This window comes from Cupressus sempervirens, chromosome 3 (assembly GCF_028749045.1).
Source record: "Cupressus sempervirens isolate cs-2001-9-10 chromosome 3, ASM2874904v1, whole genome shotgun sequence".
Taxonomy (NCBI): Eukaryota; Viridiplantae; Streptophyta; class Pinopsida; order Cupressales; family Cupressaceae; genus Cupressus; species Cupressus sempervirens.
Window position 1 is genome coordinate 972,693,918 of NC_143120.1, and position 72,089 is coordinate 972,766,006.

The 72,089-nt window shown below is 35.0% G+C and overlaps 1 protein-coding gene across 1 annotated transcript; it reads right to left on the reverse strand.

The window, feature by feature from the left end:
- Positions 1-287: 287 nt before the first annotated feature.
- LOC149569993 (cucumisin-like) lies at positions 288-34,135 on the reverse strand. Its single transcript, XM_089817064.1, has 14 exons — positions 34,067-34,135; positions 33,566-33,675; positions 33,371-33,468; positions 33,088-33,234; positions 32,889-32,994; positions 32,151-32,679; positions 31,752-31,855; positions 31,420-31,650; positions 31,221-31,332; positions 30,923-31,136; positions 30,317-30,840; positions 11,724-11,786; positions 11,579-11,630; positions 288-520 (listed from the first exon to the last, which is right to left on the reverse strand). Exons 1-14 carry the CDS (start codon positions 34,133-34,135, stop codon positions 288-290), a joined length of 2,592 nt encoding a protein of 863 aa, XP_089673190.1.
- Positions 34,136-72,089: the final 37,954 nt, after the last annotated feature.

Sequence of the window (72,089 nt, forward strand, 5' to 3'; positions counted from 1 at the left end):
GTCCACTGATGGCAAACTGTTGCATCTTCTGCTCTAGAGGATCTGTATAACTATTTCTTTGGAGGGACTCATGTTAGCCTTACCTCTAAGGGGATGTATTTTGGTCACTTACCTCAAATTATAAAGCTTGTGAATGAGATCTTTCCAGAAATAGTTATGGTCACTGTCAATTGTAACAAAACAAACTGGATCGGCTATGTCATTTACACAGTCGTGGCCAATGATTATTTTGTGGATCTTTGCAATAGATATCTTGCAACTAAGAGGTATCTCAAGAACAAGTTTGATTATGTAATGAGCCCTATTCCTGCATCAGGCCTGCAAGGAGTGTAGAAGAGTACGAAGTAGAAGCCTGAGAGAAGTCTTATATTGGCTCCCTTAGTGACATAATACTGAAGATGCAGAGTCTGTGGATTGGATGCAAATGTTTTACGAATACATGAATCGTTACCTTTCCTAGAGCTACTAATTACATTAACTACGTGGACCCTGATTTGGGTCGTGCAGATGATAATGAAATCTTAAGCATCGAATAGCAAAGTCATGGGGTGAAAACTACTTCGGTGGGAATTTCTTGAGGCTGGTGCATGTAAAGACTAAATTCGATTCAAACAATATTTTCAAGAAACAATTGTGGAGGATTTAAATCAAACAATATGCAATCAACTTTGTAATGAAACATATTTTTCATATATCACGCAAAACAAATTGGGAGCACAAGGATATTAATAGAGGCCTAAAACCAGAAATGGCCAAGTGGGAAAATCTTCTAATAGTACGTATAATTCACATAGCTGAATATAGTGTAACCAAAATTCATTTTGGCTTAGTTAACATAAGGATGGACACTAAGTTTCCCTTGTCAAAATTAACTGTGCAACATGGACTGTCCACTTATATAAAGATTGCAAGCACTACATGTTCAATTCGATAATCTTGTTACAAGTCCATTGCTATTCGGAGGCGTCTTTATCTACTCCAACATTGAATGTTCCATGCAATTCCTTTCAACAACGAAGATTTGAATACTTTAAAAATTAATCAAAACTCTTTCAAATAATTTGTTTCATTATAACTTTATAGAACATGAAAAAAGAAAAACCTATATTTGTTTATGCTCTAGAGAGCTTTCAAATGTTTAAATGTAGGGATGGGTCTCAGTGATTACTACATCAAGGGCCTAGATATAGAATGATGGAAATATAGTAATAGGATGGTCATGAGAAAGAGTATAGGAGTATGCGCAGGATCATGGTGTACCAAACTATGGCCTTAAGTGGCAGTGAAAAAATTAGCAAATCAGGGTAATGCCAACTTGACACATAATTTTAAAGTGGTTATGGACTTTATATCAAAAAGTTGTAAAAAAATAATCTATAGGAAATTGAATGTAGTTTATAAACTACTAGGCCTCATCTAGAGAAAAAAATAATTGATAGGTCAAAAGTTTGGATTTTAATGCAGTACTACGAAAATTTCAGGGCGAAAATAAAAAGTAGGCGTATGTCTGACCGCCTTAATCAAAATCAAATGATAATATTTTAAAAATAAAATTATAGATATAAAAACTAGACTCATGCCCAGATGTGACGCATATTTTTGGGTATTTTTATTCCAAATAAATAATTAAATATGAATTTTCTACTAAAACTTTTTCAAAAAAAAAGAAACCTCTCATCTCTGACCACCTTAACTAATAGAAAATTTTACCAAATTTAATTTATTTTAAATTTTTCTTATCATAGGCGAAGCATAGAATGTGACGCAACTTTTGGATTTAAAAAATGTTATATTGTTTGAAAGTTATAGCTATTTTTCATTCAGTATGTCAATCAACACTTTACAATAATCTTCATTGAAAATTAACTAATAAATACTTATTGAACTCAGAATTTGATAGCAATTATATCGATGGAATCTTGAGTGCTATAAAAAAACTCTTTTCGTTTTATTCAATTTCGATCAAAATAACATTGTCAGATGGCTACCTGAATTCTGAGTGTCACTTAAACCCTTCTCAAACACGTTTTTTGGGTTGACCAAATAGGCTTGGTAAATACCAGGCCTAATTAGATATCTAATTTAAAATCAGATATCCGATTAGGCCCGGCAATTTTCCACACCAATTTGGAGGGAAATTTGAGAGGGGGGATTTTTTTTCAATTTTAAATTTGGAGGGAGAGAAATTTAAGAGGAAATAAATTTAAGAGGGAAACTTTAGACTGTTTCAAAGGGAAATTTATTTCAGGAAAGTGTGGACATTAATATTAATATTATTATTATATATTATTATATTATAGTAATATGTATGATTATTATTATTAAATATAATATAGTTATAAATATAATAATAATTATTATAACTAAATATAATATAGTGATTATATGATATATATTATTATTATTAAATATATATAGTAGTATTATATGACTAAATTATTATATATAATAATATATATGGTTATTTTTATTATTAAATCTCTTTGACCCTCTTCAACCCATATGAATGGTTCTAATATGTCCTTAGGGGTCCTAAGACACCTAGGGACATATGTCGTCATGTAATGGGTCGAAAGGGGTCATAAGTCACCCTATGACTCCCTTCGACCCATATGAATGATTCTAATATGTCCCTAGGGGTTCTAGGACCCCTAGGGACATATGTCAACCTATGACCCCCTTCGACCCATATGAACAATTCAAATAGACATATGTCGTAATGTAATAGGTGGAAGGAGATCATAGGTCACCCTATGACCCTCTTTGACCCATATGAACAATTCGAATATGTCCCTTAGGGTCCTAGGACCCCTAGGGACATATGTCATTGTGGAATGGGTCGAAAGGGGTCATACGTCACCCTATGACCCCCTTCAACCCATATGAACAATTCTAATATGTCCTTAGGAGTCTTAGGACCCCTAAGGACATATGTCATCATGAAATGTGTCGGAGGGGGTGATAGGTCATCCTATGACCCCCTTCGACGCATATGAATGATTCTAATATGTCCCTAGCGGTCCTAGGACCCCTAGGGACATATGTCATCATGGAATGGGTCAAATGGGGTCATAGGTAAACCTATGACCCCGTTTGATCCATATGAACGACTCTAATATGTCCTTAGGGGTCCTAGGACCCCTAGGGACATATGTCGTCATGGAATGTGTCGAAGGGGATCAGAGGACACCTTATGACTCCCATCGACCCATATGAATGATTCTAATATGTCCTGACATATGTCATCATGTAATGGGTCAAACGGGGTCATAGGTCACCCTATGATCCCCTTCGACCCATATGAATGATTTTAATAAGTCCCTAGGGGTCCCTAGGGACATATGTCATCATGTAATGGGTGGAAGGGGGTCATAGGTCACTCTATGACCCACTTCGACCCATATAAACGATTCTAATATATCCCTAGGGGTCTTAGGACCCCTAGGGACATATGTCATCATGGAATGTGTCAAACTGTGACCCCCTTTGACCCATATGAATGATTTTAATATGTCTCTAGAGGTCCTAGGACTCCTAGGGACATATGTCATCATGTAATGAGTGACCTATGACCCCCTTTGACTCATATGAATGATTCTAATATGTCCTTAGGGGTCCTAGAACCCCTAGGGACATATGTCATCATGTAATGGGTGGAAGGGGGGCATAGGCCACCCTATGACCCCCTTCGACCCATATGAATGATTCTAATACGTCCATAGGGGTTATAGGATCCCTAGGGGCATATGTCATCATGGGATGTGTCAAAGGGGGTCATAGGTCACCCTATGACCACCTTACAGCCATATGAACAATTCTAATATGTCTCTAGGGATCCTAGGAACCCTAGGGACATATGTCATTGTGGAATGGGTTGAAAGGGGTCATAGGTCACCCTATGACACCCTTCAACTCATATGAACAATTCTAATATGTCCCTAAGGGTCGTAGGACCCTTAGGGACATATGTCATCATGGAATGTGTCGACCTATGACCCCTTTCGACCCATATGAATGATTCTAATACGTCCCTACGGGTCTTAGGACCCCTAGGGACATATGTCATCATGGAATGGGTTGAAAAGACCTATGACCCCCTTTGACCCATATGAAAGATTATAATATGTCCCTAGGGGTCCTAGGACCTTTAGGGGCATATGTTATCATGGAATGTGTCGAAGGAGGTCATAGGTCACCCTATGACTCCCAATCGACCCATATGAATGATTCTAATATGTCCCTAGGGGTCCTAGGACCCGCAGGGACACATGTCATCATGTAATGGGTCAAAAAGGGTCATAGGTCACCCTATGACGCTCTTCGACACATATGAATGATTCTAATATGTCCCTAGGGGTCCTAGGACCCCTAGGGACATATGTCATCATGTGGAAGAGACCTATGACCCCCTTTGAACCATATGAACGATTCTAATATGTTCTTAAGGGTCCTTAGGGACATATGTCATCATGGAATGTGTCAAAGGGGGTCATAGGTCACCCTATGATCCCCTTCAACCCATATGAACAATTCTAATATGTCAGGTCACCCTATGACCCCCTTCGACCCATATGAACAATTCTAATATGTCCCTTGGGGTCCTAGGACCCCTAGGGATATATGTCATCATGGAATGGATCGAAAGGGGCCATAGGTCACCCTATGACCCTCTTCTACCCATATGAACGATTCTAATATGTCCCTAGGGGTCCTAGGACCCCAAATGACATATGTCATCATGGAATGTGTCGAAGGGCGTCATAGGTCATCCTATGACCCCCTTTGACCCATATGAACAATTCTAATATGTCCCTAGGGTTCCTAGGACCCCTAAGGACATACGTCATCATGGAATGTGTCGAAGGGGGTCATAAGTCACCCTATAACCCCTTTCGACCCATATGAATGATTCTAATATCTCTCGTCATGTAATTGGTAGAAGGGGGTCATAAGTCACCCTATGACCCCCTTCGACTCATATGAACAATTCTAATATGTCCCTAGGGGTCTTAAGACCCCTAGGGACATATGTCATCATCTAATGGGTGGAAAGGGGTCATAGGTCACCCTATGACCCCCTTCGACCTATATGAATGATTCTAATATGTTCCTAGGGGTCCTAGGACCCCTAGGGACATATGTCATTATGGAATGGGTCGAAAGGTGTCATAGGTCACCCAATTGACTCTCTTCTATCCATATGAACAATTCTAATATGTCCCTAGGGGTCCTAGGACCCCTAAAAACATATGTCGTCATGGAATGTGTCGAAGGGTGTCATAGGTCATCCTATGACCTCCTTTGACCCATATGAATGATTCATATGTCATCATGAAATGTGTCGAAGGGGGTCATAGGTCACCCTATGACCCCCTTTGACCCATATTAACGATTCTAATAATATATGTCATAATGTAATAGGTGGAAGGGGGTCATAGGTCACTCTATGACCCCCTTCGACCCATATGAATGATTCTAATATGTCCCTAGGGGTGCTAGGACCCCTAAGGTCATATGTCATCATGTAATGAGTGGAAGGGGGTCATAGGCCACCCTATGACCCCCTTCGACCCATATGAATGATTCTGATATGTTGTCATAGAATGGGTTGAAAGGGGTCATAGGTCACCCTATGAGCTCCTTCAACCCATATGAACGATTCTAACGTGTCCCTAGGGGTCCTAGGACCCCTAGGGACATATGTCATCATGTAATGGGTGGAAAGGGGTCATAGACCACCCTGTGACCCCCTTCGACTTATATGAACGATTCTAATATGTCCCTAGGGGTCCTAGGATCCCTAATGACATATGTTGTCATGGAATGTGTTGATGGGGGTCATATGACCCCCTTCGACCCATATGAACAATTCTAATATGTTCCTAGGGATCCTAGGACCCCTAGGGACATATGTCGTTATGAAATGGGTCGAAAGGGGTCATAGGTCACCCTAGAACCCCTAGGGACATATGTCGTCATGGAATGGGTCGAACTTATGACCCCTTTCAACCCATATGAACAATTTCAATATGTCCTTAGGGGTCCTAGGATCCCTAGGAATATATGTCGTCATGGAATGTGTCGAAGGGGGTCATAAGGTGACCTATGACCCCCTTCTACCCATATGAAAAAAATAAATATGTCCCTAGGCATCCTAGGACCCCTAGGGACATTATCGTCATGGAATGGGTCGAAAGGGGTCATAGGTCACCCTATGACCCCCATCAACCCATATGAATGATTCTAATATGTCCCTAGGGGTCCTAGGACCCCTAGGGACATATGTCGTCATGGAATGTGTTGAAGGGTGTCATAGGTCACCCTATGAACCCTTTCGACCCCATATGAATGATTCTAATATCTCCCTAGGAGTCTTAGGACCCCTAGGGACATATGTCGTCATGAAATGTCGAAGGGGGTCATAGGTCACCCTATGACCCCCTTCGACCCATATGGACGATTCTAATCTGTCCCTAGGGGTCCTATGTCATCATGGAATGGGTGGAAGGGGGTCATAGGTCACCCTATGACCCCCTTCCACCCATATGAATGTTTCTAATATGTCCCTAGGGGTCCTAGGACCCCTAAGGACATATGTCGTCATTGAATGGGTCATGACCTATGACCCCCTTCAACCCATATGAACGATTCTAATATGTGCATATATATTAATATATATTATATTTAAAGATTATAATAAAAATAATATAATATATTATTACATATTAATAACATAGGTCATAATAATAATAATATATTATAGATTATAATTTATAGATGATAATAATAATAATATATATTAATAACATATATATATATATATATATATATATATATATATATATATATATATAATATTATGTTATTATATTTAATAAAACTATAGTAAAAATAATAATAATATAATATAATAATATATATTATATTAATAGATTATAATAATAATAACATAATATATTATATAATATTATATCTTTACATAGTCATATAACTGAAATAACTTATAACTCACAAACTCAAATTATATCATAACCCACAATTTCATTTTTCCCTTCAAGGTTTTTTTGGATGGATATTGGATATCTGATTTCATATCGGATATCTGATATACTGGCATGATTTTTCCAAATGTTCCTTGTCACTGCAGACTCGAAAGGGACAAAATGTAATACTGAAGGAAAAGACAAAGTATGTTAAATGTCAGTTAAGTTGACGATGAATTAGTTGAAGGTGAAATCATAGAGTCAGATAATGAATATGTGCAGTTGGGGAATGAAAATGTACCAATTGAAAACGATAATGCCAGAATTAAAAATTTAGAGAATGAAAATTTTGAGGACGAAATGCTACCGGGTCATAATGTAAATTGCATAATTGACCATGCCGAACATGACAATCCAGAGAAACCTAATGCACAAGAACCTTACATATCTCCTAATTATAATCGACATGAAGGTTCTATAACACCAAAATGGATAATTAAAATTGATGAAATGATTATTACCAGTTTGGAAGGGAAAAAATCAGAAAGAACCATTCGGTTATGAGCTTCGAGACTATATAAGATGTTTTTCAGCAACAAGATAGTGGTGGAGCAATGTCAGCTTTTCATGCACTTATTAAAGATGCAAAAGATGAGACCTATGCTTTCCAAATTGAAGATTCATGTCAATAAAAAGTTGGAAAGAAATGCCATTATTGTGAAGAATCTTTTTAGTGCTCTCAATAGCCTTGGAAAAAATAACAGGGAGAAGGATAACATAGCTACTCGAAGGGTTATTACAACCTCTTTGGTAAGTCATCATTTGAGAAAGGGTAGATATATGAGACAAACTTGTATTGATTTGAATCTAAATTGTACTACTTTGAGAAGAGCACTTAGTCGATGAGAGAAAATTGATGATGCTCTTCAAAATGAAACATGGTCATTTGGTGGGAGACTTCCACATTTTGTTAAGAAGTTATCCGATGATGTGAAGGAAGAAATTACACAATTTTGGCACTCTAGCTCATGAGTATCACCCAATGCTAAAGACGTGTTAAAGTTTAGAATTGGCATCAGAGACCGCACGCCACATCCTAAACACTATTTGGAGGTAAGTCAAACTATGTTGTTTAGACAATTTAGAGAGAGTCATCCAAGTCTTCATATATCACAAAGGGCTTTTGAATCTTTGAAGCCATTTTATTGTGTGCCACTCAAAATTCGAAATACATGTTGTTGCAAATATCATGTTGAGTTTTCTATGCACCATGAACTATTACGCTCCATCCGTTCTACTTTGCATTGTAAAGAAATGTTGGAGGATTGTGGTGTAGTGGGCTTCCAAAATCATCAAGAGACTTGCTAGATCAACTTTTATGTCATAGAGTTGATGGTTGTTTCTTTTATAGAAATGCTTGCTTAAATGAGAAGTGTTCAGAATGTGGTGGCTTATCCAAGTTTGACACATGTTTCCATGAGGGGTGCGAACAAGATTTTGGAAAGACAATAGTGAAAAAAAAGGTATATGAAACGGTGAAATACACATTGAAGAGTGGGGGTGAGAGCTCTAGATGTGAATTGGTTGGAAAAGATATCAGTATGGCTAGTTTTATTTCAGATTTCAAGGCAACTCTTTTCTACAAGTATGCAAGACATATTCATAGGTCTTAGTGGTTGGATCAACAATTTAGAATGTGTAAGGAGACTTTTCCCATAGGCACTATTATATCAGTTGTTAATTTTGTTGAGAACTACACATTGCAACCTTAAAATGAGACACAATCTCAGTATTACAACTCTATTCAAATTGCTATTTTTGTTCACATAACATATAGACATGCCCTTGATAGTGTGGAAGATAATCGAAAGATTATTAGAGAGTATCATTTTTATATGAGTGATGATAGATCTCACTCTCACGAGTTTGTGCAACATTGTTTCAAGAATTATTTTGATTTCTTACATAAGCATGCAATTACTATGGATAGAAATATCATTTGGTTAGATAACTATACAGGTCAATTTAGGAATGCTCGCATGTTTTATTGGTTGTGTAGGATGCACGTAGAGAGGGGGGTGCTTCATATTTGGAGTTTTTTTTAGTATGGCCATGGAAAAGGGGAACATGAAGGAGTAGGGGCATGTGTGAAGAGAGCTCTAGTTAAGGAGCAACTGAAGATTTCAGCTGCAGAGCTTCTTGATGCTCGTGGTATTGTTGATTGGTGTAGTTTAGCATTATCACAGGGGGGGACTCTTAATTCATTGGTACGTAGGTTCTTTTGGTTGGTTGAGGAAGGGTCCATAGGTGATAGATTAGATTGTGCTACAGTGAGAGACTCATCATAAATGTATTCATTCCAAAGCTTTGATTCTAGTACATGGACCATTTGGACACGACAGCTAGCTTGCTTTTGTCCTAGTTGTTTTAAGTTTGATTGGGATCACTGTGAGTCGAGTGAGTGGGTGGACACATGGGCTCCACATTAGCTTACTCCATTTTCTATCATACCCTCTATAAAAAATGATGACATGGAAAGTTCACTTGATCATAACCATCTGTTAGATCTACTTCAGCTAGGAGATGTCTTTGCATTGGTTGCACCATAGGGGAATGATGAGAAATCTGATTATTGGTTAGCACATTGTGTAAGAGGTAAATAAAAACTTGCACAACCAATCAAAGATGATGATGGATTCACATATTCTACTGGTTCAGTGGTTGTTGCTGGAACATGGTGTCAGATATACATGCTTAGAAGGAACAAAATTCTTGCATTCGAAGACTATCAGAAGCACAAAATAATTCTCATATATTTGCATCTTATTATAGCAACAAATGTAAAGTTGTTGAAGCATCAAGGAAGACCAAAAGTAAAAGAAATTTTTACTATTACTAATGTTGATCATGAAGCCCTATTGGAGAGCCTAAAATAGAGAGAGGACCCTACTAGAACACTTGACTAAGTATATTTACTTGTTATGTTATTTTCTTCAAAATGATTCAGTGATATTGGAATGTAGGTACATTATGAAGAGTGGGGGGGGGGGGGGGGGGGGGGGGGGCGCGGGGTGTTGGGGAGAATTCCTAAGATTTATGATGTATTATGATGTAAAATGTGAAGTTTTTTTTGTATATCATGGTTTTTGTAATAATGAAAAAGACAAGTTATTCAAAATAACACATACACATCCAAATACATGCAAAAGATTTCAATTATTCTATTTTTATTTATGATGAGTGATCTAAATTACATGATATAATTTAGTACTTGAAAAGAAAAGATCAATTTATTTTTTTCCATGATTGTCTCTTTTACATCATTATGATATATTAATTTCATAGAGAGGTGGTTTTCCAATTTTTATAAACTTTCTATAAGATTTTTACTGTTTAGAACACTTCCCACCCTTTAGAGTGGAGATCTCCACCATGCAAGATGATTGACCAAAAAAAACCTATCTCAAGCACTCCAACATGAGGACACCCTCCAAGAAACCCACCTAAAGAGATCTATACACCCATCTAAAGAGATCTATAATATAATATTGAATTGACTAGACTACTTAAGGATTAGATTCATACTTATTAATCTTTGTCTTTTAGACACGAGACATTAGTTTTCATGTTTTAGTCATGGAATGTGTCCAAGGTTCTCTAAGTGTGTTTCGAGGTCGACCTTTCGAGGGTCATAACTTGGAGCTCGTGAGGGCTATCGATGAAGCGTTGAATGCTACAGGACGGTGATGTTGAGGCCTAAAATAACTCAGAGCTCGTGAGGGCTATCGACGAACTGTCCAATCAAGTCTCTTAAGTTGAGATATTTTGAGGTTATGTTGAAATTGAAAAGTTTTAGTATGAGGATAGTAACAAAGTGAAGTGCTAGTTATCAAAGATTATGAATCTAGGAATGACTTCATGGTTGGGAATAGAATCCATGGTTGAGGAGTGGATTCCTTAACTATGTTGAGATTAGTTTTGAAGCCAAGAGTTAGTTTCAAGGTTAAAGGTGGAGTTTAAAATCAGATTTGAGGTTATTTGAACCTTGTGTAGGAGGTTAACAAGTGTGTTTATGTCATGATAGCACTTTAAATTAAACATTGCATCCAAATTTGATAATAAAGGTTGTTAAAATGTTATTAAAAAATTATTGCATTTGAATCGAATATAACAAACATAATCAAAATTAATGATATTCCATAAACATGAACACTACACATGATCCACGATAAATTGAACAATACTTCTACCCCGTTGATTGTGGGCTGTGTATGTTCAAATACATTTGTAAGATGAATCTACAACTTAAACTATAACATTATAATTCATATCATGCTAAATTTATAACATATTTAATCATGAATTCAAACTACAACTTACTATTGTAGGCTTCTCCTCATGATAGAGTGGCTGCATCATCAAATCTACATAACTCTCTCATCGGACCTCATGTGCACTAGGAGTATCCTATGAGATACAAAATAGTAGTTGTTAATATCACAGAAATTAGTTTTGAATTTATTTATGAAGATAAAGAAAATATTAAAAAATGATACTTATACATACAATGGGGCTCTTAGTGTGAATGGAAATGCCTGATCGTCTACGACGCAGAATCTGTACAAGCTCATCGCCAGTAGCCAGGCCCTATATACAATACATAATGTAATTAAATTGCATTACCAAAAAAATTTTACAAGAATGCATTGATATTTAATCAAATAGAAAGCACCTAATTACATTTCCTTTGTCAATGCGTGCTGGCTCATCCCCTACACTTTGTCCCCCTGGGACTCGTGGTACCTGCAAGATAAAATAAAGATTAGCAACCATATATGCTACAATATCAAATAGAAAAAATAATGCAAACACAACATAATGTACCGTAGATGTCTCAAGGCCAAATGAAATGGCTGAGAGCATGGCATCATCATTTTGTTTGAGCTCTTCCTCGATCATCAACTAAACATGAATGAAGAACACATACATGTATAAGTCAGTATGGCTTAAAAATTAAAATTACTCTATTATAAAAATTCACTTTAAATCGCATATGTCATAAAAAATAATGTATACACGTATCGACATCGAAGGAGTCCATGCCTCTACATTCCCCTCCTCTCTCATATTAGGGTCTGTAGCCTCTATGCGTGTGTCTGGTGTATTCTCGTCTAATACAAAATGATACTTAGGAAGATTATCTATGGGACCCAAGAAAATATGCTTGCATGTAATGCAAATGTGAGACACACAAACGTGTGATGAGCTAGCCAATGATGAACTAGCCCTTGTAGACACCTAAAATCCCTTAGAAAATAAAGTATTTTTATTTTCTAAAAAAGTCCCTGATGACATCATCATTTATTAATTAATTAATTAATTTATTTTTATGCCATTAAATCCCCTTGTCTTAATTAAAAATATTTAATTAAGGAATCTCTTCCAAAAATGTTTAAATTTTATTTAAATATTATTTCTTTATTTATTAATTATTTAATTAATAAATTGACCAAAAATCCCAAAATAAATATTTAATTTATTTTTTGCCCAAAACTTGGCCAATTTCCTTAAGATGACTAACCTCTTCCAAAATCTCCTAATCCTTCTTTAATTTCGATTAAAGGCTAATCCCATCATTTTCTACCCTTAATCCCAACTCAAAATATTTAACTAAGGTTAAATATTAATCCTCATATTTATTAATTATTTTTTAATAAATATCTCCTCAACCCAAACCTATGAGATAAATAAACTTTATTTATCCTCATCCTAAGCCTATCCCTAAACCCCCTTTTTAGCCTAATCCACCCCATCCACCCATACTAGCCAAGCTTAGCTACTAACTCACCCACCCTCATTGAATGCCATCCACTTGCATATCTCTAACAAGCTTAGTCTAATCCTAAATCACCTCTAATCCCCCCCTAACCTTGTCACATTCCCTAAGCAAGCTTAAGACTTTCCTAAACCAAGCAAAGTCAACAATCTCAACTCCCTCCAAAATATCCCAACCACTAAGCCTTCAATGCTCTTACAAGGCCATAAAGACTCTTACAAGCCCCTTTATTGCTCTTACAAGCCATTAAGAAGGGTCTTTATGAAGATATTATCCCTTGAGCCTCCTTTGTTGACTCATCCTTGCCCTTTCCTCCATCCACTCACCCCGTGACATGTGTCACTCCTTGATTGGTTGTAAAGAAGCACAATCCATGTGCTCTCCTCTCATGCAATCTAAGCCCTCCATAAGCTTTTTCCTTTCCTTCCATCTTAACCCTCCATCTCTCAAGCCTCTTGCCTATAAATTGGATCCCCTCCCAAGCCATATCATCACAATCCTTGAGTTAAAGTTATAATGCTAGTTTGAGAAGTCAAAGCCCTTAACCATACCCTTATAATGCCAAATTGAGAGCTCACAAAGCTACCAATTTGCCATTTCCCATCTCCATTGAAGCATAGTTTGAGTATCTTGAGCAAACATCCCACATCCACATAATAGACTCATCCCTAAAACAAGAAAGGTCTCATTGAGAGAACCTCTTAATGGTTCATATTCTCAATTGAGAGCTTGTCTTAGTCTCTCATATATGTTATATTAGTGTTGTTAGTTGATGCTTTGTTTCTTTAAATAGATTAGTGTTTCTTGCTAACATATTAGTGTATACATTTTGGCACGCCCGGTGGGACACAATCACCACCAAGCTTGCACATAGGAAAGCAGACCTTTCATACTTTGACAACATATCTTTGAAGTTAGAATCCCCAACCCAATCCTCCTTAGGTTTTGTCATATAGCTTTGCCTCAACCTAGGAAATTATTTGCATAGAAAAGCCTTCCCCTTTTGCATCCATCAGCATTGTTGCATCTCATCCCTAGGAAACATTCTACATTTTCATGCCACCTATCACTCGCTTAGCCAAGAAGAAGGAAACAATGGAGCCCTATCATTTGGATCAAACAACATCGGGCCCTTGAGCAGTCAACCATCCTTCAGCCCAGAGAACACTATACCATCATCTACTGACATTGAAGCTTTCATGAACCAACCAGGAAATGCAGTATCGGTGAACGCTATTATAGACAAAAACAAGGAAACAATCATGGCTAACTTTCGAAGGGACAACATTGGAGCCTTCGACTTTGGAAGACCTCCTCCCCTATCAGAGCCATCTCACCCGTTGTTTGGACAACTCCCACCACCCATAGGCTCTTATGTTTCAAATTATCCTCAATATGTGCCAAAAGAAGAGCCTCAACCCATCCCATATGATCCAACAGACCCAAACATACCAGCCTCCACCCAAGTTGAAATCTCCCTTCTGCAAGCCAATCCAGCCACCACCACTCCACCATTGGTCCATACCACTCCATCCCAAACCCCCTTCGCTCAAAAGACCTCATCATTCACTCCCTTCACTATTGCTGCTGCTGCTCCCCAACCCAGCCTTCCAAATCCACCCATCTCCCAAATCAGTGCTAGTATCTTTGGCCAACCTCAGCAATATACAACTGGGATGTCACCCATGGGGTCAAGTAATCAACCTTTTATCACCCCCAGCTTGTTTACCTCAGCTCAGAGCACAATTCCATCATTTCCACTAGGTCCTTGGAGCTTAGTGCCATCAGCCACAAATCCACAAGCTACTACCAATGTTCTACCAAGCTCTCAAGTGACCCAAGCTCCTACCACCACTCTACCAAGCTTTCAAATCCAGCCACCAAGCTATCAAACCCCATCAATTCCATTTCCAAGCTTTCAATTCCCACCACCTCCACCACCAACTAATCCATTACCTCCTATTACCAACTATTTTTCTATGCCACTTCTAGGAGGAAATCCACCACCACCAACCACTAATTACTTGGCCTCTTTTTCCATGCAGATACCTTCCCAGATGGGGGCACAACCCACATATATTGGTAAAACTCCTCAAATCCAAAGTCAAGTTCCACAAGCTCCCCGATCCTTTCCCCAAGCTTCACAACCATCTTATACCTTACCTCCACAAAGCAATCCATTTATCCCACAGCTAGCTTATGTTCCTCAATCCCAACCTCAAATCCAATATCAATAGCAAGCCTCACAACACATGCAAGAATATATGCCACCTCGACCTCAGCAACTCATCATCCACCATTCAGTTGCCCAAACCATGTACAATCCCTACCAGCCCATACCTCAAAGCCATCCATATTCCATTGCCCCATCTAGCACATACCTACCTTAGGGCACTCCTACATTAGGGGCACCCCAGCCATCACCCATTAATTCAGAATGGGAAGCCATGAAGACAGCTTTGAAGAACATCCAAGAGGGAAATGATCCAAAAACCTTCAAATTTGAGAATGTGTGTCCTTACCCATTTGACAGAGCCATTACCATGACACCATTTCCCAAACACTTTGAGACGCCCAAATTTGACAAATTTAGAGGAAAAGGAGACCTTGTCACACATCAAAGAATTTTACATGCACTGCCAAGAAATGGCATACGATGACGTCTTCCTCTTGCGTCTCTTTCCCAAAAGCTTGGCCGGACCAGCTCTTGAATGGTTTTATAGAATCCCCTATGGCACAATTAAAAATTTTGCTGAATTATCTGAGGCATTTGTAGCCCAATAGGCCCATCTTGTTGAAACAAAGCTATCAGTAGTTGATCTTGTCCACACTAAGCAAAAAGGTAGAGAAAGCCTTCCCGAATATCTGCAAAGATGGCAAACCCTTACCACCCACATATCTTGCACCTTGTTAAAGCGCCATTTGGTGAAAATGTTTATTGATAATGCCCATCCTAGCTTGGCTCACCACATGACCATGAACTGTTTGCAGACTTACAAAGATATCAAAAAGAAAGGAATGATCCTTGAGAAAGGACTCATTAAAGATGGTGTGGTCAAGATTTACAAAGAGGCCAACCAAAATCAATCACATTCCAATGACAAGTCTAGGTATTGGAACAAAAACAAGCACATTGCAACATATGGCGTCACTGACACCAGACATGTGAATATTGTTGGTCCTTCTCAAAACCAGTCCAACCCACCATATCAACCAAAAAATCAACAAGCTATCAACTACCAACAGAAAAATAACCAAAGCTATCAAAACCACAATCCAAGACCCAACTTCCAAGGGTCTAGCAATCAAGCTAATGCCATCAATGTAGCTGCAGGGCAAAAGCCCAGATTCCAACCTGCACCTAGAAACTATACACCCCTTGGTGAGCCATTGGATGTCATTTTTGAGAAATTAGTCAAGGAAAATCTCATCAAATTTCCTCCTACCCAGCAAATCGACCCAAGTCAATCCAAAGTTGCATGGTACAAAGATAATGAGTACTGCAAATTTCATAGGGTAAAAGGTCACACTACCCTTAGATGCATGAAATTGAAAGATTATGTGCAGGACCTCATTGATCGGAAAGAAATCACCGTTGGTGCCCAAACCTCTCTCAATGCAGGCTTACAGATCTATCAAAATGCTTTTCCTCCTCACAACAACCAAAATCCTGGAAAATCACCTATCCAAACCAACAAAAACAACACCAACAACTGCCAGCCAAACCAATAGCATGGGAAGAACAATGACCACACTTCATCCTATATAGACTATGGTAGCCTCATCGGTTGTATATTTGAAAAAGAGCCTTCTGTCAATGTTATCAATATCCAAGGCCCAAACAATGAGTGTGCAATCACCACTATAAGAGCGCGATTTAACATCGCAGGTCCACCAGCACTATCAGCTCCATCAAAAAGTGAGTACAATATCTTGGAACACCTTGGGAACATGCCAGCCCAAATCTCCATTTTAGATCTTCTTCACACCAGTCCTGTGTACAAAAGCATCCTTGAAAATGCTCTCATAGAATCCCGTGTCCCTTCAAATATCAACGCTATTGATTTTTGTAATCTTGTTGGACACCTTTCCTCCTCATGTTCCCTATCATTCAAACCCACTGACATACCCATGGTCGAGCCAGATCACACCCTTCCACTTCGCATAGCCATCATGGTATCCAATTTTGCCGTAAAAAGAGTAATGATAGATAATGGATCAGCCTTGAATATTTTCACCCTAAAATTCATAAAACAAGCTGGGTATACTGAGGCAGATATCATCAGTGAAGTTATCACCATCAAAGCTTATGAAAACTTAGAAAGAACCATAGAGGGAACTATTTTGCTGCCAATCAAGGTTGGGCTAGTCATCCAAGAAACAATCTGCCATGTTGTTGATCTAAACCTACCATTCAACATCCTCCTCAGTCGCCCATGGATTCATGCCATGAAAGCCGTTCCATCCACTTACCATCAGTGCGTCAAATTTCCACATCAGGGCACTGAGGTAACCATCCATGCCGATCCAGAACCCTTTTCTTACTGCAATGCGGTTGAAGCTTAATATACAAACCATTGCCCTAGAATTGATATCGACACATCCATCACCAACTCATCCCACACTTGTAATGACCCAGAAACCATCCTCACCTCCACCCTCTCTGCCGTGAAGATCAATAACAAAGGCTGTGGAGAGTATAGTCTATCAGACGCATTTGCTGTCGAGGCACTCCCACTTGATCCACATGCCCATGGATGACCGAAATATCACAAAGCTAAGGAGATTCCACCTCGTCGATACAAACAGTTTGGCCCAACAACCTTTGTATCCTCAAAAATCCCTCTTCATGAGGAGCTCACTCCAGATATCAACAATTGGTTACATAAGGATGCACCTCCAAGAAATCAAGCACGCTTTGATCACTTCATCCAGAAGTATCCCCAAGAACATAAGCTCATCACTGACAAATGGAACTATCAAGGTGGTGGTCTAGGACCAGAAGAAAGAGGCATGCAGTGCCCTATCGATGCACACAAGTGGGAATCAAAGTCAGGTCTTGGCTTTGGCATACCCACAACTGGGGGCACCAATACAAACGGTCACGCTTTTTCAAACATTCATCGCGACCTTGTCGAAATCGAAGACATTCCTAAGGAAGTTGAAAAGAGAGTCTACGACAATATCCCAGACCAAATCTTCCTCGGAGACTCTGTTCCCCAAGAACTATCCATCCATTTCATTGACCTACCACTCGCCCATCCACAACTCATAGATTGGGACCAACCAAGCATCATACACATTGATGAGTTCACATCAGAGGAAGCGCTTCTGAGATTCATGGGAGCCGAAACTCCTCACAAGCAAACAAAGCCAGATTTTGCCTATATCTATAAGCTAGATCCCAAGGGGTATTTTGGAAAAAATCCCCAACCTAGTTCCGATACACCCAAAACTGGAACTAAGGTGAATCTAAGACTAGCTAAGGCAGCGAAGAGAACCCCTCAGCAAGAAAATCCAAAGCCACAAGTAGAACACGAGGATTTAGCATTGCCTCCTCAAGATAATCGACCAGAGGTGTCTTCTATTCTAATTGAGGATACTAGAGAAGTCAACATCGGTTCTTTAGAGATCCCCAGACTTGTTCACATTGCTGCATCCCTATCACAAGACCAAGCTGACCTCCTCTTTGAGGTCTTAAGAGAGAACATTGGCCGATTTGCATGGTCATATCAGGACATGCCAGGACTTGATCCAAAGCTTGTAGATCATCTTGCAGTCGATCCAAAGATCAAACCCGTCAGACAAAAGCTTAGAAAAATGCACCCCAAGGTGGCATTACTGGTCAAAGCTGAATTAGAATGAATGTTAGCTGCTAAGGTTATCTGACCTATCGACTACTCACAATGGATCTCCAACATGGTCCCCGTCACTAAACCTTCCGGTGACATCAGAATCTGCACTAATTTTAGAGATCTTAACAAAGCTTGTCCAAAAGATGATTTTTCCTTGCCCAACATAGATATGATTGTAGATCTTACAGCTGGACATGAAATTTTGTCCCTCATGGATGGATTTTCTGGGTATAATCAAATCAAGACTGCAGAAGAGGATTAGCATAAGACAACATTCACTACCCCTTGGGGAACCTTTTGTTACAACATGATGCCTTTTGGCCTAAAGAATGCTGGGGCTACCTATCAAAGAGCTATGACAGCCATTTTTCATGATCTCATCCATAGCATTTTGGAGGATTATGTGGATGATATCTTGGTTAAATCTCACACCTTCATGGATCATCTTACTGACCTGGAGAAAGTCTTTGATAGGTTAGCCAAATATCATCTCATGCTAAATCCCAAGAAATGTGTCTTTGGGGTCACATCGGGCAAGCTTCTAGGTGTTATAGTTTCTAAATGAGGTATAGAGATCGACAGCAAGAAGGTCAAGGCCATCTTAGACATGCCTCCTCCCTAGACACTGCGACAGCTTCGCTCTCTTCATGGAAAGCTTCAATCCGTTCGGTGCTTCATCTCCCAGCTTGCAGATAAGTGTACGCCATTTACACATTTACTAAAGAAGGATGAAAACTTCAAGTGGGATCCTTTATGTCAAAGCAACTTCGATCATCTTAAAAAGTATCTCACCAATCCCCCTATCTTGGTTCCACTAGTTCCTAGTCGTCCCTTGATCTTGTACATATCAGCAACGCCTACTGCTCTAGGGTCACTTCTAGCACAGCTTGATGACTACGGCAGAGAAAGAGCCATCTACTACATCAATAGAACCCTAGTTGGTTATGAACTCAATTACACTCCTATGGAAAAAGCTTGTTTGGCAGTTGTATTTTTCAACTCAAAAGCTTCGCCATTACATGCTATGTCATACCATCCAACTAGTCTCCAAGATTGACCCTCTCAAGTATATGCTCTGTAGAACAACACTTATAGGTTGTTTGGCCAAATGGGTTATGCTCCTTAGCGAATTTAACATCCAGTATGTGGATAAAAAGGCAATCAAAGGGCAAGCTATAGCAGATCACCTAGCTGATGCACCTCTAATAGATGCATATCCTTTGATCACAGAATTTCTAGATGAACATATTTGTCTAATTGAAGAACAACCCCCATGGAAATTTTATTTTGATGGCTCACACACATCTCATGGATCAGGGGCAGGAATATTGTTGGTCACACCTCAAGGAGATTACATTCCAAAAGCCTTCAAGCTACAATTCCCTAGCACCAACAATATAGCTAAATATGAGGCTCTCATAGCAGGATTAAAGATAGCTGCAGAATGGAACATCACTAAGTTACAAATCTTTGGCGATTCTCAGCTTATCATCAAGCAAGCCCTAAATGAATATCAAACCAAAGATGAAAAGCTATTACCCTACAAAGCGCTAGTTGATCAACTAACCCAGCATTTTACAAAGCTTCAGTTTACACAAGTGCTTCGAATATAGAACAAAGCAGCAGACACTATGGCTACTATCGGCTCGCTCTTGGAAATTCCCCAAGTAGCTACATAGTATGAGTTTTTAGTCGAGCAGCTCCTCACACCTGCCTATGCGAATGAGGATTCAAACCTTGTTTGCATCTTCGTTGGTCCCCAATCCCCTTGGTACCATGAGATTTACACTTACCTTAACGATGGTATCATATCCCCTCACCTCACACGTACCCAACGCCAGAACCTCATCCAAAAATCATCCCGCTATGTTATCATAGCCAATACCCTATATCGTCGGGGTTATCACGATACTCTCTCTCGATGTTTAGATGAAAATGAGGCCGCGATGGCGTTAAAAGAAGTACATTCTAAACTTTGCAGTGCCCACACAAGTGGTATTGTCCTAGCATGACAAATCCTTAGAGCAGGCTACTATTGGCCTACCATTGAAGAAGACTCCTGTGACTTTGTCAGAAAGTGTCTCCCATGTCAGTAGAACGCAAATCTTGTGTACGCTCTAGCATAAGATCTACAGCCTATTGCATCACCTTGGCCTTTCGCTTGTTGGGGCCTTGATCTAGTTGGAACTATCACACCTCTCTCATCAGATGGACATAAGTGGATAATAACAACTACAGACTATTTCACTATATGGGTGGAAGCAGTCCCCCTAGTCTCAGTTATAGGAGTTCAGGTCTCCAAGTTCATCTTGTACCACATTGTTTGCCGCTTTGGCATCCCATCCACCATCTTCACCGACCACGGAGGTAACTTTGAAAATCTCAACGTGGAATAATTATGCACTTTGCTCCACATCTATCACCGCTTTTCTAGTCCATATTTCCCACAAGGTAACGACTAGGCAGAGGCAACTAACAAAACCCTCCTCAAAATCCTAAAGAAAGTTGTCAATGATTTCGGCTACGATTGGCACCTACAAATAAATCCAGCCCTATGGGCCTATCAAACCTCCTTCCATACATCCACAGGAACAACTCCATACTCCCTAGTCTATGGTGCCGAAGCAGTACTATCCATAGAGGTTGAACTTTTCTCCTTGCGCATATCTTTGCAAGGGCAAATATCAGATGAAGAATACAGAGTAGCCCAGCTCACCCAGCTAGATCTCTTAGACAAGAAGAGACAACAAGCCTATGATCATCTCACAGTCTATCAAACTCGTCTCAAAAGGAATTTCAACAAGAATGTGCTCCCACGACACTTTCAGTTGGGCGACATGGTCCTTAAAGAAAATATGAAAGTCCAAGCCGATTGAGAAAAGAAAGGCAAGTTTGAACCTACCTGGCTTGGTCCTTATGTTGTCACTGCCTCCTTTGGCTTCGGAGCCTATCAGCTATCTACACCAGAAGGACAACTCTTGAATGATCCTACTAACATCATTCATCTCAAGAGGTTTTATGCTTGAAGATCCTTGGTATACCTAGCTTTTGAAAAATACAAAAAAATAGTAAAGAGAAATAAGCATCCACTGGTGAAAACTTGGCAATTCAAGCACCTTGGACAAGTACCATGACAAAAACTTGGCAAACAAGCATCATGTGTAATCCAGCCATCCCTAGCTTAGCCTATCATCGTCATGCTTTTGGTCACATCTTGCCATCCAACTCCATCTTCCCATTTATCCACCTATCTTTCATCCTCTAGCTTTTATCTATCACTATCCACCTATCTTCTACAACCTCACCCCATCATCCATGCTATCATCCGTTTCCCTAGCGCCTTCAGCTTTTCCATGCTAGCTTCAATCCTATCTCATCCATTGTAAGACCTCCTTCTGCATGTCATCTTCTGACTGGGGGCACTGTATTCTTTGGAGATCTTGTCTTGTCCATCCTCCCTTGTCATTGGTATCTCGCTCTAGGCTATCCTCATGCAAATCCAATATCATCCTCTCATTAGCCATTCACTCTAGCGCCATCTATTAGCTCAACTACCACCAACCTTAGCATTGTCCCCATCCTTGGTCGCACATCTATCATCATCATTGGATGCATCCTGCCAAATCCATATCTTCTGCTATCACCTCATCCTTAACTTCTGCATCTTGCACCAACTTGAGCCATCCCGCGCATCTTATCATCCGAAACTCCTGTACAGCTTGTAAATCTTGTACCTTAGCTTGTAACTCTTGTACCAAAGCTTGTATTATACCTTTTAAATCTTGTACCATACCTTGTATATCCAAATCTTGTCCAAAGCTTGTACCATATTCTAGCTTGTAAATAATCTTGTATCCTATCACATGCACACAAAAAACCCCATTTTTACTTATGCTTTTCACAAACCATCCACCTATTCGCCTATCAACTATTACAGACATCCCACCCTTCACAAACATTTCCCTCTCACAAACCCAAAACATGAACAACCTTGTACATTTGTAACATATCTTGGTATGTCAGCTTGTACATCCTCTCTAGCTTAGTACCATTGTATCTATCCAACTTTCGTATTAGTTCCTCCTTGATCAACATCTTGCACACATCGCACAACCCTTGGTTAGCTATTCCAATTCATCCTTTAGCTAGATCTCCTGTCACCAAAGTGTTATCCTTCTTAGTTCAGCTTTCCAGATGCATCACTCATCCAGATCCATCAGCTTAGGTGCTCTCCGATAGAACCTTGCAGGATATAGCTTTCCTCATGTCTGATCTTGGTTCGTTAGTACCTCATCCTACCCATCTCGTTGGCAAACGGTTCTCTTTTGGATTTTCGCTTTCTTTTGATTTGAAATCTTCCCTTTTAGGTCTTGAAATATCTTTTCCAAACAATCTTTTTGTTCCCTCCTCAAAGTTGCCATGATCTTCCATATCATGGTATGCTGCGAATGGGGCAATCTGGGTGTAAGGTCTTGATCAAGTCTTTTGTTTGTTTTTCTTTTCTACTTGTGGGTTACCCAGTGTCGGTTCCTCTCTGATTCTTCCGAGATTCATGTGTGATGCTGGGGCAATCCTTGCGTGTTTTTTTTGAGTCAGTCCATCAGTCCTTTGGACAGTTGGTGAAAAGGCCTTGATGTTCTTGGTAACCTTGGCAATTAACCAACAGTCCTATAGCAAATCTAGTGCTCAACTACATGGTGGTACTTCTCTTTGAAGTATCCCCCTGCTCAACAAGCTTCAATGGATTCCCTTCATCTCAATTATCCCCCATCCATATCCAACATCTGTCTCTCCTACCCCAGCTTATGCATCAGTATCTCTTTGAATCAATCATCACTCTTAGCTTTAGGGATCCACAATCCTAGTCTTAGGGATCCACCAATCCAATCAATCCACCAAGCCTCATCTTTCGAGATCCACAATCCTAGTCCTAGGGATCTCCGAAACCCATCTTCCGCCAATTTGACTCTTTGAAATCCTATTGCATCAGCTTTATCATCCCATCATCCATCTCCCTATCCTGGATTCCTTTTTATAGCGCTCTGCTCCTTCATCCTCTTCAATCCCTGAAGTCTTAAGCTTACTTCCTCTTGTGCCTCTTACCTCCCTTCATCATTCTCTCATAGTGAGAGTTTGAGCTAATTCAACCCCTTCTCTTTGCCAATCTGAGCCTCCCTACTCATCCTGGATTCTTGATTTTTTCAAGAAGCTGTCAAGCCTCGCTTTCTTTTCTTGCCGCCTTCTTGAGGGGGCATCTTGCAGTCCATTCTCTCCTCTTCTACTCTAGCCTTGGGCATCTTATTTTTTTATCTTTGATGCCATGCCACTTGCGGCATCACATCAAAGAGGGGCAAAATGTAGACACCTAAAATCCGTTAAAAAATAAAGTATTTTTATTTTTTGAAAAAGTCCCTGATGACATCATCATTTATTAATTAATTTATTAATTTATTTATTTTTATGCCATTAAATCCCCTTGTCTTAATTAAAAATATTTAATTAAGGAATCCCTTCCAAAAATGTTTAAATCTTATTTAAACATTATTTCCTTATTTATTAATTATTTAATTAATAAATTGACCAAAAATCTCAAAATAAATATTTAATTTATTTTTTGCCCAAAACTTGGCCAATTTCCTTAAGATGACTAACCTCTTCCAAAATCTCCTAATCCTTCTTTAATTTCGATTAAAGGCTAATCCCATCATTTTCTACCCTTAATCCCAACTCAAAATATTTAACTAAGGTTAAATATTAATCCTCATATTTATTAATTATGTTTTAATAAATATCTCCTCAACCCAAACCTATGAGATAAATAAACTTTATTTATCCTCATCCTAAGCCTATCCCTAAACCCCCTTTTTAGCCTAATCCACCCCATCCACCCATACTAGCCAAGCTTAGCTACTAACTCACCCACCCTCATTGAATGCCATCCACTTGCATATCTCTAACAAGCTTAGTCTAATTCTAAATCACATCTAATCCCCCCCCCCCCCAACCTTGTCACATTCCCTAAGCAAGTTTAAGACTTTCCTAAACCAAGCAAAGACAACAATCTCAACTCCCTCCAAAATATTCCAACCACTAAGCCTTCAATGCTCTTACAAGGCCATAAAGACTCTTACAAGCCCCTTTATTGCTCTTACAAGCCATTAAGAAGGGTCTTTATGAAGATATTATCCCTTGAGCCTCCTTTGTTGACTCATCCTTGCCCTATCCTCCATCCACTCACCCTGTAACATGTGTCACTCCCTGATTGGTTGTAAAGAAGCACAATCCATGTGCTCTCCTCTCATGCAATCTAAGCCCTCCATAAGCTTTTTCCTTTCCTTCCATCTTAGCCCTCCATCCCTCAAGCCTCTTGCCTATAAATTGGATCCCCTCCCAAGCCATATCATCACAATCCTTGAGTTAAAGTTATAATGCTAGTTTGAGAAGCCAAAGCCCTTAACCATACCCTTATAATGCCAAATTGAGATCTCACAAAGCTACCAATTTTCCATTTCCCATCTCCATTGAAGCATAGTTTGAGTATCTTGAGCATACATCCCACATCCACATAATAGACTCATCCCTAAAACAAGAAAGGTCTCATTGAGAGAACCTCTTAATGGTTCATATTCTCAATTGAGGGCTTGTCTTAGTCTCTCATATATGTTATATTAGTGTTGTTAGTTGATGCTTTGTTTCTTTAAATAGATTAGTGTTTCTTGCTAACATATTAGTGTATACAGCCCCAACATCATCAACACGAGGAGGTAGGACTGACCTAGCCTAAGATATCATTAGGCTACTCAGCCTATGAATGGCTTTGATGCTCCGAGAGCTAGCCTCTGCCATAATATCAGGATGTTGCACTCTAGGAGGGGGGGAGATATCAGTGGGGGGGACAAAGGTGCCAACTTTCTTCCACTGGGAAGAGGGTCTATCCTGAGGAGCTCCTAGTTCTACACCCATGTTAGGCTTTGTGCTCCAATAGTTCACTTTAAGTTTCAACAAAAATTCTACATATAATTTTCTAAGGAAATAAAATGGCACATCTAAATTGCTATGTGGAGGGATATCAAAAACCATCCACCAACGATCCCAAAAGTTTGCACGTATGGCATCATTTGTGCACCATTTAATTGATAGTTTAAATTTTGTTGAGTTGACTGGTATACCTGTTTTCAGGTTCGCAAAAAGGCTAGCCAAATTCTCTTTGGTTATATTGAAGGCCACAACCTCATCATAGTCCAAACCACGATCAAACATCTCATGCATTTCATCACGCCAACGAAGAGTGGCATTTTGTTGGTTCATAAGAGTTTCAATGTTATCCGCTATGGTGTTTAACGTGGATAACATAGGAGCCAATGCAGGTACATTATTATATGTTCTTCACAAACCTCTCAATTCGGTGAGATTTTCATTTATCAAATTCTCGATTTGAGGAGGGTTTTGAGGGAGTAGAGGATCATTTGGTGGACAGTTTTGTGGGAACATTGGATCTTTTGGTGGGGGGTTATGAGGAATATTATTCCCTACCTCCGTGTCATCATTTTGATCAACCATTCCTATTGAATTGCAAAATGTCATATATATTTTAAAAAAAACTTTAATTTTAACAAAAAATTTCAAAAAATCCTAGATTCAACTAAAACTAACAAAACCATGATAAAATCTATTGAATTTATGTTAAAAATGATTAAAAGCAAAAACAAAAAAACCTTTATATCCGATATTTGATCCGTGCCCTCGAATACTAGTGTCGAAATAAGCCAAATATAGCCCGCGGGTCTATCGTTTTCTTTTAATATTGAGTCACAAGTATCGGATATCCGATTTCGAAATATACTGCTAATGCTAGATATATTATATATTATATTATATTATATTTTATTTTATATTATATAATTATAATTTATAATATATTATACTATTATAATATTATAATAATATATTATAGTATAATAATTATTATTATATTATTATAATTTATAATATATTATACTATTATTATTATAATATTATATAATATTACATAATATATTATACTATTATAATATAATAGTAATATAATTATATTATAGTATTATTATAATAATATTATGTTATAGTAATATATCATTTTTATCAGATATCTGATATGCCTCGGGCCTTACTTTCCAAGTTTGGTACCTGGATAGGTGAAAAAATGTTAGAGCAAATTTTGAAGCGCTTTTAGACGTCTTCAAACTCTATTTTTTTCACATCGCCACTTTTTGGCACACCATGATCCTGCACATACCCATAGGGAAGGTGTTAGGATTAAACCTTAGACAGAAATAACAATTACATGCAAATATAAACAATATTAGAAAATAATAGATCACATAGAAAAGAACACAAGACACCAAGATTTAAAATGTGGTTCACCCAAACCCTGGGCTACGTCCACCAAATGGCAAGTCCAATATTATTACGATCCAGTGATTACAACCTGATTACAATATGTAATCTCTTACAGCTCAATACCACCACAAGAACCAATTTTTGCATCACACCTTGTAAAACAATCCCTAACTCTAAGCCCTTTTATACAAGTATTTTTGCCACTTTAGGGTTAAAACTAGTTACAACATGCTGATCATAAATTGGTGAATATAAGCAATAGCCAATTGGCGAATATTAGCCATTGGCGAACAGTAGCCCACCATTGGCGAATAATAGCCTAAATTTTTTATGAAGTATGTACAATAATTCCTTGATCAATCACCACAAACTAACAGAAGGTGCCTCTAATAGGATCAACAAACAATGTCCTAGCTAGGGTCCCACCACTAAACCCAAATTAAGGTGTTTAAAAACCAAACCTTTGTGCACATTTTGTTTCATTCTGAAACCTATTTGTGAAAACTAAAAGAGTTGCAAGAACAATTATTTAACAAAGGATTCAAAGAAAAACAACAAAAGTGATAGAATGAGGGCATCATTTTAAATGTATTGGAAAAAAAATTATTTAAACGATAATTTATTTTGTATATATCAATTTAAATATACTGAAAAAACTAAATGGTATACTATTTATAGAATCAAATTTATTTAAAAATATCTATAATATGATATTTGATAAAATGAATATCTAGCAAGCTAATGCCTCCTATCCTTGTTGGCATTGATTTGGAAAGGAGAGGTGCTTAGAAAGTGTTTCTTTATGCTTGACAAAAATATTATCATTAATTGCACTAAGGGCTATAGAAGCATTAAGCGGATTAAGTAGCCTCCAAAAAATGCTAATTATACTAAATTAAATAATTAATTTGATTCTTTAGTATTACAAAATTGGAAGGAAAATTAGTTTTCTTAGCACTGATTAGATTAATTAATTGAAATACAATCTTTTATATTTATTATAGAGAATATCTGTATAGAATAATAATGCTTGAAATGAAAATATGAACAAATTGTATTAGTGAATTTCATAAATTTTGTTCAAAAGAGTAAACCCATGTTTGATAACAATTCTAGATAATGAAACATATGGGAGGCCATCATGGTCATCTTCATAATTTTGTGTTGCCTCCCAAACTAGTAGACAAAGACTAAGAATGTTTAGACAATAATTACTTTGAGGTAGATTATTCTTAGTCCTCTCCATAGGTAGAGGGAGAAAAGTCTGGCATCAAATTTCTTTTACAAAGTTGACTTCTCCACAAGTCTTACAGTTATCTATACAACCTTTTGATCTGTAGAAAACTTCACAAGCTCTTGGTTGGATTGGATTTTTGTTTTTTGTTCTCCTCACGAAGAATGGGTATGTCAACAACATCGTTACTATCATTAATGATATACAAGTTGTTGCAACTTGGTTTTTATGATGATATGAGAGATGAAATCAGGGAGTATCTTTGGATATAAAAAATGTATATCCAAGACGTTTTCCCCTTCAAGTGGTGCACATGGATGATGGTGCAAGTCACTATTGAGGCTACATGAAGCTCACAATGGTATACCTACATTCTATCTTTTGCCATTTTTTCATATTGTTCTATAAAATTCATTTTATTTTATTATGAAAGGAAAGGCTCAAAAACTAAATGATGCTCCATATATAGTCCACCACCATACCATGACACATTAGGTACTAGTTTTGATCACCTTCAAACTAATCTATTAGGGCTCTGAAGAAACAACTTCCACCTGGTTGAATTTTCTCTATTCTCATATGCATTCCATTTATTTGAGTCTCAAATTCTTCTTGGATCTCCTCCTCATTTCCCCCATCATCCAATAGGGCACTAAAATGAGATTAGTTTTCCTCTTTGTTTGTGGGTATTTTGGGAAAATGAAGAGATCCTATATGTTTTAGGTCAACCAATTTTAATTTTTCACTCTTCTATCTCATAGAATACCTTAAGTTATAATTCCATATTGGCTCTTTGAGTTGAGGTATTTAGTAAAATACGATACTCATAAAATTTGCACAATATTTAAACTATTTCTAGATGTTTCTTCTAAATGAGTTGACTAATGAGAATTCAATCATGCTTAATTAAAATAGACTAAATTGTTGGAATCACTATTGTTGTTACACCAAAAGCTTGAGCTATTAATGAATGTTACAACAACTAGAGATAAGGATGCAAGGGAGGCAGTTAAGCACATGTCACAAATCCATCGGTCTATGTTGGATAGAGTCACCAACCTACAGGAAATGAGGCACCAACCACCCAACAATCCCCCCCTCAATGTGACCTGAGAGATTTGAACCTGTAGCCCAATGCTCTAATACCACTTATTAGAATCACTGATAATGTTACACCAAAAACTTGAGCTATCAATGAATGTTACAACAACCAGAGACAAGGATCTACAGAAAGCAATTAAGCACATCTCACAAATCCATTGGTCTATGGTGGATAGAGACACCAACCTAGAGGAGATGAAGGCACCAACCTCCCAACATAAATATGCACACATCAAAGTCCAGGGAATACATATATATGTAGTATTCGCTTTCTCTTTTTAATCCTTAGAAATAGGGCTGAAAATTAATAGAAAAATAACAATATCCCTTAGAACCATTATGTTTAAGCATAGATTTCTAGAGATGATTATAGAAAGCTAGACAAGAGTGCACATACATGGTATTGAAAAGACTTAAAAAGATAAAACCACAAATCAAGTAGCAAAAATATTCAAGATGGCGATGATCAGATTTAAGCTTAAAGAGATAGAGAATAAAATAACTTTTTCAAGTGGAGGAATGAAGTATGTCAAGGCTAATAGAGAGAATCATAGAGAAGTAATATGTTTGTGACAAGTTGAGAGAAGAAAATAACATGTGTACTATATATAGAAAGATAATTTAGAAGATGGTTAATATGGATGCTGAGTTCTACCATGCTTACACGCATGTATTGATTAGAATGAGACATTGTGATGCATAAATCATAATTCTGGAAAGTTGTTACAATATTGTTACCACATATAATAATTAGTGTTAAAAATACATTAACAACTTAGAGATTTCATTTAATATATATAAAGCTATTAGCATAACCCTTGCATGATTCAAAGATGCAAGTGCTAGTAGTATTATTTTTGAAATAATGCTAAAAGAAATGATGCTTATAGAGGCTATCATCATCTTATTGTTTCATAGTATAATACACAAGAATGGGGCTTCTCACACTGTAATTGCCGTAACTCCAAGTCAATGCACCTGATAGTAAAGCGTAGTCATCTGGTACAACCTGACTTTCAATTTTTACTTTGTATGACATTTTTTGGTTGGATGATGTGAAAGTGAGTATATCTGGTTCAACTATTACATTCATTCCAGAGGGTGCATCTATTTTGGCTTGGTAAGTAGAGTTTGCAGGTCCTACATTTGTAACCGTCCTTGCAAACCGTGCAAAGATGTGTTCACTTGCATTGCTAATAACCATCATGGAAGGATAGTTAAGTTCTCCTACTCCATTTTTAGATAAATTTGAAGAACAACTGATAAATTCTGCTGTTAGCAAGCGTAAAGACGTTTCATTGTATCCTTGGCTGCATAACATGTTGATATAAGAATTTGCATCAGCATCATACACAAGCCCTGGATTTATGGCCTTGAGGGGATTGATTTGTCCTGCACCATATCCTAATTCTACAGCTTGATTGCCTTCTAATGTTTTATCCAATGTTGACGCTGCATCACAAATGAAATTGTTAGGATAGATGAGAAAAATGAATTAATGTATACAGATTTGGGTAGTAGAATGGATACCCACCTGTGGTCATGAGAGCAGATTTGATAGCAGCAGGAGACCAATCGGGATGAAATGATTTGACATATGCAGCTGCCCCTGTTGCATGAGGGCATGCCATTGATGTTCCAGAGTCTATGTTAAAATCTACTTCTCTTTTGTCCAAAGGATGCATGCTCATTGGCATAACTTTTGACCAAGCTGCTAGAATATCTACACCTGGTGCGGTAATGTCAGGCTGTCAAATAAATATGAAATGAATGGATTAGTTTAATGGTTGATTAAGATCAATTTTTGAATTCCAAGAAGATATTTTTCATACCTTTAGAAGATCTGGTGTGATTTTACTGGGACCCTTAGATGAGAATGATGCGGTTATGGGTGCTTGTAAATCATTCTTAGTCAGAGTTTTTGCTATGCTTGCCAAAGGTGACCTAAGAAATTGCAAGAGAATCAGAACATAAGTTGTCTTTTAAAACGGGCCTATTTGAAGACAAAAGAGGATTATTTATGCATTTTACCTTGAAGAATTGATGTAAGCCATGACTACCTCTCCCTGTTCAGTGGATATAACTGTGGCAGGAACCATGAATGAGAAAGCTGTATCATTCATTCTATCGGATATTATAATGGCACCTGCCCCTCCAGAGACATAAACTCCCTCATCTGGCAGATGATTGGGGTTTGTAAAGTTGCAAAGTACTATTTTTCCTTCGACTATGCTGCGATCCAGGGAATATAACCCACAACCACTGACCCAATTCATAATCATGCAAATGGTGAGCTTTGAGTTCAACAAAATGAACAAATTTAACTCAAGTAATTCTTCATGTGAAGTTCTTATGCATTTCACCTGGAGTCCCCTGAATTGAACCCGGCAGAAACATTTGTAGCGTCTCTTCCATACACAAAAGGATACCAAGACTGCTCCATTGTGAATGTGTTTACAACATGCCCCTGTTTCGCCATTAAAATAAACAGAGTAGTGTTGGAATTATTTGTTATTGTATAAAAAATTGGAACTATTAATGTTTGCTACAAATGTTAACTCAATCCAGAGAAGTTGATTAAGTCATGTCATAAATCTTCAAGGAAGTGTAATAGTTTGATACAAATGTTAAGTTTAACCTGATCCATAGAAGACGATTAAGCCATGTCATAGATCTTCAAGAAAGTGTTGACCACCAAATCAACAACAAATTATAACTTTGATCAATTAATCTTTAATTGAACACAATGATAACTGATTTACCTCGAAGGAGGTTTGATCTCCCAAAGTAAGTTGTGATTTGAATTGGCGATCAATTGTGCTTGCAGCCACTGTCAGAGACCAGGGTGAATAATTGCAAACAGATCCCTCAATGATATCATTACAAGCACCATTTGATGTCAAAATCCCCCTCTTCATTGCATGGAATGCTCCAATTGCAATGCTGTCTTCAAAGTAGTCAAGTGGAGGAAGGGTGCCCCTTGAAAAACCAATCGAAACAGAAATGACATCCACACCATCATGGATTGCATCATCGAAAGCAGCAAGGATATCTACAGTGGTGCATGAATCTGTCCAGCAAACTTTGTATATAGCAATCCTTGCACCAGGTACTCCTCCTCGCACATCTCCTTGGGCTAACCCAAAGAGGCTGGCATTTCTCACAATACTTCCAGCAGCTATGGAGGCAGTGTGTGTTCCATGTCCATTTGAATCTCTTGGAGAGATGAACTCATTTGCACCTGGTTCAGATCCTAAGCCTTTATAATAAAACTTTGCACCTATTATTTTCCTGGTGAATAAGTAAACATCTTTGTCATTATGGTATAATCTTAAAATAATTGTTGTTTGCATAGTATATCTAAATGACCATTCTAAGGGGAAAAATAAAGTTGAAAAAAGTAAGTCAACCTAAAAATCAAGCCTTAGTATATGATGTTTAAGCCATCAATATTTGAATTCAGATTGGAGAGTAGAACAAATGAGTTAGATTTCATTTACTTATTGCAGGTTTTGAAATCAGTTGTAGTTTGGCAAGCTCCCCTCCATTTTGAAGGAATGGGACCCAATCCAGTGTCATCGAAACTTTCTGATTCTGGCCACACCCCTACATAAAGATTATGTTTTTCAGAGTTCATATGGTAAACATGTGAAGCCATTTTAGTTATACCAATGAAGCTTCTACTGTTTTTATGTATACCTGAATCTATAACTCCAACAATTACATCACTTTGATAGTCCAAATGACTGATTTGCTGAGAGAGTGGTAGACCCACAAAATCCCATGACCTGCTTGTCAAGAGCTGAGCATTTTTGCTTTCAAACACCGAAACTACACCATCCGTATCTACAATTCACAAACAAGATTTTCAACCCATTCTTTGAAAATAGATGATAAATAAAGATTTTCAACCCATTCTTTGAAAATAGATGATAGATAAAATTTTTGTGGTAAGTAGCCATTTTAGGGGCAATCTAATTACTTGAGAGGTGTTGGGCATGAGAAGGAGAGAGCCAAGCAGCGAATCCATTAAAGCTCTTCCAATAACTATGAACCAAAGAGTCCTCTGCTGCCTCATGGCTTAACATAGCATATTGAAAACAATAAAAAATTAGAAATATAATTCTTCTTGATAACAATAGAGTGGGCAAAGGAGGAGGAGGAGTTATGAAGAAACCTTCCAAGTAGAGAGTGAAGCAGTAGAAGGTGAGACGCAGTTGCTGATGATTGGGAATAATCTTGTACATCTGAGGGTGTAACATCACCCATGTACACTACGTAGAGCTGCTGAATATATATTAGTCAGTAAAACAATTTTCTGAGATAACATTTGTTTTTGAGATAAACAAAACAATTTTAATCAGTAAAACAGTATCCAGAGGTAACAATATGTAAAACGGAAGGGGATGAAGATGTTACCTTTTCATTTGAGCGTTGAGAAGCAGCAGCGGAGATGAGAAGAATAATAAGAAAAATGGAGGGAAGGAAAAGATGAGTTGTGGCCATTGAGATCAGGTTAGTAATGTTTTGATTCGACTCTCTGAAAAGGCCATCTGTTATAGACATGGATTTGTAATAGATAAAACAAACATTGACGAGAATGAACAAAGAAAATTGTTGGATCAAAAACGTTAGTTTCGTCGTGAGTTTTGAAGACGATGCTTTTGATATAAATTACGAGAAGGCGGTATTTGTTGTTCTCTCGTATTGACAAGTTATATTGAGAAGGCAGGCCATGGTCGTCCATGGAATCGGAAAACTGTTATATGTACACCCTCATTTTTCTAATTTTTAGGCCAGTTTGGTCGCTGGAATATGAGTGGAATAGGAAAACGAAATTAGAATATGTTTTATATTCGCTGTTTGGTAAGCTCAATCGGAATTGGGAATAGGAAGACATATTCCAATTTTGCCCCTAAAATGAGCATATGTCTATGCCAAAAAAATCTGTTATTGGAATAGGCCATTTCCATTCCCATTCCGATTTTCCATTAAAAAATACTTTTTATTTTAAAAAAAAAATTTTTTTTCGATTTTTTTTTTTACTTTTACTTTTTGAATTTTTTTTAAATTTTTTTTTTTAATAACATTTTTAAAAATTATATCTATTTGTTTAAAAAAATGAAACTGAAAATGAATTAACTAAAAAAATAAAAATAAAAATTTAAAAATTAGAAAAAAAAAATTTAAACATACAAAACTTAACATTATTCCTATTCTATTTTTGTACAACCAAACAACAGATTAACATATTCCAAGTCGAATTCCAAGTGCACCAAACATGATTGGAATTCCCTATTTCTATTCCCATCCCTCATTTCCATTCCCATTCCATTTTTCTATTCTAATTTTCTATTCCTATGCCAGCAACCAAACAGGGCCGTGATTTACAATACTAGCACTTGCATCTATAGGAGATGCAAGGGGTATGTGGATAGTTTTAAAAAACGTGCAAGTCTATATAAGATAGTTTTCTGTATACTTTTCTTGTTAAGCATTGAATATGATGTGAAAGCATTATAAAGTATATTAATTATTTTTAAAAAAAAAAATTATTATATATGTAAAATAATATTTAAAAATTAATAAATAATTAACGTATAAATATGTTAATTTGATTGCAAATTTTGATTGTTTTTTTTAAAAAAAAAATTTCATTCGTGTTTCCTTTTTGAAATATAAGATTTAAAAATGGAAAATCCAACAGTTATATCTTGTTGGAAGGGTTCAGATTGTGTAAAAAGTTTTGGCATCTCATAAAATATATTAATTCTCTATTTGGATGTTTGCCACTTATTAGTTCAATGTGCTAGAAAATCTTTTAAGAGACTTTGTGTGGTCGTAGGATTGATGCTTCAAATAATAATAATTGATATTGGTAACACAAAATGAAGGGGTTAGACTTTTACAACTATATCAAGAGTTAAATCACTATGCAACTCTCAAATATAACTAACATTCTCCTTTCATCGATATGAACAAGAATGAAACATAATCCATTACAATTATTAGGAGAAAACAAGAATCTTGATTGCAATAACTCTCAGTAGTGCTCCCTTAATATATACGAGTCTATGTGTGATACTTTATCAACTTTTTATTGGCTATGTTTATGCACTTGAATATCCTTTTTCCCCAATGAATAAAGTTGTTGTGTTACATGCATTATGAGAAGGTGTCCCTTATGGTGTGGAAATCATTTTTTTTTAGAAATTGATTTCTTTTTGTTCCAAAAACAAACTACTCATTACCATGTAATACATATAATGTATTAAACTTACAACCAAAAAATTTGTCTAAAAGATTCTACTATTTTTCTCGAAAATAATTTATTTTCTGAACAAAATACATACCAGTTTAACGATCTTTTATTTTTGATTTCCCCTTCTACAATTCTTTTCATTTTATAATACATATATATGAATTTTAAAAATAATTAAATTTAACTATTTCAAATTACGAATAATTAATCAATTGTTTACATCTTTAAGTTTCCTTTTATATTATATTAGATGTCTAACCAAAAAACAAATGTGAGCAATCATATTATATAGACTTGCACATTTAGTCACTGTGTTGCACTGTAACAATCAGAGTGTCATTCATTTAGCGAAAAACCCACATTCCATTTATGAACCAAGCACGTTGACCTGAGATACCATTGGACTAGGTAGGCATTAGAGGAAAGAAAATTACACTTCAAAAATATTCGTATAGATGAAAACCCTGCTAATATGCTCACAAAAATTTTGCCAAGAGAAAATGATGAGCTATGTAGAGATTTAGTACCTATGGTGATTTGATGACTATAGTTTTGTTTGACCCCTTTTCATTAGCTTGAAGTGGGAGAATGTTATACATATGACATGTGAAGCAAATGAAGTTGTAGTTTGTTGATTCATCTAGTTAACTTCATGTTAGGCCTATCGATAAACATCGTGTTGACTGTAGGTGTGAGAATTGTGAGCTAGTAGTTGAAGCAATTATTACAAAATTTTGATTTTATGAAGCTTGCAAATGTTGATGCCCCTAGTTTGGACTTCCAAATTAGTTTTCTTATGAATTACCAGATTTATGCCCTAGAGGCCAGGTCCAGGTCCGTGACTAGATTCGTCCGGATACTTCCAAAAAAAAATATTGATTTTTTTCAATTATTTTCTTATAATTATAATAGATTTGATCTGTAGATTCATACTATGAAATGCTTTAAAATCATAGTTCATACTTTGAAATGATTTAGTTTTAGAATTATGTATATTTCTCTCATTTTTTAGTATATATAATATAGAAATATATATAGATATACACCCTTCACAAATCATAATTAGAAAAAAAAAATACAATTCACATACCTGAATCAAATTCATTTCACAAATCAGTAACTAAGTTTTTGGCACCTTGTTTTTATTACTCTTCTACTTCATACTTCCAATATATAATCTTGAAAATGCAATGCTAATGAGAGGATAATAAGAAGAATTTATTTATTTATTAAGTGGGTTCTGTGTATTTTCCTGATTGACTCTGTTTGTTCTGTTCTTACTCTTGTTGTGTCGTGTATACCTTTATTGTGCATATATGTAACACTTCAGTAGCCTTTGCAACTAAAATCAATTTTTAGCTTAAAATATCATGGAGTTTGCAACCAGTAGCCCTCAGCTTGATTGAGAGTCCAAACAAAGCACCTAGCCCATAATACAAGGCCGAATTAAGAGGCAAAGCCCATTTTTCCCAAAACAAATTGAGGTTTTGACCTTTTGGGGATTAGTAAACTTTTATAGAGCACACCATTTTATAATTTCATAATATTTTATTAATCTTAGACCCTCCAAATAATGCAGGGGTTTAGGCCATATAGTAAAAACTAAAACTTAAAAAACATAATAACCAACCTACAAAATCAAATCTTGTTGAGGAAACAACCCTAGGGATGATGTGACGACAGTCAAATTCAAGATGGCAAAGTATCGGCATGAAAGAAATCAATAACAGATCTCATAAATCATTAAGGATTCAATGCATAGATTTTATCGATCACGACAAATCTATACAGATATATAAAATCTACACATCTCTAATATGGCAATAAATATGATAGGTGTTGAAAGATTCATTCCATGTTCACATTAATTGCTCAAATACCTTGATTGAGAATATTCCAGTTTTTAACCAAAAAAAGAATACATGTCAATGGTATCTGGTATCCAGTTTCTAGGAACGGGCAGGTTTATACTGAAGTCCCCTCTTATAATAGCCTATCAGCTAATTAAGAAGTTCTTGGAATTTTTTTTTTTTTCTATTTAAAAAATGATATGTCTCTATTAATTTTTTAATAGGACTTTTGATTTTTAAAATTCATTAATTATTTTTAGTTTCTAATTTATTTACTCAATCAAATATTTGTTAGAGACGTTATTTTTCATCTTAATTTTTTTATTTCTCTTATTAAATTTTCATAATAGATTTTTTGATGTGGTTTTTTTAAATGATTTTTTTTTTAATTTGATAAATTGAATTTAAATAAATAATATTTATTAATTTATTAACTTTCTTTTTGTAAATATTATGTTATTTAAATTGAAAATTATTAATAATCAAATTTGTTTACATAAGATTATATTTTAAAAAATAATTTTATTATCGAGCACCAAGCTTGGAATTTGATGGCCGTATTGGCCATTTTTGCACTTTTTAACCGTATATGACAGGTTAAAAAATTGTAAGACTGTATGGTTTGATAGACTAATTTTTTAGAGAACCGTCAATATGACAAGTAAATCTATTACTAAACTGTCAATATTTGTTATAGGTAATTTAGTATTATATTTAATATTATACATAAATGTGATTGCATAATTTGTATAATATATATGTATGATAAATATATTATTTTATATTATAGATGTTTCTATTTTTTTGTTTCTGTTTAGTTATCTTTCTATTTCGGTGAATACATATTTATATTAATTTAGAATCTTATTGAAATACAATATAATAAACTTTAAATTTTATTTTTAAAACCATACAATTTAAAAAGTTCAAGTAACATACATGAATTTAGAAGCTTGCTTCTTTTATGATATTGTATATAGCACTAATTTATAATTAAAAATTATTCATAGAGAGTTATATATATATTACTAATTAATATTATTATTTTTTAATTTATAGAATATTTAAAGTTAAAATGAAAATTGACAATCAATTTTTTTATCAAAACATAGAATGAAATGCATGAAACAAAATTTGCCATCATAAAAAAATCATATGATAGGCAGGGGTGACCATCAAATTGCAAGCCTGTCGAGCACCTATCAACTTATCGTTATAAGCACAAAAGCGTGCAACTGCTAGTTATTATGTTAACATTAATTATTATTGTACTTGCCGTAGGCTAGTACTATTGCATTCAGTTTGCACAAGTATTGTATTAGTTTATCATTTATCATCCAATCACAAGTACTTATTTTTGAATAATTCAAATACTTATAAAGATTTGTTATTCATTTATAATTTTTATATTTTATACAAATTATATGATTGCCTAAATTGGTTTTGTGTTATAGGAGCCCTTCTTTTGGAGGTTCTCCATATTGCAATCTTTTCGGTGAAATTCTCGTAATTACAAAGCACTTATACTAATATATCATTAATAATGAAGTTTTGTAAGAGGGAAAATAAACACATTACTATGCATATAAAAGACATATAAATAAAATATAAAAGAAAAACTTAATTTTAAAATAAAATATAACAAAATTGATAAAATTAAACTACCCTTATATTTATATAGTAAAATGCAATAAAATAAATTTACTTAGGTTTCTAGGTATATGTGGATTATTGTGATGAAAAAATCTTGGAATAATTTTATTAACTAGGAAAATTGTGTTATCTTAGACTTTTTTGAAAAGAAGTAAGTGGAAGTTCATTAAAAAAATTAATTTAAATTTAATATAAAAACATGAAATTATAATTGAAGTGTATATAATATGTTTTAAAAAGATTAACTGTAAATAAATATAAGAAACGGGTACCACATTAAGAACATATATTAATTTTAACAATGATTACATTATAGATTCATGTTAAAAAGAGTTGCCTACATTAAAATTAATAATATAATTTGTTTTCATTTTTTCAACAATTCTATTAGTTTATTTTTAACTATACACCAAAATTGATTAATTATGAATTATTTTTCACTTTTCACATTTTTTTAAAAACTATAATATAAGTCTCGAGCAAAAGAACATTTGAATTAGACTAAATTAATTTTATTTAAAATATTAAAAATAAATATTATATTCTATAAACTTATTACAAATACAATTAAATTATAAGGCAAGTACATGCCACTACGTGGCACTTGTTATTATATGTTAATAGCGAATAGATTCAAACCCAAGATCTTTTCAATAGAAGCTCTAATAAATATGTCAATTTTTTTTAATAGTAATACTTGGAGAGAATTTTTTTTCACTATTTATTAAAAATATAATTTAATCTATGTTTTCTTTTATGAAATTTACATTTGCTTTTAATTTTAGTTTCTAAAATTATTTTACTATATTTTTTAAATTAAAATAATTTTTAATTTTTAAAATTATTTTAGTTTTTACTTTTAATATTTATTTTAGTTTATTTTTATATTATTGTAGAGATTTTTTAATTGATCATTCCATTCATATATGATAAATTAAATATAAACAAATAATAATATTTAGTCTATGTAAAACATTTTTAAAAAATTATTTTATTCACATTAAATTATATTTAAAAATAAAATTTATTACTAAACATTTATGAGTTCATTGCATATAAGAATTGTTATTAAATTTTGAAAGTTTAGTAAAAATCTATCATGATAAAAAAAAGTCATAATAAAGGAATAAATTTATTATGAGAGAGTTGAATAAACTAAATTGAAAGATGGAGGTTCATTTGGTCGAAAAAACATAAAATAAAAAATCTACAAAATTTCATAATTTAAAATATGAAGAAAAGATGATAGAGTAAGTCCTCCAAATGATGTTAACCTTCGCATTGACCACCATATAAGAATGATGATTACTGTTTCTTTTTGCTTCTTAGTGAAGAATTATCTAATTACAACTAGAAATTAACATTTTTTGGGGTACTTTATTTTAGAATAAGCATATGAATTATTTTAGGTACAGATGTAAAATCTAAGATAAAAAGAACTATGATGCTAATTACTATGAAAATACTAATAGAAAAGGGTTTTGCATTTTATTGGTTGAAGCTTTGTGTTTTATGTTTTGAAATGTTTTAGCCACACTTCATAATGAAAAATAATAATTTTTTTATTTTGTTAATATAAATTTAGTTGAAAATTTACTTCTATCAAAATATAGAAAGTATAAAAGTATAAATAAAATAACATTGTTGTCTTATTTTCATTTTCAATGTTTTGTCAACTTTGTCTTTAATCCAAATGTGTTGATTTTGAAGTTTAAAAGATTCTGTGATGGATGACCTTTTGATTTATTTTGCGATCTTAATGCTACCGACTCGTCCCCAACTTCGCCCAACACTTTGAATTTTCTTATTCCAGTACTCGAATCTCAAGATGTTGTATAGGTTAATGAAGGGTGTTAAAATACAAGCTTTTCATCCACATCATTAACCTTACCCTTTAAGAGGTTAAGGTTCGAAGTACAAAATGCTTGTTTTGATTTAAAATCTTAACCTCTCAACCAAAAAAGAGAGAGTTAAGATAAACTTTTCAAACACATGTTGGTACTATTAAGATTGGAGTCCAAAACACGGACTATTAACCTCTTGGTTCACTTAATAAATAGTATGAATTGAAAACACCAATATGAACTTTGCCACCTTGGCATTGAGTGCATGTAATAGAAGAACACATTGTGTATGACCACCATCTCATTGTAAAAGTATTAAGCACATGGTACATAAAAGGCCAACACAACAAGTTACACGTGTGGTCAACCTATAGGTCACAGGAAAAGGTACAAATAAAATGTGGAAGCATCGAATGAGCACTTGACTAACTTGAATCGTTATTCAGAATGTCATTTGATTCAATGACTTTGTGAACATCATTTGATTGGTGGTCTAGGAATGTGGCTTCTATAATGTTGTCAGATGTGAAGCTCATTCATGATATGGGAATGTGGCTTCTATAAGGCATGAATATGTGGTGTCAAATGATAGAGGAATGTGTGCCAAGTTGTATGAATCAAACAAAATGTAATTGAGAGGTATAAAACTAAAATTTATAGCCTTGGGAAGTTAGAGTGTCTATCCGATGGCACCGACTCTTCCTTCCACATATGAAGTAGACAACATTCATTAATGGCCAGTTTTATCACATTCTACAACATGAAACAAATGCACTCTCTAATTCAATAGAAGTAAGCCCTTAAAGCACAGAGAATGTTGAAGTATTTCCACTCAATGTAAGAATTTACCTATAGAAGCCTCAAATAAGTTAAATGTCAACAACAACGTATCATGATGCACAAATACTACCTCCATGCTCACTATCACTAACCTTAATTTGATATTATTATGCAAATTCCATTTAGATTTTGGTGATTGTCATGCCCTCATATTTTCTTACCACTTGCGGATCAGTTTGTGAATATGTGTTACTAGGGGAGAGGACCTGGTACTTGAACACCCTAGCTTCGCGCTTATCAAAACCCTATGTAAAAATTTCAAATCGCTTCCAATTTTTTACAGTAGCATACTTGGTGAGTCGTCTACTTATAACTAAGATTTCAAATCCATGTCACTCGTTATGATGCCACATCAGTATGCTTTTTTCCAAGTTGTTCAAAACAGCCCAAAAAAAAAGTGAGACCAATAGTCATGCATAAAGGGCATCCATAGTTGAACAGCTGATGTGGCATCACATCATTGGTTACTTTTTAGATCAAAGGGTACATTTTCATTCATTTTTTGGTAATCATCATTGTACTAACAACTTTAAAGTCACAAGTATTAGTGCAATGTTGTCAAAAAAATTGGACATTAAGTCAGTAAGTGTAGGTATAAAGTACACAATTTCTATCACAACCATTGGAACCCATTCAAGTACTAGGTCCTCTCCCCTATTGCTATTATGGACTTTGGTGAGAGGACTATTTCAGAAATTTTGAATCCTTGAATCCACACATTATAGTTGCAAACTCCTGGAATACATGTAAGACATGAGGGAAGAATTCAATGGTGAAAGATGGGAATACTAGAGTTCAGTGGCATTGATATATGCGTCTACACAGGGGCCAACTCTCAATAAATGTTATCGTGGAAGAAAAGTACATTTTGGTAATATATAGACACAAAATAGACAGGTGGTGAGCATAAAGCCGATATTTTATGGTCATGTATGGGCCTTATGTTCTTGATCATTTCATGGAAAGATGGTTATTTGTTCATTAAAAACGTATGTAATTAGAAACAATGATTCATAGATCAAAAGGAGATTGATAATGATTGATTACTCAATCTTTTGAAAGGTCTAAGATCCAAGTTTCAAGTCATATTCGGTTAATTTTTGCAAGGTTAGTTAATCTCACCAAAATCACATAATTGGGAGGCAGATATTAACCATGGAGGAGTAGTTTTAAACCTCAATGTCTATATAGGGGATCATTTTGGCTTTGTAAAAGACTTTTTGGAAACTTGAATAATTGAGAGGACAACTTTATTACTGAAGTAGTATTGCTTCATGTATTGAGAACCAAGTTAATTTGAAAGTATTTTCAATACCTTTGGTTGCTCAAATTCTTATCAGTTATGTTCACCATAAGAGGATATAATATTTTATTCTCTCTTTTGTAAAGACAATTAGTTAGTTAACAATCTATTCTATGCGATCAAGCACATTTCTTGGTATCTTGAAAATGTGCACATGATATAGAAAGTTAAAGTTAATTTATTTGATCCCTGTATGCATACTTCACTAGATTTATGATGAAGTTTGAATCTTTATTAGTATGATTTCTTGTTAGGAGTTTGTATATTCTTTGAGAAAGAAAAAAGTGTTGTAAATCTTGATACTTGTTCTTATCTCTAACATTTTTAAAATCCAAATTTTACATCCTACGAGGGAGCTGCCCCTCTAAATGCAGAGGAAGGTCACATATCAAGGACCTATTCTACTATTGGGAATAGTTTTCCACATACACTCTGTTGGGCTAAATTACGTCATTTTTCCAAGTGACATATATGTTTACCAACACAAATATATTATAAAACTAGTAGAAATGAGTAAGTACTCCTACATGAATGATACTCAGCTTCACTTCAACTAATACCCTGACCTATTATTAATAAGAAATGTGGTAAACATATGATAAAAACAAATGCTGACATGGATAAAGCTAGAGATAAATAAAGATAGAACTCAAGATATTATATATTCATATATATTTGAAATCATAAAAAATTTTGGTTTAAGCCAAATTATAAATTTACTAACAATGATACATTAGATGTATTGATAAGTAGGAGATAATTTCCACAACAAGTCAAATTGTGATATTGCTATCAGGATTTAACTGTGTGATTTTGAGTCAAACTCATTGACCCATGTTTCATGAGAAGTGATTCAACATGAATCCATCTCTCATGAGAATAAATAGAACACTTAGCACTCATTGGATCTAGGTGATTCTCATAGGGTTGATAGAAATATCACAACATTAGATGTATTTATTAAAATATAAGATATTGCTCTATCTACCCCACCTAAATATTTGAAAAAAATAGAGACCCCTATTTCGAGTTTTAATTTTTGTTTATATACCTAAAAATTATTTTGTTCTCTTTTTTCATTCATTGTGTACACTCCCAATAATGAAAGGAAAACCAAAAATATTTTATTACATTAAATGTGCAAAATCCTAATGGGAATGTAATAAAATATTTTAAGCCCCAGTGGAAGGATTGAGGATGTTATCCTTGTACTTGTTCCCACTTTTCATCACAAAGAATTCATATGAAAAGTGGGAAAATCATTTTCTAGGGGCTTCGAATGAAGCCCCCCTAGGGCTTCATTTGAAGCCATGGCCCTAGGGACTTTGTTCGAAGCCCCTTGTGCCAATCGGCATGGGGGGCTTGAAATGAAACCTTAGGGCTTCAAACGAAGCCCCTAGGACTAATAAGTGGCTGAAAAGTGGGCTTGGGGGCTTCATTCAAAGCTCCCCTAGGGCCACCCAAATTACCTTTAGGGGCTTCAAATGAAGCCCCTTCATTCGAAGGTCCCAAAATAGGATATTTTACAAATTTTTGCCAATTATTTCCCTTTTGGGGGCTCAAACATAGGATAAATAGGTCCATATTCTAAAACTAAATATAGAAAATTATTTACTTTGAATAAAATTTTCAATGACTATATTTTTAGTATATATATTGTGTTTATCGTGATGCTTTATTTTTAATTTTATTAAATATAGGCTTTTTGGCCCATTTCACAAATCTCTGTTTGAAACTTCTAGAAAAATGGAAAATGAACATTTCTAGAAAATCAAGAAAAACTTCATTTCGATAAATACAAGGGTATGTGTAGGATCATGGTCAACCAAACTATGGTCTTAAGTGGCAATAAAAAATCAAAAAATCAGGGTTATGTCAACTTGATGTGCAATTTTCTACTTGTTATAAACTCTATATCAAAAAGTTGAGAGAAAACAATCTCTAGAAAATTGAATTTAGTTTCTAAACTATGAGGCCTTATTTGAATAAAATAAAAATTGATTGGTCAAAATTTTGAATTTTAATGCAATAGTACAAAAATTTCAAGACAAAAATAAGGAGTAGACGTATGTCTGACCACCTTAATCAAAATCAAATGATAAGAAGTAGAAATATGTCTGACCACCTTAATATTTTTAAATAATATTCTAGATATAAGAAGTAGACTCATGCCTAGATGTAACACATATTTTTGGGTATTTTTATTCTAAATAAATACTTAATTATTAATTTTCTACTTTGGTACTTTGGAATTTAAAAAAAAAAAAAACTCTTGCATCTGAACACCTTAACTAATTCAAAACTCTGCAAATTTTTTTCTTATAGTAGAAGAAGCATAGAATGTGATACATATTTTGGATTTCGAAAATGTTGTACCATTTGAAACTTATAGTTGTTTTTCAAGCTATGTGACAATCAACATTTTATATGTAATTCCATTAGAAAATAAGTAATAGAAACTTACTGAAGTCATATTTTGACAAACCTTACATTTATGTAAAGCTAAGAACATTCTTAAGAAATCCTTTTCATTTCATCAAATTTTGGTATAAAAAAGTTGTTAGCTACATGTTTGAAGTAAAAAAACACACAAAAATAGGCCATAAACATATTTTCAGGATGTTTTAAAAGTTGACCATATAGGGTTGGTATCGAAAGATATAGCAAGCATTATAAAGGTATTAATTGTTTTCATTTAGTATTAGGATAAGTGGGAAAAAAGTCGGAATGGATTTTGAAATGCTTTGAGGCATTTCAAAACTACATATTTTTTCAGATCACCACTTTTTGGCACACCATGATCATGCACATACCCACAAATCAAATTATATTGATAAGAAACAACCTATGTCTAGATTATTGTTAGCATCCCTTTGCCACTGAATAAAATCTATAATTTTTAACAAAACTAAATGAAACCAACTAAACTTGCTAGATCTAAATGTTACTTTTCTAGCCTTGAAATAATTTTGTCATTATCATATGTTAAAAAAAAGCTATGTTGATAAAACAACCCATCATTCTTTGAAAATGTCAATTTTCATATACACTGCTTCTCAAAGGAGAAGGAAAAATGGACTACAAAGGAATTTAAAAAATAAAATAAAAATTATTGCTATAAACTAGAAATAAAATGCTAAAGAACACTAGTTTACATCATCTTCAAATTCTTTAAATTTTTTAATTAATATACATTTGAAAAATGAAGTTTAAAAAAAAAATCTATCTAAGTGTCAAAGTTGGCCAAAAAGTGGGAACCACTACTATGGCTTGATGGGTTATCACTAGTTGGCTTGCCCATGGTTACTATCCTCAACCATTGACAATATTTGAAGTCTTCTCAAAAGGTCTAGAGACTATAGTTCCTTACTATGTGGACTATAACCACAAAACAAAAGATTGTACACTTGTCTTGGTGTGTTTTTTTTTAGGGGTTGCCTTTGGGTTTCAAGCTTAAGTAATTGCTGGTTCTAGATCCCAAATTCTATTTTTGTGGGAAACTAGAGTCTTTTATTCATATCTTCTAGTTCTCTCAGGAATCAACAATATTAGAGTTGGATCCATGACTTTTTTAGGCCTTCCAATCGAAACCTATTTTCTTGGCATTTGGCTTTGTTGGGTGATTTGATTAGAATCCTCTTTAAGTACTCCCATATTTGGCATGATTTCAAGATGACAATCTTATTCAGGCTTTAGAAACGTATAAATTTTGTTCTTTTCACTCATAACTTTATTGATATTAATGTTTCTATGTACACTAAATATTTCATGTGTAATAATGTTCTCATGCAAATTCATGTTTAGGCCAATAAAGTGGCTATTGAGGTGATCCACCTATAGGAGTTGTTACAACATTGGGGTAATTACCATTGTATGGTTTCCAAAGTGTTATTGGATTCTACTCCGGTCAACCAAACTCCACCATGTGGGTGTTATCATGGTTGCAGGTCTTCTATATGTCGATCATAAACCCTGAGGTCCTAGACTCCTCACCACTCTTCTAGTAGTGGTAGTGATGGGTGGTGACATCTCTTGACCTCTCCATCAGATCACGACTCTGTCACTGGATGGTCCCCTATTGTTCCTATTGTCTCTTTAATTCCTTCTACATCTAGTTGGTCTGGTGTCGATGGAGATTCTACTTGGCCCGCTTCCACTTCTTCCAAGTGGTTTTCTCAGCTAGCCTTGACAATTTTTCCTCCTAGGAGAGAGGAGAGAAGAATTAAAAGAAAAAGGAGAATGCTAATTATAGGTAGTCTATTCCAAATCCACTCCCATATCCCATTGATGTATGAGGTAGGGATGATCACTAGAACCCCCTTAGTTGGCATTTCTTTTTCCACCTAAGGTGGTTTATATTATTATTTTTTATGAATAGTTGATGTTGTTTTCCAACCATTGGCCATATGACTCGTATGGGGTGATCTATATCCCCTTACCCTTTTTGTAAATATATACTTTTATACTATACTTTAACAAATAATGCCTATTCATAAAAAAAAAGTCTTTAAATTGGTCTATCTTGCAAGCTTTGAAGTACCAAAAAAGATAAGAAGGGATATGGAGATCTGTCTTCTGAGAAGAGGAGGTAGGTGTAATTGGACTTCAACCCCCAATTAAGCCCTCTCAAATTATTTCTCCATAGTTGTGTAGTCCTTAAAATCTAGCATCCATTAATTTGGAAGCTCTAGGACATATTAGGCCCCATTTTAGTGATCTCCTTGATTTTGGATGCATTTATGCTTGATTTTCCTCTTTATCTTTTTTGTTTTTACCTAAAATTTTGAACACTTTTTGAATCTTACAACTTCCACCTCAAAATTTACCCTTTCAAGTATAGGTAAAACCCTATTTGACATATACCAATATAGATCAAACCTATTTCAACCTATGCATTGGAGGTTGAATTTTGGTGGGTTTTAGGCCTAAGAAAAACAAAAACAAAAAAACAATTTATTGGTAAGGTTGACCTTCACAAATTTAGACTCCAAAATTACTATAAATGGAGGCTTCTACAACTCATTTCCATGCCAAAATGTATAAGACCTTGATCCAAAATCAAAAAAACCTCATATCATTAGAAGCAATTCTAATCTCAATAATTCAAGTCTAAGGTACATCTCATGAGTTTAAGAAAGCAAGCATTCATTAAAGACATCCATCCATCAAGCATTAATGTATTCTCTTCCATAGATCTAGTTCTTTTCTCCATAGGAAGAAAAGGAGTTGGACATCAAGGGAGGGGATCTACATACATGTTTAGTAAGTGTGGATCTATTGCATTTGTGAAGACATCATATGATTCAACAACTTAGTATTCAAGTAGTAAAGTATATATACTTGTAGATATAATGGATCCATATCCATCCATGAGGGTTTGACAAGAAAGGTATTATTTACATTGATCTTTCTTTACATAATTTACTTATTTGATTTTAAGGTCATTTTCTATATAGGGATTTGACCAAGGCAAGTTCCTTTCCTGCAACCATTTTCCTTATGTTGTGTGTAGGTGCAGATTCATAGAGTTTCAAGTTTAGAATTGTAGATTCTAGACTTCAATATCAATCACATTCCTAGGTTATTCAAATTTATACCTCCCACGTATATGTTGAACCTATTTCAACCTATTGTAGTATAGGTAAAACTTGTTGCAACTTACTCTTGTGGACCTGGGACATTTGTAGCTAGTAGGTCCACAACCTTTAAGTTTTTAGATCTTGGTCCATTTCAAGATTTGACATAGTTTGATAGGTTTTTTCTAGATCTAAAGTTGCTTCCTTTACCAGCTCTCAAGTTGAGTACATTTCCATCATTCTTCCTTCAAAGCACATACTTTGATACTCTAGATTTGATATCTTTCTATCCATGATTTATATGATCTCATGTTTACTTTGATTTAATTTACTTATATATACATTACACTTCTAACCCCACATTCTTACATTTTCTATTCATATACTTAAAGGATCCTAGAATCAAACACCTCCTTTTAGGTATAGATCATGTATTAGCACCCCTATATCTACTCTAGTTTGTGCTAGTTATATTTAGTCTCAAAAGTGGGCCACATTTTCCCCTTTTAATTTATTTTTTTAAAGTGATGACCTATCACTGATCACCATTTTTCTACTATACATTTTGGTGAGCCTAATTCATAACCTTTTAATTCTATTTTTGGTGCTAGATTTACTTTTAAGTATCTAGACCTACTTTGTTAAATTGTATCCATCTACTTAGATATCCTTTGTATTTCCATTATACATCTAGATCTACTTTGTATATATTACATCTTTTATACAATGTTAGTTTCTTTCACATTGTAGTGCATCTCCCTTTCCTCTCATTCCTTTGTGAATCAACTTTATCACTTGTAGTCCAACCTATATTATTCTTGTTAGAATAATTCATAGGCTCATGGGTTCTTTTGAGCTTGAACTTAATTTATTTCCTAACAATATTGATGAAACCAACATGAATCCTAGTTATCCTAATCCTATCACAAAGAATAACTCTTTTCATGTTGAATATAAAGCATTAAAATTTCCTCCCACACAAGTCTAAAAGTTTATTCATGAATTTGAAAATTTGGAAGATTGGTTAGCTCAAAAAATCATAATTCTAAATTTATTTTTATTGTAAAAGGTTTAAGGAATATCTTGGGTATGTGTAGGATCATGGCATACCAAGGTATGGCGTTAAGTGGTGATGAAAAATAATAAAACCATGGTTACTCAAATTGATGTAAATTTTTGAACATCTTATCAACATTATGTCAAGAAGTTGTAAGAATAGAATCTATAGGCAATTGATTGTAGTTTCTAATCTACTATCCCTTTTTTGAAAAAAAATTGATTGTTCAAAGTTTTAGATTTTAATGCGATAGTATGGAAATTTTAGGAAAAAGATATAAATTATGTGTATGTATGACCACCTTAATCAAAATCAAATAATAATATTTTTCACAAGATTATAGATATGAGTAATAGACTCGTTCTTGTATGTGGTAGATATTTTTATGTATTTTCTTAACTAAAAAATTAATTACAATTCAGGGGGAAATGCGATCAATGAAATTGTTAATATAAACTAGATGAGATGAGTTCATTAGTTAAAAATCTTCACCTCAAGTCATTCAATACATGAGAAAGATGGATTTCCAAACATAATTGAACTTAGATTAGAAAAACCCAAATTATACTGAGGAACTACACAAGAAAGCATTCTTTCATGCAATGTTCATTAACCCTAGATGTGAAATCTGATAGTAATTTCTTTTTGATGAATAGTCTCTTCCCTAATTAAATATTAAAGCTACATATTCACAAAAAAGGGTCAGGGGATACAATATTACCATGTGAGAGTTCACATGACAGATCTAGAAATCAAACAACTATTCATAAAAAACATATAAACTACCCTAAGGCAGCTAAAGTAGTATTAACCAAGGGAGGTGGATCCTGATTTTTATTAAAACTCCATGCATCAACGAGGTTGGATGGTGGCTTAGGAGGATCCCATATGTCATCAACAATATCATCGTTCTCTTTTTCTTCTTCTCCAACTACCTTGGGAAGAAAAATAGCCAGATCAAGTTAGGGGAATGACCACTTAGGATCACTACTAGTAGCAGGCCAACTAGAGGAACTAGGAGGAGCAACTAGGGATCAACCAGAACCCTATTGTGGGGAGGAAGAGCAATGATGGAGGACATCCCAAACATCATTGAGAGAGAAACAAGGAGCTTGGGAATGTGATATCTGTGACCAACGGGATGAGGAGCTACAACCTTAGCAGTAACTATGGGGTGGAGTTTGATTCACCAAAGTAGAATCTAGCAGTACTTAGGTGACTGTACAAGGCACATTCCCCCAGTGATTAAGGATCTCTAGCATTTGGGCCACCTTGTTGGATTGTACTTGAATCTACATCATCACATTATTACATATGCAAGCTTTAGTGTACATAGATACATCTATATCAAGAAAGGTGCTAGTGAATAAAACCACATTCCTATCCTTCCAAAGAGTGAAAAGAATCTACATCCTAAAAGAATGCCAAAAATGGGTATACTTGAAAGGGATCCTAGGGGAATCACCCAACAGAACCATATGCCAAGAAAAAGGCTCTGTCTTGAAAGGTTTGAAAAATTCATGTATCTAGAGAAAATACTATTGAGCTCTACGACATAACCTAAAGATGTGCAAGAAAGACTCTAGTTGCCCACAAAAAGGACAACACAAGTGAAGAACACCCAAATTCTTGAACCAAGGACCCAAAGGTGATTCCTGGAAAAGGACACAATGGGAAAAGTGCAATCTTCAACTCAGTGATGGAATCCCAAATAGTGTTAAACTTGTATCTCCAATTCCACTGTAAAGACTGGAGGTACCAACACTGGTTGAGAGAATCAACCATAGTCCAGTGAGGTACCAACCAAAGTCACCCCTTCTTGGGATTGTAATTGACAAGAGGAGTACACAGATACCACTTCCACTCTTTCCACCATGGTTTGATAGGATGAATACCCAACTTGTAGAGCATATGAGAAGGAAATTTAGAGACCAATAGGTCAAAATCTTGTCAATCTAGATAGGACAAAGGAAACTAGACCTACATGTCTTCCCAGGATCTAAGGCTCATGGTAACTCTATAAAAAATGGTCTTTGGGAGTCTTGATGCCATGTTTGAAAAAAAATAGAGCATTGGCATCCTAAATCTTGGCAAGGAGCACACCTTGAATAGAAAACAAGGGTGACCAACAAAGGTTGTGTTGATTCATAGAGATACCATCCTTGAAGCCATCACTAGCCCAATGAAGCCATGGCTTGATGGCTTCCCATGCTTTCTAGATACTTTTAACAACAAAAAAGCCTTGAGTTTTAACTGGCTTTGGCGTGATGAGAAGGGTTTGAAACCCTATCCCCTTCCAAGTGGTTTTGTTAATTGGGAATCTAGAGAAAATGCAATGCATGAGAAGGATTTTACACGCTTCATCTCTAGTGAGAGACCAAATAACCCATTTATCACATAAAGAAATACCCTATTTTTGCATGGAAACAAGGCCAAGACCTCTAGACTCCTTGTAAAAAAATGTCCCAACCAACTCTATGAAATCCGTAGTGGTCAACTCCCAAAGCCCAGAGAAAATCTCTTGGGAGATTTTCCAACTTTAGATAAGAGGCTTTAGAGAGCACCCACCATGAAGAATAGTAAACATGGGTGGTAGCTAAGACCTTGGAACAAATTTGGAACTTTCTAGCTAGAGAAAGAGGCTTGGTGAGCTAACAATCCATTTTCTTAGAAATCTTGGCAAGCTCAATATTCCAAAGATCAACAACTAAAGCTTGAAAATCAAAAGGAATACCCAAAAAGATGAAAATCTCACGGTGTTGGATTCATTTCCACTAGTAGTGTCCAAGCCAAGATGGAGCTAGAAGAATTGACTGCCTGTAGCACAAAGTTTTGTGCCATAATATGGAAAACATAGAAGCCAAGAAAAAGGTCTCAAGACATATAAGGGAATTCAAGAAATTATCCTCATCATTAATAAGCATGAGGAAGGAATCATTAGCAAAGTGCCCATTGATAAGATGAGTAGGAGACTTTGGGAGGAACCTCTAACACAACCCTAAGAGATGGCATTGGCAAGTAAATAGCCAAACCCATCAACGGTAAGAATATACAAAGTAGGAGCCATAGGACATTCTTGGTGGATGGACTTGAAGAGATTGAAGGCCTTAGATTTCCTACCATTGATAGTGATGTAAGCAGAAGCATCCCCAAAGACCATTTCCATAGATTGGAGGAAAATAGGCCCAAATATTAAGGCTTGAAGCATAGAAATAATGAAAGGCCATTCTATACAATCATAAGCCTTGGAAAAATCAATCTTGAGAAAAAGAGCTTGCTAGTTAGATCGACAGGCCCATTCCATACCCTGCCAGACAACAATAATGTTTTCAGGGATGTATCAGGATCTGATGATTCTAGTTTTATCAAGATGAAAAATCAAAGTCAAAAGATGGTGAATTTTGAGAGCTGGGGATTTAGCTATAATCTTGTTAGAGACATTCAAAAGAGTGATAGGCTTCTAGTTGTAGATATATTCAGGTTCACCAACTTTAGGTATGAATTTTACATTTCCTATATTAAAAATACTGCTTAGGGATTTAGAATAAAATTCTTCAAGGTAGACTTTGTGCAAATCTGGCACAATATAATCCCATAAAGCTTTGTAAAATTCATAAGGAAATCCATCACACCCAGGGGTCTTGTCGTCTTCCATAGAGAAGAAAAATTCCTTGAGGTCACTAAGGGTGTGCATTTTCTCACAAAAAGCACGCTACTCAACCCCAAGACGGTTAGCAATAACAAAAGGGAATTCCTTCAAATCTTGGTCCCTTTCTATAGAATTAACCTGTGCGATGAATGTTAGAATATATAGTCCACTAATATAACTAGGGGGGTGAATCAGTTATTCAACTAATATCACAATTATCAACTTTAAACAAACTTAACCATATGAGTAATATAAACTGAAACCACAACAATATACTCATATACAATAACACTAGATATGTTAATTAGGGAAAACCTTGATCAAAGGGAAAACCTTAGTGGGGATGGTACCTGCAAGATGATGTACTAATATAAATATTCCTTGTTAGAGGATGGACCCTGTTAGGAGTCTATGGATGCATTCAATAGATATGAGTCCCTATTAGGAGACTTTGAATCCCTGTTAAGAGATTCCAACCCTATTAGGAGTTGTGAAAGACAACTGGATCCACTACCCAAAAAATTTCAAGGGCAAGACCAATGAACCCACTATCCAAATGATCTATGTATTATCCCTTGCAAAATAATAGAAATGAAATGTACTTCCTTCCTCTTTCTCTGTAGTATCAACCGGACCTCTGCTCCTGATCTTGTAACCAGATCACAAATCTTACATCCAATAATCCCTTGGCTCACTTACTCACATTCCTTCAAACACTCTGCTCCTTTTCACACTTCATACTTCATACCATGATCACCAAATTCATACTTCACATTACAAATAAGGAAAATATCTTTCCTTTATACCATATCTTAAAAATAATTCCTTGAGTTGGTCTTGAGGTTTTCCCAATTAATTATAATAAGATAATTGTATGCAAGAAAACCTAACCTATTGGGAGCATGTGCAAACAAGAAAATTTAGTTGTGCATCTATATTAAAGATTAAAAAAAAAGAAAAATACAACTAATTCTATGCTTGAGTTTTACAACTTAATGCAACTGAAAAGAAAGATTCCTCATGCAACCTCAAAGAAGCTCAACAAGGGAAATTTTGGTGTGCTTTAGATTTTGAGAAGTGAATGTGCTCTCCCAAACACAACTATTAAATCTTAATATGCTTGAAATGAAATGCAAAATGTATGAAACTAACTAGATATGAAGAGAATGCTTCAAACAATGGTTATGGATACAAACATGTTCAAAGCATTCAAGGAAGGTGAATATGGATGCAAGAAATTAAACTAAGTTAACAATGCAAATGAAAATGAACTAGGAACTACCAAGGGTTAACAAAATGCATAAAACAACTTAAGAGCTCTAGAACTATAGTAGCATGATAACAATGCAAATGAGGGAGATGGGAAATGCTTGAAATAAGGGCTCTATTTATAGGCTTGAGAGAGGTCTTGGGTAGGTGGCATCTATTTAGCATCAACATAGGTGCCACAAGGGTGACACATGGGCTAAGGTAACAAGCCATGCAAAGGTCAACATAAGCCTTTTTGGTGAAAGGGATGGCTTAAGGTTTGCTCACACATGTGTGAGAAACTTTGGAGAAAGGAAAGGGGGATGAGTGTGTAAGAGTGTAAGAATTTTTGGATAAAATAATGAAATGGAAGTTTTCTTGGATCTTGAGTTTCTCACATGTTTGAGAAAACACTTAGGGAGTAAATGGTGTTTAGAAAGGTGTTTAGGATAATTAAGTGGGATTAACTAGTGGGTAGACTAAGAAGGATGAGAGTGATGGGTGCAAACTAGGTTTTAGGATGGGATTAGGATTAAATTAAATAGGATTTAACTTAATCAAAGGATTAAATAATTTAATAAAGTGGAGTGAATTGAATAAATTGAGATTTATTGAAAAGAGGATTTATGGAGCACTATGCATTAAATAATTTTAACACATTAGAGGGGATGTATTTAAATTAAATTTAAATACTTTAGGGAGGTGAACCTATTTAATTAAATAAGTAGAAGAATATGACAAATATAATTAATTAATAAATGATCAATTATAATGTCATCGAAAATATTAATAAATTAATATAGTGATTAGGACAATTTTAAGTGTCTACATTTTGCCCCTCTTATATGTGATGTTAGGATGACATTATACCAAAGAAAGGAAAATATAGGTTGCCCTAGAGAGGATAGGAGTCCTAGGAATTGCATCATAGCGACGATAGGGGAGGAGGGTGCCCCCTTGAGGAAATGGGGTGAAAAAGGAATATATTTTGCCCCATTTTCTCAAAAATAGACATAGGAAGGAAAAGGGAAGGAAAAAAGGCTTAAAGGCCTTGCATGACTTGTTGGTAAGATCGAAATGAAGCAGGGTGAAGTGGATAATGATTAATCTAAATGCATCCTAACTACATGAATGCATGGGATTTAGTTGTGTTCATATGGGAGAGCACATCCTAGTTTGATATTACAAGAGAAGTTATACATCAAATGCTATAGTAGCATAGATGATAAGATTTCTTTGCCTGGACTAGACTCAAACACAAAATAAAGACTTTAGGATGATAAATGTAGTTTTCATAGTCATGATGAAATAAATGACATATACACACTGGAAAGGTCTAGGAACACCCAAATTCTTTTTTAGGGATCTTGGTGGAAAGTGTGCTAACTTGTTGCCTCCAGTGAGCAATGCATAACCATAACTTGAAAACCAACATAGATGTGCTAAAGAATCATGAAAATAGATCATATCACAAAATTAACTATGCAATCAACTTAAGTTGTTCAAATGATACCAAGATATTGAAGATCAAGGCATGCTTGGGGAGGCTATCACTAACACACAAAGATAAAATCAACAAAAGACCTTATGACCAAGTAGTCATTCAGTCCATATTTCTTGCCATGAACTTTATTTTGATAGTAAATTTGTAAAGCTTGTCTAGGAAGGATTCATCCTGTAAAGAAAAATTTGTGTAAGAATTTGGTATAGCTCTGATACCATGTAAGAATTTAGTATAGCTCTAATACCATGTAATAATTTTCCCAAGGAAACAATTAAATGCCAAGATCTAGAAGCTCAAGAGAAAGAACAAGAGAGACAAGTTATGATCAAAGTAGAATGGATTAATCAGATAATTGGATGAATACATTATAGAAGTGTCTTATATATAAAGGCAACTGATATGACTAGGAGTTAGCAAAGAGATAAGCATAACAACTAAGCACATGTCCACCAAGATTGGATTGTCCTCCATTGTGCATGAATGCACGTGCAATAATGAGAGGATAAGAATGCAAAGGTGTATCTCATAAAGAGATGTAGTAGGCAACATGTGCTAAATTGGAGTGCACACTACTGTGTTGTCTACATGATAACTCATATGAATATGCAAACTCCTAGGTATCTACATGACAACTAATATGCTAATGCATTAACCTAAGTAAACTTAAGTAAAGTGCTATTAGTAAATACTTAATTATACCAACAAATTGATTGTTTGATTGAATTGTATTGAAATGTTTATGATTGTTCAATGGCAATTGTGTGAAAGGAACAAGGCTCTCAAATCATTTAGTCTCGGTGTGAATTTGTGTAAGTTTGTTTGCAATCACTATTTTGATAAGCTCGGTTTGATGGGTTAAAGTTCAACGTCATGAGATTAGATTGTGAATAGAAGAATTTGAACAAGATGTGATCAGATGACGGAAGAAGTTGATTGAATGAGATGAATGATGTTGATAAGATTCGATTAGAAGAAGAAGATAGTTTAGGATGGAAATTAATTTGTAGGAAATTATTGGAAGAAGGGAATTTGATTAGATTATAGGATAAAGGAATTGATTGAATTGATCAAAAGACGTAAAAAATGAGGAAAGGTGGAATAGATTAGAACCAATGACAAGGGAGAACCAAGGAATGGTAAATGAATGGGAAGAGTGGGGAGACTTTGATGGATGGGATGATATATGGATGAAATAAAAGGTGAAAGAATATGGGGGACCAAAGGATATGGTATCCAAAAATGGGGGGCCAAGGACCATGTTTCAAAGGCGTTAAAATGCCCCATACCCAGGATATGAAAATTGAAGGAAATATGTTGGGAAAGGATGCATGAACATGGAAAGATGGTGTGAAGGCTATTGTATAGAGGAAGGGAAAACATGTGTATTTCCAAAGCATGTATGAACATTTAGATGTTGTGCCTCTAGTATTGAACACGAGCATAGGCCTGAAGGTGGAATGAATAAGGGATATGGGAGGGAGGGTATGGAATAGGGATAATGATATGAAGAGTATGGATGAAATGTGAGACATGAAATGGATGGGATAACTTAGACCAAGAACATATGAGAAGGATGGAAGTATGTAGGATTATGGATGGAGGATGGAGGAAATGAACACGAAATGGACTATGGGATATGAGATATGGACATAATGTCAAGATCAAATATGTGATAGGATGGTGGTAGTATGTAGGATAATGTGTGGAAAAGGATGATGAATGGTAGATAGGAATATGTAAGATATATAAGGCAATTCAGTATGGATGGAGCTTGCCTCTAGTGTAGAGTGCAAGTAGAAGAGGAAAAGTGAATGGATGGATAAGTTGAATTGGAAGACACTGGAATCAAAGGGAGGACTAAAGCATCTAGATACATAGATGGTATCCCTTGATATTTATTTCTCTTTTTTTGTTATTTTGAAAAAAATATTGCTATTTTCTCATAGATGTTGGTAAGAAAGTGAAAAGAAGGATGAAATGGATTGGGAAATGAAGGTCAAGGAATTATGACAAAGTTTGGATTAAGGGGATGGATTGATTTGGAGGAAGACATGGTTGATGGATGCTAGGTTGGATGACTTGTGAATGAGTGGATGAAGGAGGTAGAAAGATCAACACGCACTTTGAACGGTGGTGGATAGGAGGAAATTCTGGAGGATATGTAGGAGAAAGTTTGAATTTTGGGATATAGGGACCCAAAATGGATGAAGGAGATGATGAATTTAGGATGGTGGATTTGGGTATATAATGACCCAAAATGGATTTGGAAAATGGAAGGTTGGATGATTTATGAATGAGGTAACCCTTTGGATTAGCGAAATTGGATGCCATTTTGAATCTTTCTTTCATATTCATTGCTTCATTAAGTAGTTTTGGAATCCACATGATTTTTGAATTTTTTATTTTCAGCCTTTGTGACCTTTTGATTTTTTATTTCTTTTGGATCATATTTTTATTTTCTTGAACATGTCTTTTAGAGGGGACATGTTGATCCTTGGATTTTTGTGGATATTTGGCTTTATTCAATTTATCTTTGAGACTTTGACATCCAATGTGCTTCCATTGGTCATGATATGGGTGTATGAGGATAAATGGTATGGAGAGCTTATGGATGAAATTGTGGATGGTGAACATTTGAAGGAATTCAAGGATGTGTTCCTTTGTTGATATTGATTAGGAGCATGAGGGGATGAAGTGGAAGAATTAGCTATGATAGATGGATGTATGTAAGGACCCAAAATGGATGGAAGGGATAAAGGGTTTGGATTTGGAACATAAGGACCCAAAATGGGTGGAAATGAGGAAGGAAGAGGATTATGGATATGCGGTCCCAAAATGGACTTGGAATATGGATGATGGGAACATTCAGGTTTGGATGGAAGAATTTTGGATTTGGAAGGAGTGGAAGGTGTAACAACATCTTGGGACATTATTTCTTCAATGGGATACTTATCATTTTCAATGCAAGATGTGAGTCAATGTACATGGGTTTTATGAGTGGACTGAATAGGTGTAATAAGATCATGTGGAGGATTAGGATCATGATGGGGATTATAAGGGATGATAGGATCTTGAGATAGATTGGGATCATGAAATGAAAATGAAGGGGTATTTTGATCTTGACTTATAAGAGGATCATGTAGTGGAATGAGTGTATCATGAGATGGAATAGAATCATATAATGGCATGGAGGTAATGGAACCATGAGATGGAGTGATTTGATCTTGACATGGAAGAATCGTAGTGGATGAAGTGGAAGGAAAATCTTCATGAAGTGGAAGATCAATGGATGCTAACTCATGAGATGGAGGGGAATCAGTAATGGGTGAAATAGAGATAATGTCTTGATCTTGATTAGGAAGGGGATCATGAGATGGATTAATAAGGATAAATGGACTTTGAGGGATAAGGGAATAATGGGATGGGGAATTGCTTGGATCTAGAGGAGAAGAGGAATCCATAATATCATGCTTTGGAACAATTGCTTAAGATGGCATTAGATGTATGACTTTTGGTGATTAGATCACTTCATTTTTAGTTTTGTATTTAGAAAAGTTGTCTACCAATGATTGTGGCACAAAGACATACTTATTACAAGGTAGTGATGATGTTGATTTTGGAGGATTAAGATTGTGTGGTGATTGGGTGTTAGGTAGGGGATTGGGATGATGGTTTTGGACATTAAGCTCAAAGTATGGCGAATTACATGGAGGATTTGGGTTGGATGGAACATGAGGATTATGGACTTGGAAGCATGGGGGAAGAGGACATATGTTTTGGAAAGTAGATTTTTGCTTTTGACCCCCATTTAATAGGATAAAGACATAGTTCTTGAGTTCCTCAAATTCTTGGGAAATGAAATTTATGTTTGAGGAATTATGTGGGCTATGAGTGGAATCATTTATGGTTGAAGGATAATGAGGTGGATTTCCCTTGTTAAATGTAGAAGAATAATGAACATGAGATGGATTAGAATTAGATATGAAGATTTGAGGATTGATTTGATATGGGGTCTGTGCTAGAGATGTGAATCCATATTGCCTTTGAAGGTCCCCAACCATTTGGTTAAGCCAATTCTTATCCATGGAACTTAGATGAGGGGTGATAAAAGTTTTGATGGTGGATGAAATATGAACTTGGGACTAGGAGTAATTTTGGACTGTGTGTTTGATTTGATTTGGATTGGATTTGACTTGATATTGATTTGATTTGATTTAATATTGGATGAAGGTTTGAGATAACCTTGATAAGATTTGGGTCATTCAAGATAACTAGGATTAAAGTCCAAGGATTATGGCGGTGCTTCTATGTCTAAAGTAGAAGATTTTATGAAAAAAATTGAGTTAGAAGAATATTTTATTAGATGAAGAAAGATTGATTGATTTTGGATGAAGATGAAAATGGATTGAATTAGAAATTGATTAGAAAGGAAAGAATTTGACAAGGGATTGGATTAAGAATAATGAGGATGAATCATTGAATGAGGGAATTGGATCTTGATGTGGATTATGAATCATGGCTAGGATGAAGATTAGAAATTTGATTGAACTATTGAGAAGATGAGGTAATGATTAGGATGATTAGAGATGATTAAGATTTTGAGGAATGATTTGAATATTTAAGACAAGAGATGCATGATGGTGATGAATTTTATGGATAGAGGAAGTGATTTGGAATTGATATGGACAACAAGAACTTGTTTTTGTTATTTTTGAAATATTTTTACTTTTTTGAATTTTTAACTTTTATGATGTTTTTAAGTTTTCAAATTTTTTTTCAATGTTTTCGAGTTTTGAAATTTTATGTTTTTTTTGGTTCTTCACATTAGCCAAAATTTTATGTTTTCGTAACCCATAAGCATGATCCAATAAGTTATTGGATCAACTTCCCCAACACAACATGCATAGGATTCAACCATGAAACAATTTGTATTAACATGCTTCCCAAAAACATCCCTAGGAATCTTTTATCTTCTCTACATTTTCTGCTAAGGGAATTTGAAGAATCCACGACTTCCTTCTTCTACATGTGGTAATATCTATTGATCTGTAAAGAAACTAGTGCACATCATTTTTCCATTTGACATTACCATACCCTATAAAGAAGTCCATAAAGTACAAAAAATGTGTATGATCAATGAGCCATATTTGAATACGTGTATCCATCCCTCTTTATCTTCTTAAAATTACCCATGACTTCCTCTCTTAGAATTTCATATACATAAATATATGCATTCTCCATAAGAATTATGTATAAATGACAATGGATGAAATTGGGTTTATCCTACTCCTATTATTATTGACTTTTTATCCCAAAACCATTGGTGCAAACTTTATATCAAGCTTCTTTATGTCATCAACTATCATTTCCATTTTATCTCACTCAGATTTAGTGAGCTTTTAAAAATTTACTAAATCCTTCTTTTATAGACCTAAGTTCATGCACTTCACTTTTAATATTGATTCCAATGACTACTTCTAAAACTTCCTTACTAATTTTGCAAATTTTATCTCCCAACCAAAAGAAATGATCATGAATCCTACCCAAAAAATTCTTATCCATTATAGTTCTTTCCATATCCTTAAATTCATCTTTGATTATAGATTCCAACATCTTTTAGCTCTTCGAGTTTTCAATGAACATAAGCCTTAACGTATTCAACATGCAAAACTTTGTAAGGTACATATGGAAATTAGGTTTTGCTAGAAAATTCTCTATAATGCATATATTATCTACTCAAATTGCCTTCATTCTTCTATAAGCTTGTTTACATAGTATCAAGGAGCCAAATGATGATATAAAATTCCTTTTTATTCCTTCAAGTACTTCAAAATTCTAGTTTACAATAAATGATGTCAAACCCTAGCTAATAAAGCTTCTTTACCAAATAAAGTTACTTCACCAATAATGTAAATTTTGTCTACAATCCTCAAGATTTTCATACAATCCAATAAGAGTGTTAAGATAGATTCCTTATTCTATTATCTTGATGTGATAATGATCTCTTCCATTGATCTTACAAATATAGGAGTGTGGCACTAAGATTTATCTTTGAAAATTTTCCAGGTTAGGTCCACGATCTAATTAGTTAGATGAAGATATTCCCATACTAGAAGTTGGTGTGGTCCATCATGTAATCGATCTATTTTTTTCTTACCAATTTTTTGTTTATTTCTTTTCTAAATTCATCAACATCAATTTATTTTCCCTTACTATCATTTCTCACATATTATTTTCACCTGATTAGTTTCTTCTGATTTTGACATTGATATATCTATAACTTTTAGCTATATGACTAGAATGTCATGCCCTAAATTTAACAGGGCAACTACACAACCACAATTTTTATTTTTATTTTGATCGACTTTGTCAATTAGAGAGTTAATTTCCAACATAGATCAAGCACGGTTTCAATTCCTAGTACTAGCACATTCATATATCCTATTGTAACCCTAGACATTTTATTTATAATATGTATATTTGAGTTCACGAATAATTATCCAATCTATGAAACTATAATTCATCCACACCTCAATCTTTAACCATATTAAGTGCATAGAAATATTTTATTATTAGCAACTAATCTCTTATTATACTTAAGACTTTACCATTACCATTCATTAGAAACATTAGAAAAGTTATATGAACTAAATTAATCATATCAAATTGACTCCTATGAACGATTGTAATTCAAATTACACTAGATCAAATTGTCATGTCAAATTTTATCTCTATAACTCAAATTACACTAATTACCGACTATCAATTCCCTCTTAAAATTAAGGTAATATAATAACATGTTAACTTAACCATCCAATGCTAAAGTATTCACTAGTTATACTCCACTAACTCATTCACACTCATTTTATATCATCTACACTAAATACATTTAATCTCCAACTAACCATCTACTAACTAGTGTAATCTTAAAATTACAGTAAATCTTTTAGATTACACTTAACTTATTATTATTATTTTTAACCGTGTTAAGTAGTGGTAAGAGGTCTAACAGATTGAACGAGATGATGATTATTTAGTCAACCATTTTATTTCTGTTAATAGTAGAATTGTCATTATATTATTATTATTATTCACTATAATCAAAAAAAGTGAATATACATTTATATATATATGTTCCCCAAGTATCTACAATCTAAAAGTAACTAAGTCAATTGGCCTAGACTAAAATATATGTATTCTCCTTAAACTCCTTTATTCGCAAAAAGAGGGGTAAAAAATTATTAAGACAGAAAGGAATACAACAAGGAGAGCTCAACAAGGAGCTCGATCCTGAGCAACAAGATCATCAAATTCTTGCACCATCTCAAAGGACAGTTGCCTCCTATCCCTAATATTCCAACCCCAATCATGACTAGAAGCCCATTTGGCTAAACAATCAGCAGTTCTATTCCATTCACGAGGAATATACGTGAACCTAATGAACTGAAAGGAGGAAGAGAAGAAAAGAATCTTCTTAACAGCAGTGGCCAGCTGCCAACTAACATCCTCAAGCTCTTGCAAAGAAAGCATGTTCACCACCACCTGGGAATCAAACTCACAGATAATCTTACTCCATCCCTGCAAGCAACACTGTTCCACAGCATATAAAATAGCTTGAGCTTCCATGAGATTGTTAGTATAATCACCCTTATGAACTAAGAAGAAAAATTTAACATCCCCAGAACTACAACGAGCCACTCCGCCAATACTAGCCGGACCAGGATTCCCACAGGAAGAACCATCAGTGTTAATTTTCAGAACTCCACAGGGAGGAGGAGTCCAGTGCCCATCCCGGTTAACCCAACCCTTCCTCTGATGGTGAAGCTGCCTGGACATAGAAGGAAACCTATGAGCTGCAGCCCCAACCTACAGATGAAAATTGAGGCGATTACAGATAGCAAGATCAACTGGATCCATACCCCCATCAAGCTCACACTTCACAAGAATAGTTTCTTGAAGAGAATGTGATATTTTTCACCAAAGATGCAAAACACCAAGCCAAACATCTTGGAATATGCGACGATTCCTCTCCAACCAGATATGCCAAAGCATGAAAGATGGGCCAGCAATCCAAGCAGCATGGAGAAAAGAAGACTTGGAGGGAGCAGTACCCAAGCGGGCCCAGAACTCAGGCAAAGAGGAAGCATGCTGACAAGAGCAACCCCAATCGCTCCACCAAAGGTGCCATATCTGAGTAGAATAGGAGCAATGGAAGAACAGATGGGAGACAGACTCCTCTCCATTACCACACAAAACACAATAAGAAGGGCCCTGAAATCCACGTTTACAAAGATTATCCTAGGTAAGACAACGGTTGTGAGCCACTAGCCACATGAAAAAATTGCACTTGGACCAAGAAACTTTATTCCAAACTTTCTTCCACCAAGGGACCTCAGCATCCCCAAATAATTGTCTAGTTATCTCCTGATACCCAGCAGAGACATGATATTTACCAGACAAGGTACCGCCCCAAGCCAAAACATCTGGACCAAGCAAAGAGGAACACTCTCTAGAGGCCAAAATTTGAGAAAGCTCCTGACGATCCATGTCTGTACCTCCAGGAGGCCAATCAGAAGAATGCTTCCATCTGTAACCAACAACAGGTTCCAATTGATAAGAAGTCTTGTAATGAGTCACTTTATCCCATCCAGCAGCAAGAAAAGAGTCACAAAGAGGCTGAAGATGAGGGTATATGGATAAAATGGAAGGGAATCCATCCCAAGTATCAGACCAAAACAAAGCCTGAGAACCTCCTTTACATATCCAAAACAGACCCCTCTTTACCAACATCGCACCTGTCTTCAAAGTATGCCAAACCATTGAGCCACAACCTTCAAGAGGAAGTGCAGAAATAGAGCAAGGATCAGCACCATGAAAATATTTATGAGTGATAATACGAGCTCAAATTTGATGTTGTCCAGAGCACCATCGCCAATAAAGTTTAGCAGCCAAAGCTTGACTACTCAATAGAGCAGAGCGAAGACCAAGACCACCCTCCTTTTTAGGCCTACAAACAGTTGCCCAATTAACCAAGCTCCATTTAGTACTACGCAAATTACCACTCCAAAGGAATTGTCGAGAAAGAGCATCAAACTCCTTGAGAAAGTAAATAGGTGCAGCGTGAACCATGCTGCGATAAGTAGGAAGAGCTTGGATAACAGCTTGAAGAAGAGTAACCCGGGCAGCAATAGAAAGCCATCTATGAGTCCAATGATTTACCTTATCCTGAAGCTTGGTAATCAAATTTTTTTAGAAGAGACGTGGTTGCCTGGAAACAGCAATAGGGATGCCAAGATAAGTCAAAGGAAGTGATCCTATCTAAAACCGTAGGATACCAACAATCCTGTGTTGAATAGAATCAGGAGTGTTAAAAAAGTAAATGGAAGATTTGTACTCATTAACTTTCTGGCCTGAAGCTGCCAAATAAACGTCCAAAGCATGTCGAAAGGCTTCAGCTTCCTTGATCCTAGCAAGACCAACAGGAGCCGAATCATCAACAAATTGAAGATGGGAAAGAGAAGGTAAGCCATTACCCCACCGCCAGCCTTGAATAGAATTCTGGGACACCTGATGCTTAATGAATCTACCCAAGCCTTCAGCCATGATGATGAATAGATATGGGGAGAGAGAAACTCCTTTATTCAAGATACCATCAATTAAACCATAATCCTAATCATATAAACCTTAGGTTCAAATTCTAGATTTAATTAATTTATCCAAATTTATCCTTTAATATATATCCTATTCCTATATATCAAGTAAAACAATTTAATCTAAACCTTCTATATACATATTTGGATCACTAAAATTTTCTTTATACTATGCTAGTATTGATCACCCCAAGCTCATAAATCATAATTATGATAATATTAGCACGTATTATTATTATTATTAAATTTTATATCCTCCCCTATACTATCGTTACTTAATCCATAATTCTAAATTGAAACAATAAGTTAAACCTAAATATGCAAAACCCTTATTCTAGGTATACCCTATAATAAGCTTTAATTACTGAAAATTGCTCCTACCTTTGCAATTCTCATTATTTATTATTGTTTTTTTAAATTTATTTATTTTACTTTAGAAAGAAAAATCAACAACAATTTTAAAAAACAAACTTTATCTAAAATTACATGGTACATTATTATTTCCAATATCAATGTGACATATTACCAACAATTTAGAACCTAGCTATAAACCTATACCTACCTATCTACTATATCCCCCTATACACATTAGCTATAATTAATAGCTACAAATTTTTATGCCATTTTCTTGCTGCACGTGCAAGCTCTTCTTACTCATACGTGAATGGTGGAGGATTTCTTCATGACCTCTTAAATTACATAACCAAATTTTGGTGCTAAATGGGATGGGTCAAATCAAGGTAACCATCATATAGTCTAAAATGACGTGGGAAAGCTCACCACTTATTTATATCTGCCACTTACTTTTTCTTGCTGCTCACGTACTTGCTCGGGCATGGTGGTTGCCATCTACCCAATTTATTAAATCTCCTTGGTTTTGAGGCAGCCACAAAAATTGAGTCTAATCTAGCTCTTCTCATGTAAACTCTAATATGGCTCAGATTTGAACTAATGTTATTTAAACAATACTTCCTACTTCAAAATTTCCTTTCTATTTAGCAATCAGATATTTTTTTATAAAAAAAACAACTATAATATCCCAACAAATCTACTCACAAGATCTTCTAATATGTAACATTCATGAAGTCCTATGTTTGTAATTCCTTGAAACATCAAATGTTCATTATACATTATGGACATTCAAATTTAGAATTTTTTTTTTACTATCTAGGAATTCATTAGCCATCAATTTCACATTCTATCACTAATTAGAAAATATTATTGATCTCCATTACAACTAAACTGTTCTTATGAGTTGAGGGTAAGATAAATATTAAGATGATAATATCATATCCTTTCTTACAATGTATGTCATAAAACAAAATTCTTTTTCTTGAATACATTCCTATTTCAAGCAATGGTAAGGCAACATCAACACAACAAAATCTCTCCTGCATGTTCTTTTCAAATTTACTCTCAACACAATTATCAAGCATGAACCTGGGTGGTAGAGTGACCATATCAAACTATACACAAAGGAAGAACCATATGTTACATAGATTTGCAATTTCTCTCACCATGGACATATGAAATGGAAACAACACTACACTCTACAAAACATATTTTCTTCACATAACAGTGGAGTTCATTTCTCCTTTTCAACACAATAATAATGAATCTCCTTCTATGCAAGAATAGACTTCATAACATCAAGCTTCCAAAACTCTCCAAATCGATACCTGCATAAGAGAGACAAATGGGGAACCATGGAGGCTCACCTCCCAACCTAGGCCTCAAAGAGGCCACCCACCGAGCTTGGGGAAACAAGGCATAAATGGTTTCATGTTACACATTCACATGCCATGCATATTCACAACAATATGACAAAATTAACACAATACACTCCCAACATATCCCATCCCAAGGCCTTGCACAAAGATTCAACAAATGAATCAAGTAGAGGATGAAGGTGGGCTCTCACCATGAGGAGGACTTACAAAACTTTGATTCACAATATTCACATCTTCTCATTATCATCATGCCCTTTCGAGGCACACAATATCTTCCCTTCAACACACCTCCTTTATACCTCCCAAAATGCAAATAGCAATATATACACAATCAATTGTTCACATACAATCATCTCCACACATGGAAGTGTTCCTCAACTACATGTGTGAGCCCAACTAACCCCTTCACCCAAGCATCTCTTCCCTCCCAAGGGTGAGTGATGCTTCACACCCATTTCACAAAACACATAACATGGAAACAAGCAAGATCCAAGAAAAGATTTACACAAAGCTTCACACATATATCACACAAACAAGATCTTTTACACACAAAAACAACTACAATACACCAAAAATCTCATCAAGAAATGAAGAACACCAAATCTATTCTATATGCAAAATGAAGAACAACATGGATCATGGGTACCAACCTTCCTCCAAGCAAAGGAAATGGATAGTTGTAGTAGAGTTCCTTCCTCTTCCTTCAACCCTAGTTGTCTCTAAAGATAGAGAGTGGCCAAGTAAGTTTCCAATTTAGCCATACCTCTCTTTATCCTTTTCATTTTCGGATTCAATAAAGAATGCAATTTTTATGAGGTTCCCTAGGCCTACTAGGCACCCTAGAGGTCATTACTAGCTTCCTAACCTATAGTATTAACATGGGTGGGGTTTATTTTTGTCACAATTCACCCTAGAGTTGCTTTATGGCCCTCCTAATGCTAGGTAATTCAATTTTCAATTTCTTCCCATGGTGATGACCTTGTTCTCCTACTAATTTAGGGTTATAAATCAGATTCCTCAATTTTAAGCATTTAACTTGGAATAAGGTGGCCACATGATCCATCACCAATGAACATGTTATTTCACATAACGAGCACAAGTGTCAAGTGACACACGCACAAAATGCACTAACATCACACATGACACGTTCAAAGTCTACACATGAAACACACACTACACACATTCATCTCACATTTACGAAATAAGCACATCACAACGAGGTTTACGAATCTTACAAAGATTCACCTTGGCAGAGTCATTTAAACATGTATCTATACCTTGTTTCCCCGTTTAATTCCATGGTTCATCTTCTTGCACATCAACTCGAGCATCAGTAGTCCAAGGAGTCAAGTAAGCATATTCAACATGAGTGCATATAATAATAATATCCATATTAACATAATTCAAATTAAATATCCTTTCCTAATCTTTCAATTATTCCACTCAAAATGTTAAGATATCAAAATTTTCATGTCTTAAGCGTCATAATCAAATTAATATTCATCTATACACTGAGAATCTTTAGAAACAAATTAACATTTTGCATTGCATCAGAATCTGATAATATCATGTCATAAAACTGCATCCAAATATGTTCGAACATTTCTTATGCAATAATAGTTTCTTTGTGCATATAACAATGTAAAACACTACCAAAGTATCAAAATCTATAGATAAAGTAAATCCACTATCCATCAAAATCTGTCAAAATATCAAAGTCTTGAATATCAAAATGTAAGTAAAACATCCAGGCTATACTGAGTGGGGTAAGGCCTCGTGCAACCATTATGTTTTGTTATCATTTGATCTACATTCATTGTTATTTCTTACGAGAGTGAATGCTAATTCATCTCCTCTAATTATCTAGTAAAGCATACCTTGAATCTCGTGGCCAAGTTCTCAGCTTGAACATTTTGAATCTTATCGACCTAATGTTACTGGATAGGATATCATCCTTATAATAATCAAAGTCTACATTAGTCTCCTATAGGATCTCATAAATCATTATTAGTAACAAAAATGTCAATCATAACCTAATTAACTCCTAATCGTATTTATTTCACCATGATCTATGGTGGGGTACTAATGTGGGCCTTACATAGAATTATTGTATTTGTAACATATAATATTTGAATTTACATACATTCAATTTTATTTTTTTGATATCAATCTGAATTCCTTTTCTATATGACCATTTTTTTTGCATTTATAACATCTATTATTTTCTCTTGTCGTAGGCTTATGTTGATTTTTTGAGGATCCTAGCAAATGTACTAAGCACTGCCATTGTATTTGGTATGTGTTTTTCAAATGGAAATGACCTCTTATTTAAATTGAGGATAATCCATGGATATAATGTCTATTCATTAATTAGATAATTGATATAGTAAAAATTAAATCATTTATATATACATATACATACACACACACAAATATATATGTGTGTGTGTGTACATATACATATGTATATATACATATACCTATATATACTATATTCATTTCTCTCATATAAAATAAACTTATAGATATAAATTATATCTCATATACAACTATATATAGGTTTATTTGGTAAAAGGTACCAAAAATCAACACGCCCTCTTGGCTAGGGAGGTTAAATACATGTATTACCTCAAAGTAATATCAAGTTAGCAAGATTAAGGATATCTTTGATCAGAAGATATCCATTATTTTGATATCACATTTGATATTAAAATTATTAGTCTCCCAGAATATCAACATATGATATTCGCCAAATACTCAATAAGGTTTTATATCACATATGATATCATGAGTATTGGTCTCCCAAAATACATGATATCACCAATTACTCAAAAATGTTTGATATCACATCTAATACCATGAGTATCGGCCTCCCAGTATATCAATGAAATTCACCAAATACTCTTTGAGCAATGGCCTTCCAAAATCTTGAGATGCAAAGTATTCACCAAATACTATGAGTAATGCCCTCCAAGACATCAAGTCATGTGATATTCATCAAGTACTCTATGATTAATGGCCTTCCAAAATATCAAGACATGTGATATTCACCAAGTATTATGTGTAATGGTATTCCAAAATATAAATAAATGACCAAAATAGAAAGTGACCCTTGTTTATTCTTTCAATTTCTATTTATAGTAATCTTGATGTTCCTTCCTCCACTTTAGGGCTAGTCGGTGGTGCAACCCCTTTTCACAAGATTGTTAATACAATTGTGATGGTGCTTACATATCTATTCTGCCAACCTCTCATCATCATTCTACAATACTCATGTCGCGCTAGATTTGTATGTCAATTTTTGGAATCAACTCAAACAATATTGTGCCATTCTTTATAAATACTTTTGAATGCAAAATTCTCCAACTCAGTTGTCTAAGAATTCCATGAAAAGGAATAAGATCATTCTACATATATGTTGATTATTACATATTCCATGACATTCCTCATTCCTTGGAAGATGAACAAGACTTGGTGTGAGGCTTACTCTCAAACCATAAAGTGTCCATTTTGTGATTGCTTCACTTCCAGTTATTGTCTAAGGCACAATTTATCTACCATGTTTGTTTATTTGCTAACACTCAATCTAAAAATATCATGTCAATGAATCATGTATTTTATGATTTTTCCTATGATCATAGGATTACATGAGATCAAATTTATGTAATGTAGCACTCATATTATACACCACCTTTTCTATGCTTTGACAATATCCATTCATGTCTAACCAGAGTATTCCCATTTGTAGTATGTGATGATATTTCTCCTCTTCTGTTATGGTTTGATTAATGTTCATAAATAGTTTTAAAGCTACCATTTAGGCACAAACCAAGAGTGCACTAGTAGAAAAATCAAGAGATTGGTAATCTTGTGCATTCAAGCATCAAAATTATACTCATGAAGAATATTTGAATTTAAACATTGATGGTGTCATTCTTTGGAAGAAAATGACAGAGTTGGGAATAGAAAGTTGTGTCGCTAACACACAGTGTGCAAATATTTGCATTTCTCTTAAGTCGAATGATGTTTGTCCTCTTATAATACTACTCCTTGGCTTCATACAAACTGTACTTTATTTATTCTGGAGATATGGCTAACACCACTTTGGATTAATAAATAAATATAATTAAATCAGTACGTACAATTATTATCACCAAGATATATCCATTTTTGGCATCATTAGCAAGCCTTTTCGCATGTATGGGTCTTCAACAATACATTTGTTATATACAAAGTTACCTAAGCTCTCATTCTTTCTTTTCCATTTTTCCCTTGTTTCCACATTTAGGGGGTACCATTGAACCTAATTGTAGTGAATAGGGCTTCTAGACTTGACTGGCTAATCTCTTCATCCTTTTTTTTCCCGACAAAATAAGTCTTCATCCACAACAGAAACACATACTCACTTGATAATGAGCAATGTTTTTATTCCTCTCTAATTGAAACTTGATTAGATTCTATGTTATATGTATTGTTTGATGTCTTCTTATTATACAAGGTATGATTTACATCTGCAGCTTGGCTCTGATACCATG

What these genes read in the sequence shown, in the direction of transcription:
- LOC149569993 (XM_089817064.1), bottom strand. Translation starts at nt 34,135, where the DNA reads ATGGACGACCATGGCCTGCCTTCTCAATATAACTTGTCAATACGAGAG. An exon ending in TTCAATTCAGGGGACTCCAG is followed by an intron (nt 31,651 to 31,751) that starts GTGAAATGCATA and finishes GAATTGGGTCAG; the next exon opens with TGGTTGTGGGTTATATTCCC. An exon ending in GTGTGAGAAGCCCCATTCTT is followed by an intron (nt 11,787 to 30,316) that starts GTGTATTATACT and finishes TTTATCTTGCAG; the next exon opens with GTACCACGAGTCCCAGGGGG.